Genomic DNA, 72089 nt, shown 5'->3' with positions numbered 1-72089 from the left:
TTAAGCTTTATTCTACATCTAACCTGTATTATACCTGACCTGGGAACACATTTTGCTGACACCATAAAATACCCCATTCCTCAACTCTAACATCTCTCACCTAATAAGTATGAAAATTCTGACAGAAAGATAATTTTAAATGCATTGCATGTGCTTTACTTGGAATATTATTTGCAATGGAATCACAACATTAGTGTGTATGCATGCATCAGCGCCAAATGAAGTCATCTAATTCCTTTAAATACCGAGCAGGAAACCCTTACATAGCACAGCACAGGCGGCTAGGGAATTGTAGAGTTTATTTTCTTTTATTAGTTTTTCCATTACTTGGTTGCTGTCCAGAAATTACTGTACAAATATTGATTTCTGGTAAGGTGAAAATGAGGTGAAACTGTGACTATATCGTTTCAGCTGCTAAATGTTGCTTTCCTATATTTGCTGTATTGATTTTCTCGATTTCTTTTGCAAGTGCTTCAGCTGGGACATTGTTCCACTCTTACTGGTAACATCTCAACTGACCATTCTGCATGTCTGAGCCTGGGCTTAATGAATGTTAACAGGTTATTTGATCAAACAGGGCGTCACAGCCAAACCCTGACTTGTCCTCACCTGATTTTAAGTGCTAATTTCCAATGTGGGAGCAGGGGTTCATGACCTGGTAATCAGCAATGAGGGCATGCTGATTGCCCTTCTCCTGCCACAGGCCAATTGTAATGCCCTTATTAAAATTTGTTTCCAGTCATACAGATGTCACCACCAGTGCTGTAATTACCCCATACTCAAACTACTCGCAATTGCTAAATCTGTAGGCAGCAGCACGGTAGAGTAAAGGAGGCAGCACTAATCTTTCCGAAGGCTTGGAATATCACCTCAAGAGGAGCGCTTTTCCCCGCGGCACTGCCCCACCATCGTGAACCATTTAATTTGCTGGATGCCATGAGCCATTCCATTATCTGGCTGTGAGTTTTACCTTGCTGGCCTGTGTGGACATTTCATGGCCAGTGGGGAAGGTCCTCATCCAGAAAACAAAAGCCACAATCTGACAGAGATCAAGGAAACTTTAGAGATAAATTGAGGCTGAAATTACACCATGTAGAATTCAGTATAGAGGCCCTAATTTATTCCAATCAAACTCCATACTGCACAATTATCATTTAACATTGGCAAAAATAAATGGGTTAATGCCTCAGCAGCCATAGGGTATTTAATGCAAATATATTAAATTGTTCGTTCATTGTTTCACAGCATAATCTTAAGGTCTGAAAGTTTTGACAAAGATTACAAAATACAGACAGTCAAGAACGTGCATTTGTATGGTAGCTTTTCACTTCCTAGGGACGCTCCTAAGTGCTTTTTGCCCAATGGAGTACTTCTGAAGTGTGTTCATTGTTATATAGAGAAAAATACCAGTCAATTTGCACCCAGAAAATGAATGAATGACTACAAGACCTCTTTTTGATGTTGGTTGGGGTAAGAATAATGGTTAGGATACCAGGAAAATTCTTGGTCAAGTACCATTATAGAATTTTTACAAATGCACTATACAACACCTGGCTTTAGCATTTTATCTGAAAGATGGCATCTCTGACAATGAAGCAGTCTCTCGATCTGCCACTGAAGTGTTGGCTTAAATTAAGCTTATTCCTGCAATCTTCTAAATTGGAGATGAGAATGCTACCAACTGAACCAAGCTGACATTTCACCCCAATTTTAAGTCTAAGTGAGTGAGTTTTGGCTGAGTCAAAATTGGGCCAATACATATTGGGCAGAATTTTCTGGCTGGTGGGGGGGTGGGGTGGGGGGTGGTGGGGGGTGTGGAGCAGGAGTGGGCGTGGGCATGTGCGGACTCTATCGCTGTCTGCGATTGGGTCTGTGCCACTATTTTACGTGGGCGGGCCAATTAAGACCTGCCCAGCATGAATTGGCCTTCCAAGGACAGTGGGAGTGGGCAGGCGGCGGCGTGACTGCAATAACTGCCCGGCCTAATGTCGACCTGGTGCCCTGTTTTAAAAAGTTGCTGCAGCCTTTCAAAGGCTGCGAATCATGGCCAGTAGAAAGGCTCCCCAGAGCGCTGCCAGGCCAGGGAGGAGTGTAGGGCAGGGGGGCACTGTGCCCCTCGTTTTCCAATGATTGCCTTGCTGCCCTCCTCGAGGAAGTGGCAGCACGGCGGGATGTCCTGATACCCCAGAACGGGAGGAGGAGCCCACCCCACATGACCAAACATGCCAAGGAGGAGGTGGTGGAGGTGGTGAGCTCCAGTGATGTGGTGCGGCGCACCTGGATCCACTGTCGCAAGCGCTTCAATGACCTGTTGCACTCAGGAAGATTGAATATCATGTTGGCATTGGTCACTTAACCCAGCAGGTAAGCTTTCCCCTGGTACACCCACCTCCCCAAAGTCTGAGTGTAGTGACTGCATTGAATCATTGACGGCATGTGTCCTTCGCTGGGTGAACCAGCAGATATTACCCATGCCGAGGTCACCCTGAGAGGGTGGTGAAGAGATGGGCTCTGCCCCTGCAGCATGTGGTAGGCTGAGATCCACATTACTGTTTTGGGGGCAACTTGGAAGAGCTGCACCGAGACCCAGTGCTGGAACTCCAGGACATGTCAAAGTCAGGCTGGTGACATGCTGGGAGGGGAGCTTCAAGGTGGTGTGTCACCGATCGATCTGCTGCCCTCTGCACTCCACATGCTTGCGCCTTCTTGCTATGGAAGGTTAGACCATGTGGTGCCTAATGTGATGTAGGCAACATTTGGCCAAGGGGTTGGGAGTGGTGGTGGGGACAGGCCTAGCATCTTTGTGTGAATGTTCGGCAGCAGAGGGGTGAGAAGACACTGGAGCCCTGCAATGTCCCAATCTGGTTGGGGTGGGCCATCCGTGGAGAGAGTCCAGGTACAATTAGCACTAATCAATGCACTTCTCTCCTTTTCAGGAGAAGAATGCACATAATGCAGCCGAATGGGTGAGGACTGGTGACGGGCCAGCACAGTTAGCGATTCGCAGCCGCTTTGAGCAGGAGGCCTAGATTTGGAGAAGCGCCATGTGCCCAAGTCCACTGGTGTCAGTGAGGCTTGGGTGCCACGAGCAGGTATGTTTGCCCAGCAGTGATGTCACCATTGTTCTCCCAGCAGCCATGGCAGTGCTGAATGTTCAGTGATTGAAGTTTGCAACATGGCTTGACCATTGCGTATGGAAGGATGAGCGCATAATGATCCGGGGGACAGGGATGCACATTAACATTGTCTCCACCTTAACTGATCCAATGTTCTTGTTCTTTCTTTCAGCATCAGTGGAGCAGGGCCGCAAGGAGGAGCAGCAGAGGCCCCCTCTCACACCTGAGGGCCCTGAAGTCTCACCAGCGTCACACCATCTCTGCCAGGTAGGCACCAGCTCAGATACTAGCACCTCAGTGGGAATTAGAACATGGGCTAATGTCCCGGGACACAGCGGTGAGGACACTTCACAGTTGCTGGAGGAGCTGGCAGAGACAGAGAGTGCCACAGTTGCTGGAGGAGCTGGCAGAGACAGAGAGTGCGCATGGTGCAAGTAGTTGGAGGACTGCAGGGGACCAGGCACATGCTCAGTCGGTGCCTGATGATATGCCTCTGGAATCGTCTATGAAGCAGCAGCTGCAGGAAATGCGGCCGGGTGTGCGGGAGCATCCGGGGGAGATACATGAGGCTATACTTGGCTTGGTGTCTGAGGTGGAGGAGTCTACGTGGACTATCGCCAAAGCAATGAGCCTCATGTCCACGTGCCATGCGTTTTCCATGGAGAGAATGGCGACTCTCGTGGAGAGGCTCCTCCAAGAGACCCATCAGGGCTTCCTGGGGATGTTTTGGACCAGCAAACCCTCACATCGGCATTCACCCTAGCTGGTCAGTGCCAGTTTGGGAGATGGTCTGGGCACCAAGTTTCCCAGCTCAGTGCTCATCCATCCACGGTGAGCAGGAGGTCCGAAACAACCTCACTTCGGCGCAGCAGCTGCCTGTCATCTCTTCGGGCTCCTGTCAGGGTGTTCCGGATGAGGGCACCAGCCCCTCCGCCCCTCTGCCAGTGACCGTTGCATCCGGTGAGGCTGCGACGACTGGGGAGATGCCAGCTGTGGAACTGGCAGCTCCCTCCCGGGCAAGACCAGCACAGGCTCCACAGGCCAGAGGATGGCCACCAAGGTCATTAGGCCAACAGGGCAGCAGAGCCAGCAGGCTGTCTCAGATGGGGCAGTGCCAAGACGTAGCACACGGAATGAAAACATAAGGCACCTTAGGCACATCACGGGTTTATCACTGGTGCTTTTGTGTTGGCCTGAGATGAGGTCCTTATGATTTGTTTTGATTTGTAACATTTTGTCTTTTTTTTTGGAATAGGTTGGTTTGCTTGACATATTAAATTCAGATATGTCACCATGGCTGGGGTACCTCTTTTCTTCTACATGTGTATGGTTTCCAAAACTGTAATGAGTGCTTTGTTGGGCAGCCAGCTTTATTAACAAGGTCCTTAGTTAATGTTCCTAACCAGGCAGATTTTGCACTTAGGTATCGAGTATGGAACCTACAGCCCAAGCTTGTTCTGGAGGTCCATATGTGGTGTGCTAGCTGAAGGTTCATTGGATTAAAGCCTCCCAGTTGTCCCTGCCTCCCTGGAGTATGCCCGGGTCAGCGTGTACCTCCTCAGCATTTCCGTGTGCGTGCTCATCCTCGGACTCACTGCTGGAGTCACCGTGGGCAGCCACAGCCACTGCGTCTATGTCTTCATCGTCCACAGCATCCCCCCTTTAAAGCGCAAGATTCTGGAGAGCGCAGCTTGCAACCGCTATCAGCGACACACGATCTGGGGGGTACTGGAGTGCACCCCCTGAGGAGTCCAGGCATAGGAAGCGCATCTTGAGAAGACCAATGGTTCTCTCCACCACAGCCCTTGTGGAGGCATGGCTTCTATTGTACCACTGCTCAGCTTTTGTTCTTGGATGGTGGAGAGGCATCATGAGCTACCTTCTGAGGGAATAGTCCTTGTCATCCAGAAGCCCATCCATTAAGCTGGGCTGGAGCATTGAAGAGTCCCGGCACCTGGGAGTGTCTGAGGATGTAGGTGTCATGGGAGCTGCCTGGGTACCTTGCACAGACTTGTAGAATCAGCATGCTGTGCTGACACACTATCTGCACGTTCCTGGAGTGGAAGCCCTTCCTGTTGGTGAAGGCAACGGGCTCACCTGCTGGTGCCTTGAAGGCCACATGTGTGCAGTCTATTGCATCCTGAAGGTGGGGGAAGCTAGCAATGGCCGCGAAGCCTCTGGCTTGCTGTGTCTGGCTTGCCTGGTCCCAACGGTCGTGGATGAATGTCAATGCACGCCTGAACAAAGCATCTGTACCTGCTTGACACAAGTGTGTACAGCTGATAGGGAGACACTGCAGAGATCACCCACGACCCGTGGAAGGAGCCAGAGGCATAGAAGTTGAGGGCAGCTGTGACCTTTAGAGCCATTGGCATGGGGTGTCCACCCACACAATTAGGGGAGATCTCAGGGCCAATCATCTGACAGATATAATTCACTGGCTCCCTTGAGAGACGGAGCCTCCTTCGGCACTGCATCTCAGACATATTGAGGTAGCTGCTTCGCCACCTGTATACCCTTGCAGCAGGATAGTGGCGTCTTCTGTGGCCCTTCTGCCTTGGACTTCTTGTTGGCCCTGCAACTCCTGCGTCTGACCTCCCAAAGGTGGTTCCCCTGGAGGCTGAATGTGCACTCCTGGCCTCCGCCCTCTTCTAGCCCTCCCTTCCTCCTCAGGGGAGGTGCCTTCAGTGAAGAGTTCAGCTCTCATTCCCAGGCTAAGGGAAGGCTTCCTGAAACCTGCAGACCCAAAAAAGATCCTGACTGCAGAGTGTTGACCTGAAGGTTGTGAATCCAGTCCAAGCAGCTGGTATACGTTTTGAAGTTCTGCAGATCACACAGGCAAGTATTGGTAACTTTGAAACATCAATATTTGACTGTGCACTCTCGCGACCCCAGCGAGCCCTCTTAACCCGCCCATGGATGAGGTTTATACAAATGTGTCCTACCCGCCTGCCCGTTGTGCCCGTGTATCGACCCAAAGATTGCACAGGCGCTGAAAAATTACTGTTGATTGGCGCCTCAAGGGCCTTAAGTGGCCGCTTAATTAGTCACAGGCACGCATTGGAGATCAGCGCACGCCCGCTCAACAAAATATCGTGATGGTGTGCGGTGACGCCAGGACGCTCGCCCTCGTCATTGCCCATTATTTTACGCGCGTGCTTGCGGGGCTCGCCCCTGCACGCCAAAGGGAAAATCCTGCCCATTAAAATAATAATCAACTCACAATAATGATCTTGTGCACAGACATATTTAATAAGTGATATTGAGATTTTTGAACATCATTCATCATCTATGTATCAAAACCTGACTGATAATTAAGGGCGGAAGTTTCTATTCCCATTGGCGTTGGGCGTCATGATGGGTGTGAGTGGACAATATGGTGGGATGGTCAAAAATCGGCTTCACGCTGTCGTGAAACCAGTTCGTTACTGTCTGACCTGCCCGTCGTCGCATGTCGGGGACATCATTTTAATACATCTGCATATCATTATAAGCCCTGCTTGCCGGAATCATCCCCCCACGTCAAATTTACTGCCCACGTCGGTGGGAAAACACGATGGCATAGAACATGTCTTGACCAGTGTGACAAGCAGAAGCCGGGACTTATCGCCAAGGCCTTGCTTACATCGCGGACATCCAAGGAGCAGAAGATGCTGGAGCCCTACAGCAACCGAACCCTGGAGGAATGTGCATTGCATGCTGGGTGGATTCTCATGGACATGGCTCTGCCATAAAGCAGCTCACAGGAAGTGGAATGTTACCGTTGAGGGTCAGCTTCGGGGCATCAGTGTCTTGGTCATGGTCTGTTACGGATGATCGTTGATGGGGTGGAGAGAAAGGTTCAGCTATGAGTGGGAGAGGAAGGTCGAGGTTTGACTTGGAAAGGAAGGTGTACGGGGGGGGGTGGTGTGGGGGGTGAGATTGCGAGGTCCGGGGGGATCGATGGTGTCAGAGGAATGTGAGATTGGGAGGGAGAGGGAGCACAGGGGAAGAGGATGTAATGGGGGAGAATGCAGTAACTGAGGAAGTAGGTGTAGGGGGAGGAAGGTGTAAGGGAAGGAGTTTGGAGGGGGTAAGTACATCAGGGAGGGGAGGGAGTCCAGGAGGAGGAAGGAGTCTGGGAGGAGAAAGGAGTTTGGTGTGGGAGAAGGAGTCTAGGGGAAGGAAGGCGTTTGAACGGGGGAAGGAGTAAGAGGGGAGAAAGGACTAAGGTCGGGGGGGATGTCCAGGTGAACTGAGGATGGCCGTGGTAGGAGGGAATGATGAGAATGAAGGAGGGCAGAGCGAACCAGTAGGGTGGGAGGGTGAGGGTGCGACGGTGGCCATAGAAGGCGGTTGCTGGGGAGTTGGGGGCAGACACGGACCCTGGGGGTAGGAGGGAGGTCAATGTGGATGGGGGTGGGATTCTCGGGAAGGTATGGAACGTGCACATTCACCTGGACATCCTGAAAGAAAAGGATTCTGGCTGGTAGGTGACGGCGGGGAGGTGGAAGATGTACCGGTGTGGCTGGTCGGCATCTAGCGACACCCAGGTTCTATAGATGCTGCCTGTCATTCCTGCAGATGACTGAGAACCAGTGTCGCCGATGACTGCACATGTCTAGGGACCTGGTCGCTCACATCTGCCACTTACTGCAGGACTTGGCGCCAAGGGGCCAAGCAGGGCATCCTCTGCCAGTGATTGTGAAAGTGACCACAACGCTCAATTTTTACACCCCCCCAACAGGATCATTCCCCCCCTCGCAATCTCAACCCCCACCCCCCCGTACACCTTCCTTTCCAAGTCAAACCTAGACCTTCCTCTCCCGCTCTCAGCTGGACCTTTCTCTCCACCTCATTGACGATCATTTGTAGCTGACCATGGAGGATAGGACATGGGTGACTGGGGCAGGGGAAAGGAATGGGGAGCTGAAGATATGCTTCACTGCAACCATTTTGCAAAATTGAAAGTGAAAGGAGTCTCGTGTTGGGGGGATGCTGCATGAGAGTGCGATCAGTGGGTGGGCAGAGATGCAGGTCAGATCAGATGGACAACTGAAAGAGTACCCCAGCAGGCAGCATTGAGATGAGTATGAAGGAGGAAAGATCCACGAGCGTGGGAGATTGCTTGCTTGAGGATCCAAAAGGCCCTGCCACACACTTCTCCCCCCGGAATCACGTGGGCTGAACTGCTAGTGGGGGGGTTGGGGGGCTGCAGGAGAAGGTTTCACGAAGCCTGTCAACGAAACTAAAAGACACCATTACACATTATTCAGTGAAAGTGAATATATTTTCTGATTATAAAGTGACAAAATGTGTTCACCCGCGCAATGACTGGCGACCAGAAATTCTTAACTTTTCTAGGCCTATCATTTCTTCCAGGTGCTGTCCTGACATCCACAGCAGGAGTGGTGACAGCCTGTGCAATGGCTGACCCTGTTGCCTCTAATGACTTTGGCGTGGATCCTCTGGAGAGCCGAGGCCTTGGGGGCTATCCTCCCGTGGGCCAGCTGCTCCTTCTGCAGTGACAGAGGACGAGGCTGAGGGGGTTACAGGCAAGGGGACTCAGAGGGAGAGGAGGGAAATGGGCACCTGGAGGGACGTTGAGATGCCCCATTTCAATCTTGCGTTGCCACTGCAGGAACGCTTCCATGGCTAACACAAAAGAGTTCAGGTCTGTGTGCATCTGTGCGTTCTGCTGGACCAGGGTTTCTATGGCATCCGCCATCCTTTCCATGGAGACCTCCAAACGTGCACATGTGGGCACCACTTCATCAGAGAGCAGGTGGACGCAATCCTCCGACTCACATGCCACTCTGTTGAGGGCTTCCAACAGCTCTGCGTGAAGTTCCCCCGCCTTCTGCTGACTCTCCATGATGAGTTGGAAGCCTGAATCCAGAGGCTTGTCAGCTGACTCAGACCTCACAGATGCCTCTTCCCCAGCAATTCTCTGAGTGACTGGGAGCTTAGCTGAGCCTGCCTCTTCCTGCTGCGGACACGTGTCCATGTGGTGACCACCAGATTGTGAACCTGAGCCTGCTCTAGATCTAGGTTCCACCAAGGTGTCCGTCTCTGTGCTGGTGGAGGGTGTGGGTAAGCGCTGTGATGGGTCTTCTAGGCTTCCTATTTCCAGCTCTTCAATGGAGGAGGTGTCCTCTTGGCTGGAGGAGAGGAGGTGGATGGAGCTGAGGAACTGGCTGGCTGAGGTTGTTGGTCGCTTGGCAGAGCTCCCTGTGAACCAAAGTAGAGATGATTAATGCATGGCAGCAGAGTCAAAAACAGGAGAGAGAGCACTCACAGTTGTACTGAGAGAGGGATGATGTGGTACTGGATCCTCAGGTGGGTGTTCACCACCAACCTCACTGTCGCCACAGGCATGGTCCCCATCCTTATCAGTCAGCATGATGGCACACTCCTCAGAATGAGGGGCCTAATGTGGGCCACTCCAGCCCTGGTTTGGGACCTCTCCCGGCTGAAAACAGATGGCAAGAGTGTAAGCAGGACGCATGGCACTGCATGTAATGTTTCTGTGGTGAGTGGAGCCATGGACGGGATGAGGACGTGAGCTCCAGAGGGTAAGAGCCTGGTGGAGATGTGAGGGTGTATGTGAGAGTTAGTGGTGTTGTCCCTTGAGGTATGAGATCCCTGTGGATATGTGATGTGTTTGTGAGCGTGTGAGCTGAGAGTGATAAGAAAAGTGACCTACGCTGGCGGAACGGATGAGACCATTCATCCTCTTCCTGCAGGGTGTTGACGCTGACCACCGCTGCCACTGCCTCCCATGCTGGATTGGTGACCTTGCTTGCTGGCCTTCGCCCAGAGCAGCAATAGAGGACATCGCAACAGGTCTCCGCTGTGTCCAGCAGGCACTCGAGGGGGGTATTGCTAAATCTGGGGGCAGCATGTTTCCTCTCTTTGGCAGCCATCAATATGCAGCAGCTTCCTATTCCTTGAAGAGTACTTGCCTTTAAATATGGTGCCTGGTTTACTGAAGGACTGAGGTGATGGTGGAGCAGCGAATTAGAGAAAGCCATTGCAGCCAGCGAGTAAAACGTCTTTTTTCCCTCCCACTACCACACTTGGTGCAAATCTGGGATGATTCCACCTTATGTTTCTGACAAGATGTTTCCTAAGGAAATTGATGTTAATGGAGCGATCCTGCACTTTGAGAACAGATAGAAGGGCACTGCAAGGAGGTTCCACTAGGAGGTGTTAGTTATATCTGATATTCAGTGAAGTTAAATAGCGCAATCATAAAACGAATTTAAAGGACCATTGACTTCACAATAAAAGTTTTTGGCCAAATATTTTTGCAAAGCAGTGATGAAAATTTAATTGAAATACTTCTTCAATTGTGAAAAGATAAATGAGGTACTGAAGCAGGACATGGCAGTGAAAATGGCATAGAGCTAATCTACTCTCTTCCTAGCCTCATGGGTGCAAAGATGGTGCTGATATGAGTACCTATAGCAGTTAAATTCTGTGATAGTAGGGTATGGACAGACAGATAAAACAATTAGAAATATGTTTCTTTTCTATGAGAAAACCGTAATGAGACATTTCTGGAATAAGTTAGTACGTAAATGATGAGTTTTGTTGAAAACCCTCTTCATTATATAAAAGACAACTTAAAAGAACCGTTTTCCCCTCTTTCCTCTTCCTTTCACTTCCTTTTTTCCTAGATCATCTCCTGTTCCTTGTTTACAGTTTATCACTTTTTCTCTCTCTCTTGACTCTTTGTTTCCATCCATTTTTTCTTTCTTATTGTTTTCTCTTCCTTGTTCTTTCTGCATTCACTATTTTTCTCTCTGCTGCTTCTATCTTTCCTCTTTCCTTTCAATCTTTATCTTTCTGTTCTTCAAGTACTTTGTCTTTTTTCTCTCATGGCCATTTGACTGTCTACAACATACAGCTGCTCTTTCCATAATATAACTAGAAGGTATAAATGCATCCAATTAATCATGCTTGATATTCTGCCTCACACTCCCTGCTAATGCCAGTTACTCAGTAACTCATAGTGATGGTCACATTATATAACTTGACTTCCAATTCTGACCCTGAGATGCCCTCTTGGGATGCAAACAGACTGATTTCCTAAATATGTGCAATAAAATGATTTGTATTGACTCTGGTTTTGGTATGTGTGTGTTGGGTAGAGTGTTTTCAAACCATGTATACTTAAGCTCCAGCAATTATACATCAGTCTGAGACTGAACTCAACATCTGTGCACTGTAGCTATTATAGCATTCTGAACCGTGCTGGAAAGTACATGTAATTTCAGTTATTTTTGTTTAAAAGTTCTCCCATCATCTTCTCATCTCTCCCAAAGGTGCTGACTTGTGGCAGGGAACTGATCTTGGGTGCGGTCCAGGGCATTGCCCAAGTAGCCATTCCTCATGGTTTGACTGGATACTGGATGTTGGCAAGCAATTTGACAGTGAAGGGCACCAGGGCCAAATTTGAGATCCTGTTCTCAGCCAGGATAGCAGTTGGAATAAGACAACCAGCCTTGGCTCCACTGAGCTGGGTATGGGATGAAAAAAAAAATCGTTATACTTTGAGCTCTTCTGTAAAATGTGGTGAGAACAGGAGTAATTGCCCCTGACTTTGAAACCCTCCAGAATCAATTGGCCTGCCAATACTTATTGTTATGGTGAGAAAAAATGAGAATGTAGTTCACTATATCTATTTTCCTTTAATGACTTTTAACATGTATCTTCAGAGTGCTTTCATAGAAAATTAATATATATGCACACAAGTGTTGTATATCCCTTATAATGTAGTTCTTTGACAGGAAAGGTTGCATGCATACTTACATTCTGAATCACATCCTCCAAAGCATTGCATGGTCTTTTGACCATAAAAAATTAAATTGCGAGGTTGTTAAGACATGTGAAGCTTTATTGGTCTCCTGATTAATGGCCATGCTCATCGTGCAGTGGGAGAGAAAGCATAATTTGAAAATTCTCCAACAAACTCTATTTATTTCAGTCTGAGACTCTGAAATGTGCCTGCAGCCATTACTTTAGTCATCCTTCATAATCCCAGTCATTAACAATAATCATTTTGGCTGTGACTTTTTTTTCTAAAATTACCCTTTAACTATTTGATCTGAATACATCAATTTTTTCTGTAAGGACCATTCAAGTTTATCAACATTTTTCAATGAATAGAAAGGCAAGTTGGGGAGGATGGAAATTTTAAGAATAAATATCAGAAAGATGGATCAATAGTGCAGTATTTTGACTGGCATAAGAAGTTTAGGAACCTGTAAAGACTTTTTAAGAACCTACAGGCTAACCCTATTTTCTGAATCAATCCTGTCTGCCTACATTCTACATCTTTCATATATTCCCTCTGCAGAAATGCATGCAATTGTCTTTTGAACCCAATTATACTGTCTACTTCAATGGCTTTTTCCAGGAAATTATTCCACAATTTCCTTTGCCCTTAAATTCCTTTTTTTTAAACTTGTGTGGACAAAGATTTAAACTATTCTGCCATTTAGAAATTAAAGAATTTGCTTTTATATATCACCTTTTCAAGTGTATAAAATGCTTCACATTTAATGGATTATTTTTCACATCATTTTTCTGGAGGCAATCAGCAGTCAAATATGCACACAGGCAATTCCCACAGACAGCAAATAGGAAGAATGACCAGAATATGTTTTTGGTTAAGGGAGGACTAATATCCAGGATACCAGGAGAAATTCCTATTCGTCTTCAAATACTGCCAGGGAATACCTCTGTTTAACCTCTCATCCAAAACACAGCATCTCCTACAATAACAGACCATTACAGTGTCAACTTCTTTGCTGGAGTGGGGCTTGGATTCACAACCTTCAGACTTACAGGCAAATGTGTTACCAGCTGAGTCAGGCTGACACTTAACGTGTACAATTCACCTGGATCAGCTTCATCAATCCCCATAATAATTTTGAAAAATTCAATTTGGTCACTACAAAGACCTTTTTCTAAAGGAACATAGCAACATTAGGAATCAGAGCAGGCTATTCAACCCCACAAGCCTGCTCTGTCATTTGTTTAGATCATGATTGATCTCTACTTTAACTCTTCCATTTTTCCACCTTTTCTTCATTTCCTTTGACAACCTCACCAAACAAAAGATCTATCGATCTCAAACCTGAAAGCTCCAGTTGTCCCTCGTACCCTTTCTGTGAAAAAATACTTCTTGATTTTGCTCCTGAATGATCAAGCTCTAATTTTAACAGTATGTTCCCTCCTCCCTGATTCCCCCATCAGAGAAAATAGTACCTTATTGAATCCTTTTAACACGTTAATGAGATCACCCCTCAATCTTCTACCTTCAACATGGCAAGTTTATGCAAAATGTCCTCATAATTTAACCCTTAAACACTGGTATCATTCTGGTGAATCTGCACTGTGTACCCTTTCCAAAGCCAGTGTACCCTTTCTGAGACACAGTGTCCAAACTGAATGCAGTACTCCAGATGAGGGCTGACCAAGAAGCCAACTAAACTCCCTTAATCTTTCCTTGTCACATTAGTTCTTAACACAGGAATCAACTTTCTTGCTTATCTTTGTCCTCTCATCATAGGACCAGTAATAGACTTCCTCCTGTTAGGAACTGTACTGGGCATGAACTTAACTTACATATCAAGCTCTCCAAATCAACTGAAACAACATGACGAATTACAGGATGAAAGGTGTGAACTTCCTCAAAGGGAGGGAGGAAGGATTAATGTTTCAACAGAGGACATTGTTGTGAAATTTCCTAACTGTCAGCTAGAAAGCACATTGTCAGAGCCTTTGGAATTGGCAAGATACAAATAATTCTTACTCTTCTGCTGAGGGTCTTTGAATGGCATAAGGCACTGTCTCTATGCTTTGAAATTCAATATAAATGGGATATTGACATTAGTATCATACCTGTGATATTGATCCTGTAACACTAACCCCAGTTCAGTCCCTGTTAGATATAGACCCTATTGTGCTAACTATATAGCTGGCAGCAGTCCAGATCCTGTTGTATAGAATGCAGCATGGTGCCATCAACCTTTGTGGTACCTTGATGCTGATCCATGTGCGGTCCCTGAACTATTTGTTAAAGAGGTGCATTCTCCGAGTACTGATACAGTGCCTGTATTAGCAGTACCTGTGATATCTGTACAAATCTAAAACAGCAAATTATCTATATCATCCATATGCTATTCATGTTCACAATCCCATTGCTTGTGTGGTAACAGCACTCTCATTGCAGTCTAGGCTACCTGTAATGCAAAATATGTTGCACGAAGCTGTGAAAGCAAGACTAGGATACTTATGCAATCATGAAATATGGATGCTGATGTTCTCTAAGTGACATTAACGCATACCATATTGGCCATTATCAATGCTTTCATTTCTGATGTCAGAACCTGAATCCAGTTTTGAAAGAAGGGATGAAAGGGAAAATTAGTCTTCCTTAGCCAATTACCGTAGCTCAGTGACCTAAAATGTGGAATCTTATTGTTGACCTTCTCTGAACTCTGTCCACTCACCCTTCCAGCCTTGAAACACTGTGGATGAACTTTTAACATGTTTGTATGGCATTTTTGTCATCATTATTTTAATGCAGATGTTAAACCCAGGTATTCTAATGGGTCAAGGCCTCCACTAAATAAGCAGACAAATGAATGCCAATGGCACACATTAAAGCTTTTATGCTGATGTTGCCAATAGTCATTTTTATGTCTATGCTTTTCTGTAATCACAGTGGACCCAGCTGTGCTCAATACTCCATAAAGCCAATTCCATAATCCAATGTCCCCAGAAGAGAACAAACTTTTGGGATTTGCAGGCATATATATAGCCCATCATTTTCTGTCCATCATTTAAACAGAAAAATCATGAGCTGCGTGCGTGTGATTGCACAATAAACACTCTCTGCTGGAAGAATCAATTGGTGAAATCACCCCTTATTTGTGTGCTTAGTAATAGTTTATAGAATGTCAATGTCCTTTCCTTGGATTAACATTAAGAGGTTTGTTCATGTGTCCCAACATTCAGATTGCCTTTGAAAGTGCTGTCATAAGCTGTGACAAATTTCAAACATTGGTCAAATTTTACACCCAGCACTTCATACATATTACTGATCAATTCATGATCTATTTGCTCAGCTGCTACCCTTCTTAACTATCTGAAATTAGCTCTCCCTGCAAACCTTCTGCTTTCTCACACAGTTGAATGCATTCTACTTTTATATATAATGGGCACAGGAGTTCCAGTACTCAGCCCTATGTGCTCATTGCAAACATGATCACTAATCACTGTTACTTTAGGAGAGACGTGATGTAGTGGGAATGTCACTGGACTAGTAACCCAGAGACCCAGGCTAATGCTTTGGGGACATGGGTTTGAATCCCAGCATAGCAGTTGGTGGAATTTGAATTCAGTTAATAAATCTGGAATATAAAGCTAGTCTTGGTGATAGTGACCACAGGACTATCATCAATTATCACAAAAACCCATCTGGTTTGCTAATGTCCTTTAGAGAAGGAAATCTGCCATCCTTACCTGGTCTGGCCTACATGTGACTCCAGACCACAGCAATGTGGTTGACTCTTAACTGCCCTCTGAAATGACCTGGCAAGGTTAGTTCAAGGGAAACTAAGGATGAGCAACAAATGCTGGCTAATCATTATTTAATTTAAAACTTCCTCCTTTACCCAAGAACTTTTTGCCACATATCTCATTGAATAGTTTATCAAATAGCATCTGAAAGTCCAGATATGAGAGGATTTAACTAATTTTCACTCCAATTACAAAGCTTTACCCATTGGCAGTATATATCGGGAATATGGGCATGGATACCGGAGGATCTCTCAGAGTTTTATAATAGCTGGAAAACCAGTGGGCCCCACTGACTTGCACATCTGCATTCTAGAAATGTGTTTCTGGTGGGCAAAGCTCTGTGTCGAAAGTTCAAACATGTAATGGCCTTCATATTATTGCCTCTCATATTACTGTCAAACTTAGGCCCAGCCTCTCAGAATTCTTCGTTAGTTGCACTATCCTTCAATTCTGGCCCCTCCTCTGGAGGTATTGCCTAATTTGATTCCAAAGGTGCTGGACATCATTCTCCAGGAATGAGCCTGGCTAATGTGTGAACATAGTGGACTACAGAGTGAAGCTAGATCTTGTTCTCCACATTATGTCAACCCAAGCAGTTTCCAACAGGATAGGGATCAAGAACCTTGGTTTATTTCCCCTTTCTGGTCAGTTGTAACACTCCTGCCAGCACTCTGGTGAAGGTTGGCTAGATGATCACAGATGAAACCTAGAAGCTTTCAACCTGTGTGGAATTGCTTCCTATTTAATGGGTTCCCTGTTTTTCCTATAATAGGAGCCAAAATAATAGCTTTATAATTTCTAGAATCACAGTTCTGACTTTAGGGGGAAAAAATTCCAATCTCTTGACATTATCCTGATGACCTGTGAAACATTTCTACAGCAGCCCTTTGCTTCTACCCTCATTTACTTAAGTATTTTTGGACTCAGTCCATTGTGTGATGCTTTATGAATATTCAGGATTCAGATTTTTACTGACAGATTCATTAGTAACCATTTTTCATCACTTGGTTATTTTCTCTGTTCACTTAAAGGCAGTAATACCACCAATGTTTATGCAGTGAAAAGTGTTAGAAAGAAATTACTTTAAACTCTTGCTCTATTTCTATTTCAGCTAACTCACCTACTCATCTGCCTTAAGGGGACTCAATTATTCTTTAATAACTTGCCTGCTATGAACATATTACTGATACATTTATTTTATTTCCCCTCCAAATTATATTTCCTGCTACCCTTTGAATAATGTTCAGTCTTTTTCACTTCCACATTTCCTTAAATCTTTAACATCTGTGTTTCCTCTCTACATCAGAAAATAATCTAAAACACCCCACTACGAAAGAACTTGATTCACAAAGTGCCATTCATGTCTTTGGGACATCTCAGAGTGCTCCACAGTTAACTAAATAAATTTGAGTGTAGAAACTGATGTTTCATAGGCAAAGGTAGCAGCCAGTTGGTTGTCTATGTTACCGGTATATTACCTTTAACAATACATTACCTATGATACCAGCATAATAAATGTAATTGATGTCTGTACATTACTTGTATTGTCAACATGTCACCTGTGATGCCAACACATTACCTATAGTACCAACATATTACTGACGTTATTAGCACATTGTCTGTTATACAACACATTACCTGATGAAAGAGATGAATGAATCCGAACAGACTTGACACTAATCATAACCAACCAGTATACAGCAGCAGCCAACTAATAGAATATTGAACTACATAGCCACAAATCTAAAGTGTAAGTCTGAGGAAGGTATGCCCAAGATGTACAGTGCGTTGGTTGAAGCCGTAGAAGGAGGCCATTCTGCCCATTGTGTCTGCACTGGCTCCCTGAGCATTTTAATTTAGTGCCGATCTCTTGCCTTTTCCTCGTAACCCTGCACATTGTTTCTATTTAAATAATCATCCAATGCCCTCTTGAATGCCTCAGTTGAACCTGCCTCCACCATACTTCCAGGCAGTGCATTCCAAATCCCGACTACTCGCTGTGTGAAAAAGTTTTTTCTCACCTTGCATTTGCTTGTTTTGCAAAATACTTTAAAACAGTATCCTCTGGTTCTCGATCCATTTACAAACGGGAACAGTTTCTCCCTATCTATTCTGTCAGACTGCTCATGATTTTGAAAACTTCTTTCAAGTCTCCTCTCAGCCTTCTCCTCTCCAAGGAAAACAGTCCCAACTTCTCCAATCTTTCCTCATAACTGATGTGTCTCATCCCTGGAACCATTCTTTTCGACACTCTCTCCAATGGGTTCACATCCTTCCTATAGTGTGGCACCCAGAAGTGTACACAATACTCTGGCTGAGGTCTAACCAGTGTCCTATATCAGTACATCATAACCTCCCTGCTCATGTCCTCTATGCCCCTATTAATGAAGCCTAGAATACTATATGCTTTAGAAACAGCTCTCTCTACATGTCCTGCCACCATTAATGACTTATGTACATATACACCCAGGTCTCTCTGCTCCTGCACACCCTTTAGAATAGCATCCTTTGTTTTATACTATCTCTCCATGTTCTTTGTACCGAAGTGTATCACCTCACACTTCTCTGCATTGAACTTCATCTGCCACCTATCTGTCCACTCCACCAATGCGTCAATGTCCTTTTGAAGTTCTACACTGTCCTCCTCACAGTTTATAATTATCCCAGGTTTTGTGTCATCTGCAAACTTTGAAATTGTCCCCTGCACATCAAAAGCTAGATCATTTATATATATCAGGAAAAGCAAGGATCCCATTACTGACCCCTGGGCAACTCGACTACAAACTTTCCAGTCTGAAAAATACCCATTAATCATTACTCTGTTTCCTATCCCTCAGCCAACTTTGTATCCATGTTGCTACTATCCCTTTTATTTCGTGATCTATAACTTTGCTCACAAGTCTGTTGTGTGGCACTGTATCGAATGCCTTTTGGAAGTCTATGTACACCACATCAATGTCCTTGCCCTCATCAGCCATCTCTGTTACCGCTTCAAAAAACTCCAGCAAGTTAGTTGGACACAATTTTCCTTTAACAAATCTATGCTGACTCTTCTGAATCAATCCACATTTTTCCATGTGACTATTAATTCTAACCCAAATAATTATTTCTAAAAGCTTCCCTACCACCGAAGTTAAACTGACTGGCCTATAATTGCAGGGCAAATCTTAACAACCTTTTTTGAACAAGGGTGTAATGTTTGCAATTTTCCAGTCCTCCAGCACATCCCCCAAATCCAAGGAACATTGAAAGATTATTGCCAGCGCCTCTGCAATTTCAACTCTCACTTCCTTCAATATTCTTGGATGCATCTTATCAGGTACCGATACCTTATCAACTTTTAAGTACCGACAACTTATCCAATACCTCCTCTTTATCAATTTTAAACCTTTATAGTGACTGAGTTTCCTCCACTGTAACTCTGGCCTGGGCAGCATCTACCTCGTAGGTAAAGACAGATGCAAAATATTCATTTAACACCTCAGCCATGCTTCTTGCCTCTATGTGTAAATCCCCTTGTTGGTCCCTTATCAGCCCTACTCCTCCTTTTACGACCCCTTTACTATTGATATGCTTATAGAATACTTCGGGATTTCCTTTTGTGTTAGCTGCCAGTCTTTTCTTTCTTTGCTTCCCGTATTTGCTTTTTCACACCCCTTCTGAACCTTCTGTATTGAGCTTGATTCTCAATTGTATTTGCTACCTGATACCTGTCGTAACCACACATTTTCTTCTTTAACTTAATTTCTATTTCCTTTGTCATCCAGGAAGCTCTGGATTTGTTTGTCCTACCCTTCCCTTGTGAGGGAACATACCTTGACTGTGTCCAAACCATCTCCTCTTTGAAGGTAGCCCATTGTTCAGCTACTGTTTTTCCCAACAACCTTTGGTTCCAGGCTATCCGCCCCAGCTCCTTTCTTGCCCCGTTGAAGTCCACTCTTCGCCAGTTGATTATTCCTACTCTGGATTGACCAATATCATTTTCCACCGTCATCCTAAACCTTATCGTACACTGATCACTTTTCCCTAAATGTTCCCTCACAGTCACTTGATCTACTTGGCCCACCTCATTCCCAAGAACCAGGTCTAGCAGCGCCTTCATTCTTGTTGGACATACTGCTGTAGGAAATTCTCCTGAACCCAATCTAGGAATGCTTGTCCCTCACTGCCCCTTACACCACCACTATCCAGGTAATTAAAGTCTCCAATTATAACTACTCTATGATGTTTACACTTCTCTGTAATTTCCTTGCAGATTTGTTCCTCTATATCCTTCCCACTAGCTGGTGGTTTATATATTACACCGAGCAATGTAATTGCATTTTTCTTATTCCTTAGCTCCAGCCAAATCAATCTTGTCCTTGAATCCTCTGAATCATCCTCTTTCTCCAGTACTGCAATACTTTCCTCAACCAAAAACGCCACCCCTCCTCCTTCTTTCCCTATCCTATCTTTTTTGAAAACCTTGCAACCAGGAATATTTAACACTCAGATCTGCCCTTCCATAAACCATGTCTCCGTTATTGTCACAACATCATAATCCCACCTGTACATGTAACTCCACAATTTTCAATTTTATTAACTATACTCTGTGCATTCATATACATGCTGTGTAACCCTGATTTAGATTTCATTACTTGCTCCCTTGCTCCGACTCCATCTATTAACTTCCTGTTCTCTATTTTAGTGCTACCTGCCTCTCCCAGCATTCCGTGCACCCTGATATTACTTTCTAACATTCTCTCCTGATTCCCACATCCCTGACCCCTGCTGAGTTAGTTTAAACCCTCCGCAATAGCACTAGCAAAACGCCACGCAAGGAACTCAGTCCTGGCTCTGTTAAGATGCAACCCGTCTGGCTTGTACAGGTGCCATCTCCCCCAGAGCCAGTACCAATATCCCGGGAATCTAAAGCCCTCGCTCCTGCACCATGCATTCATCTGTCTTATATTCCTATTTCTGTACTCACTTGCATATGGCACTGGGAGCAAACCGGAGATTACTACTTTAGAGGTCCTGCTTGCTAATTTTCTCACCTAGTTCCCTAAATTCTGATTGCAGGACCACATCCCCCTTCCTACCTATGTCAGTACCAATGTGGACCACGACCTCTGGCTGTTTGCCCTCTCTCACAAGAATGTCCTGCAGCCGTTCTGTGACATCCTTGACCCTAGCACCAGGAAGTCAACAAACCATCCTGAAGTCACGTTGTTGGCTGCAGAAATGCCTGTCTGTTCCCTTAACTAAAGAATCCCCTATCAGCACTTCCCTTCCACTCTTCTTCCTCCCCTCCTGTACAGCTGAGCCACCCATGGTGCCATGGGCTTGGCTCTTGCTGCACTCCTCCAAGAATCCATCTCCCTCACCAACATCCAGAATGGAAAACCAGTTGGCTATTGTGTCCAGTTGTGGTCACCGGACCTAAGGGTCCAAGTGCCATAGTCTGTGCAGAGAAGAGCCACAAAGTCAATACTTACATTATCACAGTTATTATATTTCAAAAGTGTTTAATTGTAAAGTGCTTTGGGACATCTTGAGCTTATGAAAGCTGATTTATAAATGCTATTCTACCTTTCTTCTAATAAGGAAAGGTTGGAAGAATTTAGCACCCTGGAAAGAATATGTCTGAGGTGTTATTTTACAGAGGTTTATGAAATAGGTAAGGGAATAAAAAAGGTAAACCTACTTTAGGTTAAATAACAAGAATAGTAAACCTAAATGTAGGACTTATGTCAGGAAATCTGTCTTCATACAAAGAGTGATCAATGTATGGAGTAGACTTTCAGGAATGGGTAGAGATGAGAAAACCACAAATCTTTTAAAGAAACAACTGAATGCTGAAATGGGGGAGCTTTAGTATCTTTCTGAGAGGGTGGACAAAGGTGGGCTAAATGGTCTTCCTTATCTGTGATTATTTTGCTGTGATCTTATAATACAGTAAATTACTTGTTATACCAGTTCATAATACACATATTTTATTAATACTCTATACTACCTTTAAAACCTGTGCATTACTTATGATACCCGTTTATTTCCTCTAATACCAGTACATTGTCTGTGAGGCCAACATATTAAATCTAGTATGTATACAATAATATGCATTTTATTCAACCATAGAACCATGGAACCATAGAACACTACAGAAAACCATATAGTGATAGTGAACTCATGTATTTTGATGGTGTATTTGCCCCTTGTGTCATGGTTGTGCATGTACCAAATACTAAGGTTGGCCAGGACAATTCAATAAGAGAACATAAATCCAAATAAAAGAAGCACCATTCTAAAATCATTGTGGATGAAATATCTTTACTCACGATGTCTGTGATAGTCCAGCCATATGTTCATTGGATGGATGGTGGCTGTATATCCAAAGATCTTCTGTAAAGTAAATTGGCCACTGGGTCGCAGTCTTGTGGACAGCCATACCTCTTCTATAAGGGCACCTGCAAGCAAGACATGAAGATGGTGGACATCAGCAAAGACAACTGGAAGGCAGCCGCCAATCATCATGATGACTGGATGCTGACTGTTTGGAGGGGCATCAGAAGAAGTGAGGAGAAATTGATAGCTCAGCTGGCTGAGAGAGGGTCCAGAGAAATTAGAGGGCAGTGAATCCTGCACCTTCTCAGTCCCCTGTCTTCTTCTGCAGCAAATGCAGCAGAGACTGCCATGCCAGAATGGGCCTCCTGAGCTGCACCAGGCAATGTTTAACACTGAGTTGACTACCACCATCTCACAAAATGGAAGGCTACCAGGAGACAGAGTTAGGAATAATTAATCAGACATGCTACTCGAATCAAAGGCATTAGGGAAGTACAGGATATATTTCTATACATGGCTGGGTGAGATGGGTGCTGGGCTGGTTAGATGGATGCGAAAGGGATGAATCATATAGGTCAAAAGGCCTTTTCTCACCCATGGCTTTTTCTGACATTCTTTCTTATGAAAACAATATACAGAAATTTAATAAATATTTTAACGATATAAACGCTGAAGAGAAAATGATAAATGCTTTCTGACACTTGGAAAGGCTAAGGGATACATTGAATTCGAGAACAAAATGGAGCTGAGTAATAAAATTGCCATGAAAGAACTGGAGCACATGAATATTCATAAGACAACAGGAACAGATGGAATGCATCCAAAAATGCTTGTAGAGGTAGAGGAGTTGTGACTGAAATTTTTTACAGCTCATTAAGTTACGGGGTAGAACCAAAAGAATAGAAAATGCCCAATGTTGTTCTAATTTAATTGAAAGGGTCAAAAGCATGATCCTGACTTTAATGTGTTTTCGTGGAGAAACTTAGGTCAGAGGACAAGGACTATAGTGCAGGACACCATCAAGGTTGAAAAGGGTTGGAAATAAGATGTGGTAAATCAAGTATTGGTTAGGGGATGACAAGATTGGCTTTAAAAGACTGTAGATTATAGAACGAAGGGAACATTTGATGATTAACATAACATTAAAACTGTGAACAGCGTACTATAGACAGAGCTAAGTGATCCTATAACCAAGCAAATCAGCTTTAAGCTCTGCAGTCCTGCCACATCCAGTCATGAATGATGGCGGACAATTAAACAACTAACAAGAGGAGGAGGAGGCTCTGCAAACATCCCCATCCTCAACAGTGGCCTGAGCCCAGCATGTCAGGATAAAAAAAAAACAAGGTGGAAGCATTTATAATCATCTCCTGAGGACCCTACCATCGCAGATGCTGGACTTCAACCAGTTTGATTCACTCCAAGTGATACCAAGAAAAAACTGAGATCTTTGGATACAGCAAAGGCTATGGGGATCCAATAACACCCTAGTTGGAATGCTGCAGATTTGTGCTCTATAAATGGTCGCACAACTAACTGAGCTGTTTCAGTACAATTGCAACAATTATCTGTCATAGTGAAAAAGCATCAGTTATTTCCTGTGTACAAAAAAGCAGGACAAATTCAATGTGCATAGACATCATGTAATTAACGTGCTTTTATTCATCAGCAAAGTGATGCAAGGTGTCACTGACAGTGCAATCTAGTGGCTCTTACACAACAATAAACTAGTCACCGATGCTCAGTTTTGGTGCTGCCCGATATGGACAAAAGAGCTGAACTCCAGGGGTGGAGTGAGAGTGACTATCTTTAACACCAAGGCAGCATTTGACTGATGTGGCATCAAGGAGCCAAAGTGCAGTCAATGGGAATCTGGAGGAAAACTTGCTAATAACTGGATACTGAACACAAAGGAAGATAGTTTTGGTTGTTAGCCAATCATCTTAGCTCCAGGACATCCCTGCAAGAGTTCCTTAGGATAGTGTCCTAGGCTCAACCAGCTTCAGCTGCTTCATCAATGACCTTCCGTCCATCATAAGGTCAGGAGTAGGAATGTGTGCTGATGATTGCACAGTGTTCTGCACCATTCACAACTCCTTAGATACTGAAGCACTCTGTGTCTGCATGCAGCAAGATCTGGACACCATTTAGGCTTAGGCTGTTAAGTGGCAAGTAACCTTTGCATTGCACAACTGCCAGGCAATGACCATCTCTAACAAGAGAGAATCCAACCATCCCACCTTGACGTTCAACAGTATTACCGTTGCTGAATCCACCACCTTCAACATCCTGGGGGTTAGTGTTGACCAGAAATTTAACTGCACAGCCATACAAATATTATAGCAACATAAGCAGGTGAGAGGCTTGAAATTCTGTGGCGAGTAACTCACCTTTTGACTCCCCAAACCCTGCCCACCATTTACAAGGCACGAGTCAGAAGTGTATTGGAATATTCTCTACTTGCCCAGATAAGTGCATGAACAACATGCATGAAGTTCAATGCCATCTAAGAGAAAACAACCCACTTAATTAACATCCCATCCATCAACTTAAATATTCACTGCCTCCACCATTGGCACACAATGGCAGCAATGTGTCCCATCTACAAGATGCACCACAGCAATTCACCAAGGCTCCTTTGACAGCTTCTTCCTAAACCACAACATCCACCACCTAGAAGAAAAAGATAGCAGGGACATGGGAATACTGCCACCTGTAAGGTCCCTTCTAAGCCATACACCATCCTGACTTAGATCAGTATTACCATTACTTCATTGTCACTGGTCAAATCCTGGAACTTTCTTTATAACAGCACCAACATGTACTGCAGTGGTTCAAGAATGTGGCTTACAACTGCAGAGTAAGGGGTTAACTTGAGCATATGCCGAAGGATCTATATCTTAGTGATGTCACTTACTGAGAGAGGATGAATGAGAAGCACCTTCAGGAGGAGCTATAGCTATGCCCTGATGTTCTATATCCTTGTAAATAGTTTGTGATGTAAATAAAGATATTTTAAACAAAAGACTATTGCATCCAGCAAGACCACTTCTAGAGGAAGAAACCAAGGGATCCCGAGACAAGCCAACAATATAGATGATGGCAGCAGTGACTATACCCACAGAGAAACAGTGTAGAAAGGGGGCAGAAGGCTGAAGAGAAACCCAGCAGTGCAGCGCAGCAGCTGAAGGACTTTAAGACCAACCCAGCAACTACACTGGAGAGAAAAAACACAAGGACAGCCCAGCGACTAGCAAGACAAGCAGCGCATGAAAAGGAAACCTCGACCCAAGATGAGAAATGTCTAATGCCTTACCTCTCCCAGAAATTGTTCCAAAACACAGAGGACCTCAGACCAGCTAAGCAATGACAATATTGGTGAAGGTGTTTCACTCAGCATCGCAACGCTTAAAAATAACAAAGACCAAGCTAGCACTGTGTTATATGCTGTCAAGAACATAGCAGACAATGTGCTGGCCACACAGGGGTTGTGTACGAGGATGTCATCAGAGCCTTTGGCTCATATTTCTGTCTCCATAGAAATGTTATGGGCAGGATTTTGACCTCGGCATGCAGGTGTGTGCCTGACATGCTCGAACGTGAAATAGTGCGCGATATTTCGGTCGCTGGGTGGCATGAGAGTCAGCAGTGCGCCTGCCGACAAGCAAGAAGCCTATTAAGGCCATTAAGGCAGCAATTGACGCTGATTTTTCGCTGTCCTTCCATTATGGTTGGCGGGCGGGCGAATCGGCCAGGTGGCCTTTGCATTTTTGAGGAAACCTCATCCCAAGGCCGGGATGAGGTTTCCGTGATTAATTTTTAAAAAATTAAAATGTTTTGAAAAAAATTCCATCATCTGTATGTTGAGGTGTCTCATTCTGAATCGGGGACATTTTTTCCCAATGTTAAATTCTGCTTTTACTGATTCTAAATTTGTCAGCTCCCTGCAGCAGCTCCCTGCCTTCAGGGAGCTTCTCTTCCATGCTCCCCCTGTGCCTGCGCTGACTTCAGCGCTCACTCTCCTCCCACCCCCCAACCTGGCAGCGCTGGGCCTTTCAGCGCACCTTTCACACTGGCTGGCTGTTAATTGGCCAGCCATCATGAAATTGTGGTCGGGGGCCAATTGCGGTCGGAGGTTCATTGCATGGCGCTCCCGGGTCTGCCAATCACGGCCACCCGCCGACCTGAAATTTCTGCCCTATGATAGGGAGGGCAAAATTTAATCGACACCGTCAAAAACAGGGTGAAGGAATCGACTCATTCAGCAATGAACTGTACCATCTAGCCGACAGTTGTGAGTACAAAACATTAAAAGATGATCTGATCAGAGGTAGAATCGTCTGAGGTGTTTTAAATGAAAATCTCTCTGACTTTTTACAATCTTGGGAAACTTTAACATTAAGCAAAGCTGTACAACTGGCCAGACAGGCGGACGAGTGAAGGCAGAATAGAGTCTTTGTGCGGGGTGTGAGGAAATCCCTCAGGACCAGCCTGATGAAGCTGTTCAGTTTGTGGATTGTAAAACTGCAAGTATAGCAAGGCAGCAACTAGGTAAGCGCTCTGAAAAGGCGGCAGTCCCCATTTTCCAAAGTTCCCGCTTTGGTGGGAAGAAGGTCCATAGGTGTGAAGAATGTCCCGCCCAAATTGCACAGTTCTGTGGGTGTGGCAAGATAGGCTATTTTAAAGCAGCCTGTTCTAGGAAATCTGTGTTTACAAGACAGAAGGAGAAATCTGTTAAATGAACCTCCATTCAAGAAATTCAAGACTGACAACCAGAAAACCACCTTGCTAGGAGAAATAAAGGAAAATAAAAGCCAATATTGAAGTGCTAACATTGAAGTCAATGAATATTCTACTGAATTCCAATTGAATACAGGAGCTGGAGGCTCAGTTTTATCAGACATAGTTTCATGGTGGAACAAATTAACTCTGAAACCTTCTTCTATCCAACTCCAAGGAGGAGGAATCAACCTAAATATTAAACGTCAGCTTGATGCAACACCAAAATACAGAGATAGGAACATTTCTGAAACATTATACATTATTCAGAATCAAGGATGCTCTTTGTTGAGCAGAAAAGCCTGTATAGCTTTGAACCTGCTCATTAAAGTTGGTGAAGTCAATGAACAAACACAAGAAAATGAATTTGGAAGGGAATTTCCCACACTTTCTAAAGTCTTGGCCAAACTCCCAAAAAGTACAATCTTCACCAAACTGGACACCAACAACAGATTCTGGCAGTTACCCCTGGATCAGGAATCAAAACTCCTAACGTCCTTTGGACAGTACTGTTTCAACCATCTGCCATTTGGCATCACCTCTATCTTGGAAATTTTACAAAGGACAATGTCCAGCATCCTAGAGGACATGGAAGGCATCATATGCCACATGGACAATATCTTGATCCATGGATCAGCAAGGGAAGAACATAACAAATGGGTCAGAGAAGTCTTACTAACACTGCTAGATGTTGGCTTGACACTCAATGACAAATCGGAGATTCTTAGGTCCACAATAAGGGAACGAGGCCATATTATACAGGCAACTGGAATCACTGCAGATTCACAGAAGACAAAAACTATAAAGGAATTCCTGCCACTCAGGAATATCACTGAACTATAAAGGTTTGTGGGTATGGTCAATAAACTAGGTAAATTCCTACCTCACTTAGCTAAGATAAATGAAACCCTCAGACAATTCTTGCGACAAGACCAGGCATGGTGCTGGAGTGAGCGTCAGGAGCAATCATTTGAACAAATCAAAATGATGTTAAAGTCCTCAGAGGTCCTAGCCCATTACAATCCTGAACTTCCAAGATTGTAGTGACAGTTGCATCTGCAACAGGACTGGTAGCAGTGCTATTCCAAGTTAAAAATGATAGGACAAGAAGACATGTCTATTATGCATCTAGGTCCTTAATTGAGATTGAACAGTGCTGTGTTGTCATAGAATAAGAAGCCCTTGCAGTGACTTAACCATGTGAGAAATTCCCCGGTCACATCCTGGGCCTACAATGTAAGATTGAAACTGACCATAAGCTGCTAGTGACCTTGCTGAGCAGAAAAGAAATCTCATAGATGCTGCTCAGGATCCAGAAGTTCAGACTGAGACTCATGCAATATGATGCTATACAGAGTGCATACAGGGTGAATACCAGACCACGGCCGACACTCTGTCACAGATACCCACCACTTACCCAGTCCAGGAAGATAAAATCTTCATTGAGGAAGTTGAAGCCTTCATGAGCTTAACTACTCCTTATTTGCCAGCAACAGAGCAGAAGTTGCAAGAATTTTGTCAGGCTCAAAAGCAAGATGAAGAGCAGATCCTGATTCGCACATACTGCCTGGATGGATGGCCACCGTCCATTCCAAGGAACCCCTATCTTGAGGCAATACTTTGAACAACATCACCACATTAGCGTCGTAGATGGCCTCTTGGTATATGATGAAGAATTGATGGTACCACGAGCTCTCCACCTGAAAGTCCTCCAGAAGATTTACCAAGGACATCTTAGTATTACCAAATATCGAGCCAGGGCACAACAGTCTGTATGATGGCCAGGTATTTCATGCTGTATTGAAGAGATGGTCTCCAACTGCGTCACCTGTGAACAAGGCAGGAACAGAAAGAACCACTTCATGCAGTCCAGACCAGTCTGTGGACTGATGACATTTGGAGAAAATTAAAAAGTGATGTCACAGGGGAAACAGGTAAGTGTTTAGTTGGTGAGTATTTTGCTCATTTATTTCTCAAAACTAGTGTCATTTATTATTAACTGTAGGTCTTTTTTAGCATTAATAAAGTTTACTAGTGGTAATAAAGCTTATTGGGAGTAGTAGAGTTTATTAATTACAAATTAATTAAGAAATATAAATGAATAAAGATGGCAGGGTAGGTGATGTGTTGCGAGTGCAGAATATGTCAGCTCCTGGATGCATGGCTCAAAGATTGGTGTGGGAGAAATGAGCTTCAATTCATAGGGCATTGGCACTAGTACTGGGAAAAGTGGGAGCTGTACTGTTGGGACTATCTTCACCTGAACCATGCTGAGACCAGTACTTTGGTGACTTGTATAACTAGGGCAGTAGAGAGGGCTTTAAACTAAATAGTGGAGAAAAGGGATCAAATTTTGGAAGATGAGATAAAGAAGCCAAGATGAGAAAGTAAGGTTGCAATAAGAGAAGTAATGATCAGAGCTTGGCAGGAAGGGACAGAGCATACAAGTGTGCACCAGCAGATAAGGCTAGATGTTAGAAAAATATAAAAAGACAGAATTAAAGGCTCTGCATCTGAATGCATGTAACATTCATAACAAAACAGATGAATTGACAACGCAAATAGAAAAACATTTGTATTATCTGATAGCCATTGCAGAGACATGGCTGCAAGATGACAGGATCTGAATATTGAAGGGTACATGACATTTGGGAAGGACAGGAAGCTAGGAAAAGGTGGAGGGGTCTGTTAATTAAGGATGACATTGGTACAATAGAGAGATGACCTTAGTTCTGGAGATCAAGATGTAGAATCTTTTGCGTAGAGATGAAAAATAGTAAAGGTAACAAGTCACTTGTGGGAATGGTTGGTAGGTCCCTAACAGTAACTATACTGTAGGATGGGGTATACATGAAGAAATAATGGGGGCTTGTGAGAAAGGTACAGTGATAATCATGGATGATTTCAATCTACATGTAGGTTGGACAAATCAGATTGCCAAAGGTTGCCTGGAAGATGAGTTCATAGTGTGTGTTTGGGACAGTTTCTTAGAGGAGCATGTTCTTGAGCCAACCAGAGAGCAGGCTATACGAGATCTGGTAATGTGCAATAAGACAGGATTAATTAATAGCCTCATAGTGAAGACACCCCTAAGAAACAGTGATCATAATATGAATGAATTTTACCTTCAGTTCGTGGAAGAGAAGAATGGATCTAAGACTAGTGTTTTAAACTTAAATAAGTGCAATTATGAGGGCATGAAGATAGAACTGGCTGAAGTGAACTGAGAAGTTTGGTTAAGGGATTGGTTAGTAGAGATGTAGTACCTGACATTTAAGGAGATATTTCAGAATGCTCAGAAAAGATACTTTCCAGTGAGAAGGAAGGACTCTAAGGGAAGGACAAACCATCCATGGCTAACTAAGAAAGTTAAAGATCGTAGCAACTTTTTAAAAAAGTGCATAATATCACAAAGATGAGTGGCAGGTCAGCAGATTGAAGGGAACATAAAATACAGCAAAAGAAAATGACTAAAAGATTAATGAGGTAGAAATTAGAGGACGAGAGAAAGCTAGCTAGAAATATAAAAACAGATAGGAAGAGTTTCTACAGGTATTTAAAAAGGAAAAGAGTAAGTAAAGTGAGCATTGGTCCATTAGAGAGTGAGCCTGAGGAATTTATCATGGAAAATAACGAAATGGCATATGAATTGAACAGATATTTTGCACCTGTCTTCACTGTAGAGGACACAAATAACATCCTAGAAATAAGTGTGAATCAGGAGGTGAAAGAGAGAGGGGAACTTAAAACAATTGTAATCACCAGGAGAGGGAACTGAGAAAATTATTAGAACTAAAAGCTGACAAGTCCCCAGGTCCTGATAGACTTCATCTTAGGGTCTTAAAAGAATTGGCTGCTGAAATAGTAGATACATTGGTTTTAATTTTCCAAAATTCCCTAGATTCTGGAAAGGTCCCATCAGATCGGAAAATAACAAATGCGACTCCTCTATCCAAGAAAGGAGGGAGATAGAAAGCAGGAAACTCCAGGCCAGTTAGCCTAACATGTGTCATAGGGAAAATACTGGAACCTATTATTAAGGAGGTTATAGCAGGGCACTTTGAAAATCTCAACGCAATCAGGCAGAGTCAGTATAGTTTTGTGAAAAGGAACTCATGTTTGACTAACTTACTGGAGTTCTTTGAGGAAGTAACAAGTGACATGGATAAAGGGGAACCTGTGGATGTGCTATACTTAGATTTCCAGACAGCATTTGATAAGATGCCACATCAAAGTTTAAAATGCAAACTAAGAGCTCATGGTGTAGGGGTAACATATTAGCATGGATGGAGGATTGGTTAGGTAACAGGAAATAGAGAGTAGGCATAAATGGATCATTTTTGGGTTGGCAAGATGGGAAGAGTGGAGTGCCTCAGGGATCAGTGCTGGGGCTTCAACTATTTACAATTTATATCAATACCTGAATGAAGGGACCAAATGTATGGGTACTAAATTTCCTGATAGGTAGGAAAGTAAATAGTGAAGAGGACATAAGGTGCCTGCAAAGGGATACAGTTAGGTTATGTAAGTGGGCAAAAATTTAGTAGATGAACTTGTCCTCTTTGGCAGGAAGCAGAGAAAAAATAAATAAATAGAGAGATTGCAGAACTTTAAGGTACAGAAGGATCTAGGTGTCCTGGTTCATGAATCACAATATGTTAGTATGCAAGTACAACAAGTGAGAGGAAGGCAAATGGAATATTGTTGTTTATTGCAAGAGGAATGGATATAAAAGTAAGGCTGTTTTGCTACAGTTGTGCAGTTGCACTTAGAAAAGCTTAGTATTATGGCACAGCCAAAGGTAAATGCTAAGCTGCTCAAATCCCAAAGGGAAACTTGAAACAACTGCCACAACTGTTTTGCAATTTGTATAAATTTTGAAATGCATATCTTGAATTCAGTAGTAATAAGACCACCAAGTCTTGTAGGTTTCTTACAAAACTAAATTACACCTTTATTAATAGAAAAAATGATTTTAAATGCATGCATAGATCTACAAATTACTACTATGATAACTCCTAAACCCCCTAATTAATCTAATTCACAGTTACACTTTCGTTAAGGTAACATTAAGACACATAGATTTTGAAAGACCCAGGCAAAGAAACACGATACCCTGAACAATCCAATTCAAAGTAAGTTTGCTTAACTTCAGTTCTTTGTAGACAGCAGCTTGAGGCTTAGATGCTGAAAGTTTTTCACACTTGTTTAGATCTTAGAATGCCTGCCCTTACAGACAGCCTTCGCTCCTTTATACATATTTTCCCCTTTGAATGCAAATTCCCATTGTTTCACTATGTCTTTGGACTTTACCTCTCTGATAGTAAAAATCTCTCATAGTACTAATTTTACCAGGAACCTTTGGGAAAAATAAACACAATGGGCAGGATTTTTCATGCGTCAGGCGGGCTCAGCAGGAGCGGGCGGGGCGGTCAGGAATCCGACTACCAGCGTGATCGGGTGCTCACTGCCATTTTACGCGGGTGGGCAAATTAAGGCCCGCCAACCATGATGCGCATCTCTGGGATCAAGGTGAAGGGGTGGGTGGGAGTGGGAGCTCAATGCCCACTGGGTCCAATAGCGACCCAGCGGCCTGTTCAAAAACAGCGCAGGCAGCCATGTGAAGGCTGCCGTTGACTTTGCAGTACCATAGCAATGCAGAACATTGGTGCAGAACAGGGTAGGCTGCCACCAATGTCAGTGCCAGTGAGGGGGGAGAACGTAACATCTGTAAATGCAAATCTAAATCACCTTGGGCAGAACACGGACTTATCACGAGTGTTATTTTTTTGCCTCGCTTTCAAGTTCTTTATAAGTTGGTTGATGTTGAACACCTTTCCATTTAATTTGATTTATGTATGCCAGGCTCCACACCAGTAAATGTGTTTGTTTTCAACAAGCCTCTGGGTGCTTTATTAGTTCTGCAGGTGCAGGGTAACCCATGATTTTATGAGTGACTAGTTTTTTATTGAACTTTATTGAATGGCACATAGTGCATGTTGTTCACCAAGCAAATGTTGCTGTCAGGTATTGAGTATGAAGCCTGCAGCCCGGGCATGTGGTGGTGGTTCATCTTTGGTAGGCCAGCTGAAGGAGCATTGGATCAAAGCCTCCTGGAGTGCCCAGGTCTGCATCTATCCCCTCAGTGTTCTCCTGTGTGTGTTCATCCTCGGACTCACTACTGGACTCATTGCCTACTGCCAGAGCAGCTTCGTCAACATCTTATTCCTCCACTTGGACCCCCTTTCCAGTGCCAGATTGTGGAGAGCGCAGCATGCAACCACTATCAGCGATACACGATCTGGGGGGCTATTGCCCCCTGAATGGTCCAGGCATCAGAAGTGCATCTTGGGAAGACCAATCGTTCTCTCTACCACAGCCCTTGTGGAGGCCTGGCTCCTATTGTACTGCTGCTCAGCTTCTGTTCTTGGATGGTGGAGAGGCATCATGAGCCACCTTCCGAGGGGTTGGCCCTTGTCACCCAGCAGCTTTCATCCAGCCGGGCTGGAGCACTGAAGAGCCCTGGCACTTGCGAGTGTCTCAGGATGTAAGCGTCATGGAAGCTGCCTGGGTACCTTGCACAGATTTGCAGAATCTGCATCCTATGGTCACACACTATCTGCACATTCATGGAGTGGAATTCCTCCCTGTTGACGAAGTATTCCGGCAGACCCGCTGGTGCCTTGATGGCCACATGTCTGCAGTCGATTGCACCCTGGACACGAGGGAACCCAGCAATCACTGTAAAGCCTCTGGCTCGCTCAGCCTGGCTGGCCTTGTCCCACTGGTAGTGAATGTCAATGCACATCTGAACAGAGCTTCTGTCACCAGCTTGACACAACTGTGGACAGCTGATTGGGAGACTCCACAAACATCACCCACCGACCCACGGAAAGAGCCGGAGGCATAGAAGTTGAGGGCCACTGTGACCTTCAGTGCCACTGGCATGGGGTGTCCACCCATACAATCAGAGCTGATCTCCAGGCCGATCATCTGACAGATGGAGGTCACACACTCCCTTGAGAGGTGGAGCCTCCTTTGGCATTGCACCTCGGACATATTGAGGTAGCTGCATCGCAGCCTGTAAACCATGGCAGCAGGATTGTGGCGTCTTCTGCAGCCCCTTCCGCCTTGGACTACCTGCTGGTCCTGCGCCTGTCCTCCCACAGGTTGCTCCCCTGGAAAATGAATAGGGGCACCTGGCCTCCTCCCCCTCTTCCTCAGAGGAAGTGCCTCCAGCAGAGACCACAATCCCCATTCCCAGGGAAAGGGAAGGCTGTTTGATACCTGGAAGGCCCCAAGTGTTATGACTCCTCTGGAGTCCTGAACTGAAGCCTGTTCTTTCTGTAAAAGTAGCTCTGAAGCGAAATGAACTTGTCCTGTTCACACAAGCAAGTAGCAGTAAGTTATAATCTAAAATACTAACGACTCGCATTAGCAAGCCCACTCACCTCTCTTATCCCGCCTATGGATGAGGTATTTGAAAATGTGGCCTACCTTCCTGCCCGTTGTGCCTGTGTGAAGCCCTGAAAATCGCACGGGAAAAATCGATTTCAGTTGGTGCATCACGGGCCTTAACTGGTCCGTTAATTAATGACGGGCGAACCTCTGTCCTCATAGTGCGCCCGCCTTCCAAGATATTGTGATGGTGCGCGGTGACATCGGGACGCACGCCTGATGTCATCACGCGTCATTTTACGTGCCGACATGTTGGGCCCGCCTCCGTACAATGACAGAAAAGTTCTGCCCACTGTTTCTGAACTTCACCTGGCTAGGTGACACATATCACTCCTTCTTTGAAAATAATTTAAACTGATTTATTTAAAAATGCAAAATGTTCCCTTTACCCCTTTGTCTACCTACTTAACATTTCAAACCGAGCTTATCTTAAAATACATCAAAGCTTTCAGACCAGCTGCCTTTAATTCAATTAAATCCCACACCCACAGACATAGACACAGACCCCGCTATTACACTACTTAACAATAAATTCCAATAACATTATGACAATTATTATATCTTCCTATCTTCCTGACACTTAGTATGTTTAGAACAAGCCAATATGGTTTTACTGAGGGGAAATCCTATTTGACAAATTTGTTAGTGTTTTGAGTGTGAACTAGTAGGGTACTTAAAGGGGAACCAGTAGATGTAGTATATCTGAATTTCCAAAAGGCATTTGATAAGATGCCACACAAAAAGTTAATAGGCAAGATAAGGGCACATGGAGTTGGGGGTAATATTTTAGCATGGATAGATGATTGGAAAATGGATAGGAAACAGAGAGTGAGCATAAACGAGGCTTTTTCAAGTTGGCAGGCAGTGAATAGTGTGGTGCCACAAGGATCAGTGCTGGGGCCTCAGATATTTACAATCCATATTAATAACTTAGATGAAGAGACAAAGAGTAATGTGTCAAAGTTTGTTGATGATACCAAGATACATGGGAAGGTTGCAAAAAGATTTAGACAGGTTAAGTAAATGGGCAACAAGATAGCAAATGTAGTATAATGTAGGGGCATGTGAAGTTATTCATTTCGGTCATAATGTGAAACTTGGAAGTATTGTGTATTGGAAGTAAGTGTGGTCATACAAGGAACTCAGAAAGTTAGCAAGCTTGTACAGCAGCAGTTAGGAAGACAAATGGCATGTTAGCCTTTTTTGTAAAGGGATTGAAGTACAAGAATTGAGAAGTATTTGCTACCGTTGTGCAGGGTTTTGGTGAAATGGCATCTGGAGTGCTGTGTGCAGTTTTAGTCTCCACATTTAAGAAATGATATACCTGCATTGGAGGCGGTACAGTGAAGGTTCACCAAATTGGTCCTTGGGATGAGAGACTAAGTAAATTGGGCTTATTTTCTCTTGACTTTAGAAGAATGAGAGTGATCTCATTGAAACCTACAAAATTCTGAAGGGGCCTGATAGGGTAGATGTTGAGAGATTCTTTCTGTTAGTCAGTGAGTCTAAAATATGGGGGCAAAGTCTCAGGATAAGGGGCTGGTTATTTAGGACAGAGATGAGACGAAATTACTTCACTCAAAGGGTTGTGAATCTTTGGAATTCTCCACCCCAGAGGGTTCTGGATGCTCCATCGTTGAATACATTTAAGGCTGCGTCTCTCAAAGAGTTAAGGGATATTGGGAGTGGACGAGAAAATGAAGCCCATGATCAGCCATGATTGTACTGAATGGCAGAGCAGGCTTGATGGATCATATGGTCTACTCCTGCTCCTATTTCTTGTGTTCTTGTACAGGACGTCAGTGAGACCACATTTGGAGTATTGTGTACAGTTTTGGTCTCCTTATTTAAATGCATTAGAGGCAGTCCTGAGAAGGTTCACTCAACTGATACCAATGCGATGGGGGTGGATTATCATATGAGCAAAGGTTGGGCATTAGAGTTTAAAAGAATGAGAGATGACTTTATTGAAACACATAAAATCCTAAAAGGATTTGACAAGGTGGATGCTGAAAGGGTGTTTCCACTTGAGGGAGGGACTAGAACAAGGGGACATGGTAAAATTAAGTGGTCTTCCATTTAAGACGGAGATAAGGAAAAATTTTCTCTCAGAGCGTCGTGAGTCTTTGGAACTCTCTTCCCAGAAAGCAATGGAGGCAGGGTCATTAAATGTTTTTAAGGCAGATGTAGATAGATTCTTGGCTAACAAGGGAGTCAAAAGATATCGGGGGTCGGCAGAATGTGCAGCTGAGGCCACAATGAGATCAGCCATGATCTGATTAAATGGTGGAGCAGACTCAAGAGGCCAAATGGCCTTCTCCTTCTCCTAATTCATATATTCATATGTATACTGGAATGTATATATGTTTGTAAGTTTAACCAAAGACACGGGGCTCATGACCTTCCTACTCTTGTAAGGGTATGTATGGATTAGAGACCAGCAATGAGAAGCTACAGTAACTGAGGTTGTATCTGGTCCAGACACAGTCAGGTACCATTTGAAGGAACAGACCTGCCCTGACTTGAATGGACAGAAAACCATTAGCAGGATGGGTTGCATACCCTGATCCTCAGTAGAAAGCCACATTTACAGTGCCACAGTTGAGGGAAACCAGACTTGACAACCTCCAGGGACTGACTTCAGAGCAAATAGATTCCCAGCTGCCTCAGAAAGAGCACCACACTGGTTCAGGAAGACTGGTGAAACCACCAAGGAGACTATCCCTTTAAAAGCAGAGACTTTGAAGAGTATGTGTAGGAGGATGTGTAACAATAGTATGGAGATAAAGACTTGGGGGATGTGTAGAGTAAAAGGTTAATGAATAATAGGGATAAAAACAAAAAAACTTCGGATGCTGGAAATCCAAAACAAAAACAGAATTACCTGGAAAAACTCAGCAGGTCTGGCAGCATCGGCGGAGAAGAAAAGAGTTGACGTTTCGAGTCCTCATGACCCTTCGACAGAACTTGAGTTCGAGTCCAGGAAAGAGCTGAAATATCAACAGAGAGATATGGAAATCTTGTCGCAGAGAGGAACAGAACTTCTTCAAGGAGGTAGGCATTTCTTGAAGAGCAGTGGCAGTCAATTAAACACAGAGATAAAAACAAAAAAACTGCGGATGCTGGAAATCCAGAACAAAAACAGAATTACCTGGAAAAACTCAGCAGGTCTGGCAGCATCGGCGGAGAAGAAAAGAGTTGACGTTTCGAGTCCTCATGACCCTTCGACAGAACTTGAGTTCGAGTCCAGGAAAGAGCTGAAATATCAACAGAGAGATACGGAAATCTTGTCGCAGAGAGGAACAGAACTTCTTCAAGGAGGTAGGCATTTCTTGAAGAGCAGTGGCAGTCAATTAAACACAGAGATAAAAACAAAAAAACTGCGGATGCTGGAAATCCAAAACAAAAACAGAATTACCTGGAAAAACTCAGCAGGTCTGGCAGCATCGGCGGAGAAGAAAAGAGTTGACGTTTCGAGTCCTCATGACCCTTCGACAGAACTTGAGTTCGAGTCCAGGAAAGAGCTGAAATATCAACAGAGAGATACGGAAATCTTGTCGCAGAGAGGAACAGAACTTCTTATTCTGTTTTTGTTTTGGATTTCCAGCATCCGCAGTTTTTTTGTTTTTATCTCTGTGTTTAATTGACTGCCACTGCTCTTCAAGAAATGCCTACCTCCTTGAAGAAGTTCTGTTCCTCTCTGCGACAAGATTTCTGTATCTCTCTGTTGATATTTCAGCTCTTTCCTGGACTCGAACTCAAGTTCTGTCGAAGGGTCATGAGGACTCGAAACGTCAACTCTTTTCTTCTCCGCCGATGCTGCCAGACCTGCTGAGTTTTTCCAGGTAATTCTGTTTTTGTAATGAATAATAGGTACTGAGCATGCACGTAAGGAGATATGTCAGAGTGATATCACTCACTGAGAAAAGATGAGTGAGAAGCACCTTAGAGAGGAGCTGTAGCTATGTTCTGATTTTCTATTACTTTGTAAATAGTTAGTGATGTAAATAAAGGTATTTTGAACGAAAGACCATTGCCTCCAGCAAGATCTCTCACTTCTAGAGCAAGAAACCAAGGAATCCCGAGACAAACACACAATAATAGAACTGCCACAGTCTCAAGGGGATGGGCAATAAATGCCAGCCTTGCAAATGACGCCCACATATTTTTGCCATGCTTTAAGAGAAGTACATGACAGGATTCAGATCTGGAGGTTAGCATACTTCACGTGGCTTTCTATCCACTAAATATTATTGATGAAAGTATGTAAGGGGTACCCTGACCTCCATGTCTGATTTCTTGAAACATACTCTTGTCTGCTGAAACTAATCCATAAAATCTACTTCAACAGCCCACTAACTGAGGCACAAATAAATTACCTGTGAAGCAGCTTATTACCTGTGATAGGAATGTAATACCTATAATGCAAATCCATTACCTGTAATGTAAGTCCATTATCAATGATACAGATCCATTACTGGTGATTTTAACACATTACCTCGTGTTGGTGGCTTACTGTCAGCATTACCTATTCGTTATTAGACAAAATTCCATCATTTGTTACGAGCCTATTGTCTGTGCCACTAAGCCATTATTTGTGACACAAACTAGCTCCTTAGCTGTGCTATAAGTTCATCGCCTGTGATCCTGCTCTTTTTTCTACGGTACCAGCTCACTCCCTTTAATAGTACGTGGTCATACAAATATAATTCCTACAATATAATTTTCTGAAATTTCTGTCCCTCTGCTTATTGCAGGGTTTTATAGAAAATGATTTTGGGTAGTCTCAAACCAGTTCTCTGGGCAAGGCAGCTTCTAATCAGGCATTTGTTGCAGCAATGTTTGACAATTTTCCTCTTAGTGGGCACAGGATAGCTGGTATGTGACACAAACATGTCATGGTGGAACATTAGGGGGTGCAATTCTGAGATTGGACTTGGGCACGTTGTTGAGACAGAACAGAGGGAGACTTACTTCTTGTTAGATTCTACCTCAGTCGACTGTGAGTACTTGATAAAGCAACATGGATGCCTATAATGGTAAGTGTTCCATTCCACAACACTCCTCAGTTCGATGACCATAAAAAAATTGATGTATAAAAAAGCTATCGTAATGATTTATATATATAACCTGTGTTACCGTTTCAATACCTGCACTCCCAGTCCATTACTTGTGACACCAATAAGCCACTGGTTTAGTATTGTATATTTCATAATTTATGATCCATTACCTTGTATTATCAATATAAGGACTCTGATGGCTGTGGAGTACCTGTGATAGCTTTAGCTCAGAAACTCACCGCATTTTACCAAAAATCTACACTTAGATCCATCTCCAGATCCAACCTGCGCCCTTCTGCAACAGAAGTTTATCAAGTTCTCTTTTGAAAGAATCCAGAGTCCGTGATCACTGCACTAGGTGGCAGCTTATTCCACAAGTTAACAAACCCTGGAGAAGTTTCTTCTAAACTCTCAGCTAACTAATGATAAGTTCAAGAGTAAGCTCAGGTCCTGATTCAATTCAAAAACTTTTATCAGCTTTCATTTTTCCCATTCCTCTCATTTTTAAAAAAGCCTGACCCACATTTCCAGTCCTTTGCATCTTGCTAAAATGAACAATTCCTTTTTTTGCGGTAGCACAATGATCTAAAGGCTTCTCCCTCTATACTGCTGCTGCTGCTGCTGCTGAAAGCAGCACTGGCTTCAGCAGCTGTGATACAAATGAGGTGGTGCCGCTCCTGCTGCTGCCAGAGGAACAGTCAAGGAGAACTCCAAGAGGATGTTTTCGAAGAGCCTCCCGAGGCAACAGTGCTGGTGGTGGCAGTTCAAACACTGCTTTTGCCAGGTGCAGCGCCAGGCGCGTTTCCCGGAAGCGTAGGTGGGGCTGAATGATTGGCCTGTCAGTACCAGGCCAGCAATTTGACTTCCCAGCTGCTAAACTGTATGGAATTTCCACAGACGTCAGCCAGATATTAAAGTTAGGATTAACCAGATGCAGTGGTGTAGTGCTTGATGGTACATGCAACCCTGAAATAAGACAATCATAGCAAGTTGTGGAGCTGAATTTAATAAGTCTGGCCATTTGTGAACCGGCACCAGAAAACAGATGGCTGTGCAAACCGTCAGAATGCCAGAAAAGCTCAATTGGCTCACGAATATCCTTCAGAGAAGGAACCTGCTACCTCCTGCCTGACCTGGCTCTCATCCACACTATGTAGTTGGCCCTAGAGGCTGTCTGGAAAGTCACTTTGTTGTACAAACAATTGCACAGGAGAAGGCCAACAAACAACTTCTCAGAGGAATGGATGATGGGCAATAAATGCAGCCTTTGCCAGTGCCACCTACATTTCGAAAACCAATGGAAATATGTGCATTGGTGGTTTTATTTCACAGCTGGTGCTGTGCAATTCACTCCATAGGGTGAATGAGGCACACTTCTTGGAACTGTGGGCTCTAACATGTTTCTGATCATATAGTGATACATTGGATTTGTTATCATGTGTTGTCATGAAGTGGGGGTAGTGTGCATTTAATGGTTGAAGAAAGTTGCTCTTGATATCAGTGCTTCAACTGGGCTGCTTTTCAGAAGGAATTCTATCTATTTTAGCTCGTGGTTGCACTTGGTTGCAGTTTATTTCCCCAGCTGGCTTTACAGTGAGTTGGTGCTGTTCATTCATTCCATCTTCTGTATTCACTTTTTGTCTCCTGGGAGGTATTTTAAAATATTGAAGATGGGACTATGTTGAATGAGGCTTCGTGAACAGGCTCAAGTCTGCCTGGAAGTTTCCCAGTTCCCGGTAGAGGGCAAACATCACTTATTCTGATTGAACTATCTGCTGTAGGTGGTTGATATTAATTGTATGCAGGTGGTGAGTATTAACTGTGATTCATTTGTGCCCCTATAAAAAGTAACATATGAAACTGTGGTTGTTGGTTAGGAGGTGCTTGGTTGTAATTTACATCTCTGTAAATAAATGTATGGGAATATGTAAAGATTGGTAAATACTTGGGATTCATGGCCAAGTCAGAGAATTTTTCAAGGAGTTGCAAGATAAAGAGTGATACTCATTAATTTCTTCTAGTTGTCTTCTCTTTGCTTGTGGAAGCACTAACTTATAATGGAGTGTTAATGTCTTGTCAGTTACATTCTTAAGGTTTGTTAATGTCTTGTCAATTACATTGTTAAGGTTAAGAAAAGCAGGTGATGTGTATTAATTGTCTTTGAGCACATACAAATAGGGGATAGCTGGGTCACTGGGTTGAGTGGGTGGAGAGCTGTGAGACTGCAACAGTCAATAAGCTCTCTCAATAAAGAAAAGCACTGTGTCTTGGTTTCTTCTTCATCAACTGGTTTGGATTCTATTAACATGGAGTTTCATCCATGGAATCAGCAACATTTACATTCTGTACTCAAGCCAGGCCTAGACAGTGAGACGCTATTTGATTATGGAAGGTACCACCGCCAAGCTCATTCTTGTGCATGTAAAACAGAGGTCACAATAACCTTTGGGAATAGAAACTTTGACTGACTTTCCTTCTCCAGCCCAGGCACTCTGAGCCCAATTGTAATACCTTAAGCACCAACTCCAGTTGAGATCAGCTGATGCAGCAGAGACTAGCCACATGCCTATATAGAATGGAAGTATTCTGAATTGAACTTAGCTTTGCACAAGACAGAATTTATGTGGAAGGTATAAAGCCGGAGTCACAGACTGAATGATCTAATACTGTAAGTAATGTTGAGCCTGTGCACAAGACGTTAGCAGCTATTTTCTTATCATAGAAATAGGGATAGGCTATCTTATCAGTTGAGCTGTAGGTTCCAAACTGTCCAACTCTCAACATTTACAAGTACAGTGGCCGGGCAATGCCCACTATCAGCCCTATCAATCTAATGAATGACAACCTCTAATTTTCTATGGGAGGCCATAAAAATAGATTGCTGATGGCAAGAAAGATGGAGATAACCAGCAGATGATCCTAAAAAGGATAGAGATAATGGAGCCTCGACAAAGCAGTTCATGTATCCTAAAGCACCATGAGGATGGTGCAGTTTATATAGCATTCTTGGAGTCGAGGGTGATGGGGCTTCCAATTTCCCCTTCCCCCTTCCCCCCTTTCTCTCTTGAAGATCCTAATATTTCCTTGGGTGCAGTGTCACTAGCTCTCTGGTACTTCACCTAAGTGATCAATGTTTATTTCTCAGCCTAGTGAACATCAACAAATTGTTTGGTACATGAATATGTACCAGTAGGGAGTCAGTGGATAATGATCAGGAGGCATGTTTGTATTTTTTAAAATCTGCTTAGGGGAACTGAGGCCAATTGTTGCAACAACCACTACAGATTTTGGCAGCTTAGTACTATGCAATGTGGTACATTGTTCTCATTGTACTATCCAGGGAGTTTGGTGGGTTTGGATTCTTTTTTATTCATTCATGGGATGTGGATGTTGTTGGCTAGAGTAATATTTATTGCCCATCCCTAACTGCCCTTGAGAAGGTGGTGGTGAGCTGCCTTCTTGAATTGCTGCATCCCATGTGGTGTAGGTACACCCACAGTGCAGTTAGGGAGGGAGTTCTAGGATTTTGACCCAGCGACAGTGAAGGAACGGTGATATATTTCCAAGTTAGGATGGTGAGTGGCTTGGTGGGGAACTTCCAGCTGGTGGTGTTCCGATCTATCTGCTGCCCTTGTCGTTTTAGATGGTAGTGATCATGGGTTTGGAAGGTGCTATCGAAAGAGACTTGGTGAGTTCCAGCAGTGCATCTTGTAGATGGTACACACTGCTGCCACTGTGCTTTGGTGGTGGAGGGAATAAATGTTTGTGGATCGGGTGCCAGTCAAGTGGACTGCTTTGTCCTGGATGTTGTTAAGCAATGAGCTGCAATGACCAATAGACAGACAATAAGATGAAGAACCTCATATCTGTAGTGAAAATGGGTGAGTTTAGGAAAAGGCATTGCAATTAGTTCCATATAAGTAAGACTTCGTATTTGGGAAATGTTTTGTATGACCCCAACATAACTTGTATTTAAAGAGTCCTCCTCAGATGCAGGAAGACATCTCAGAGCTTTACAATAATAGGAAAGGAATAAAGTGGAGCACAGGGGGATGGGAGAAGAATTGAGTGGCAAGAATAGAGAATTAACAATACTGTCAAAACGGAAGGCTTTGAGAAAGTTCTTTAAATGGGGTGCGGTGGGAGTAATGAAGTGTAGGACACTGAATAGAGAATTCCAGAAGAGTGCAAGACTGAATAAGTGATGATCAATGATGGAGTGAAGGAGGGATCGGTGAAAAGTCTGGCATTAGAGGAGAGGAATGGATGTAAGACAGAAGACGATCACAAAGGTGGACAGGGATGGGGGAACTTGACAATCAAAGCAGAGGGAGATACTGGAGTTTGGTGAGAATGGGAGTGAACTGAATATAGGGGAGAACATAGGCAGTGAGATTTTGAATGGGTTCAGGAGACTGTCTAGCAGGGCATTGGAAGAGTCAAGTCTTGAGGTGTCGAGGGAATGGATTGGAGTTTGGTGACAGGAATGGAAAGGACCGTAGGTAATATGGTCCATTTGCCAAGGTTTTTCACTTCCTGACAACTCAAGATAGTTGCTGGAAGATTGATGAACTTGAGACCAGAGCCTCAGGGGTTCTGAAAAGAATGGCCTCAATTTTGTTGACTTTCATCTATTGGCTTTTCCGGCTCCTGATGTCAGACGACTAGCAACAACCTTCAAACCAATGGAGGGGGAACCAGGTAGAGCTGGGCCTTATTGGTCTATCTGTAGAAACTGACTTTTTATTTCAGGAGTAGCCTACAGATGGTGAAGAGGAGGGGGTCAAAGAACAACTTGAAGGGTGGGATGCAAATGAAAAGTGACAAGGTAGAAAGGAACACAGTTATGAGGCAACAACATGTTTAAGGACTTTGAAGGGGAAGAGAAGATTTGAGTTTTGATGCCAAACATCAATTTTTCTGAATCTTAGGGGAATAAGACTGACGTTTACTGACTGGTCAAGTCTTCCAACATATAAGTCTAATTTCAAAGCCACCTTTCCTTTCTTCTGGCTTCCAGTCAGCTCTTTCAAACAGCTGCCGAATAGTTTTGGGCCTGAATTGCTGATATTCAGTGCTAGTGAGGTGGTATTGTGTTTAGTTTGTTTTTTTCTTTTATAGGCCAGCCGCAATAGCCCCTAGAACATTTACACATTGATGCTTTTCCAGGAAATGCATGGGCAGAATACTGGGAGAACTAAGAGCAACTGATTGTTAGGCCTCTCTGCACATTTTTTAAAAAAATTCATGGGATGTGGGTGTCACTGGCAAGGCCAGCAATTGTTGTTCATCCCTAATTGTCCTTGAACTGATTGGCTTGTGAGGCTACATCAGAGGGGAGGCAATTTCAGATGGCAGGTAGGAGTCAACCAAATTGCTGTGGGTCTGGAGTCACATAGGCCAGACCAGGTAAGGCTGGCAGATTTCCTTTTGCAAAGGTCATTAGTGAACCAGGTGGGTTTTTACAACAATTGACAATAGTTTGACGGTCACCATTACTGAGACTAGCTTTCAATTCCAGATTTTATTAACTGAATTTAAATTCCACCAGTTGCCATGGTGGGATTTGAACTCAAGTCTTAATGAGCTCGGACTTCTGGATTACTACTCCAGTGACATTCCCACTACCATGCCATCTCCCTCCAAAGTGCTGTGGAGGAATTCTGTCCTTCCTGATGCTGTTTCTTCAGTGTGTCTGCTTTCAAATTTTGATTCTGTAGCAAACTAATAAGCTAGAAAAACTCAAATGGTCCCCAGAATATTTTGCTGGGTACAAGGTGTGCACTGACTTAAAAGAAGAAAAACCAAATTGAGGTCCTGAATGGTTTCTATGTCATTGTTAATCATTTCAGAGCAGAGGGACAGTTTGCCATCAAGGAGGGGACATGGACTCGTGGATTAACATTTGATATGAGCCTCCTCTGATCTATAGGACAATCATTAGCATTGGAGGTACAGGTTTCCCTTTTGCTCTCCTTACATAAGGATCTATTTATATACACATAGGAACAGGAGAAAGCCACTCAGTCCTTAGAGCCTGTTCCGCCATTCAATTAGATCATGGCTGATTTGTATCTTAACTGCATTCACCCATTTCGGCTCCTTAACCTTTAATACTCTTGCCTACCAATAATCTACCAATCTCAATTTTGAAATTTTCAATTGACCACCACCACCCACCTCCTCCTCCCCCGCCAGCCTCAACTACTTATTTGGGGGAGAGAGTTCTAGATTTCCACTACTCTTTGTGTAAAGAAGTACTCCCCGACGGCACCCCTGAATGGATTGGTTACAATTTCAAGGTTATATCCCCTTGTTCTGGACTCTACTCTACAGGGGAAATAGTTTCTCTCTATCCACCTTATCAATTCCTTTAATTATGCTAAATATCTTAATTAGATCACCACTTAAACTTCTAAACTCAAGGGAAATAAGCTGCGTTTATGCAAACTGGCCTCATTTTAACCCTTTTAGCTCCAATGTCATTCTGGGGAATCTGCACTGCATCCTCTCCAAGGCTAACACATTCTACCTGTGGCGCTGTGCTCAGAACTGGATGCAGTACTCTAAATGGGGTCTAAACAGAGTTCATATAACTGTAGTATAACTTATATACTAGCCCACTTGAAATAAAAGCAGCATTTGTTTTTTTTAAATTATTATTTCTAGCTGTCCATGAGCTTTTAGCGATTTCTATATTTGGACCCCTAAATTGCAATTCTACTCTATAGTTCTTAGCTTTAGAAAATACTTTGGCTGAATTTTTAGCTTGGCGGGTGGGTGGGAGCCTGAACTGACTGAGCGTGAAATAACTTGCGTTGACGTCAGTCAAGCGTGCTGGCGTCAACACACAGCCGCGTGATAGTTTGGTCAGCAGGCGCACTGCTGGAGTCGGCAGCGTGCCCGCTGACAATTAAAAGGCCTATTAAAGCCATTTAGTTATCAATTGTGCTGAATTTTTCACTGCCTGTTCAACCTAATGGTTGATGGACAGGTGAAAAGGCCAAGCAGCTTTAGCATTTTTTTTTGAAAGCTCATCCATGGGCAGGATGAGGTTTCTGAAATCAAATACAAATGAAATAAAAACTTTAATTTTTATAAACACATGTCCCTGCTCATGTGACAGAGTCACATGAGGGGACATGTTTCATTAAATTTTTCTGCTGTTTAATAATCTTTTCAATATATTCTTCCTCTCCCTGAGGCACGGAGCCAACATGAACTTGGCCGACCACACCTCAGCTTTAGAACAGGAAGCCTAGTTGTTTGTCTGCACATTGATACCCTGGACCCTCTCCCACAAGCAGAATTGCAGATGGCGCCACGGGTGGGAACTTATTACAGGTGCACTTTGTATTATTTAGTGATACATCTTGCTTTTCTAGCCATTTTATTTACTTTAGACTCTGGCTAGCCTAGGCTATTGTAATATAAGTAGGCCTAGTCCTATATGCGGTATTCAAAAACCGAAATTATCTGAAGTCTAAAACACAATCGGCCCGGAGGATTTTGGATAACAGATACTCGACCTATCTATATGAGTAGAGACTGATGACCTTTTGAAAAAAAAGACATGAATTTACCAGTGACCAATACAAAGAATCACATGACAAGATTTCATGTTTTTAAAACTTTTACTGTAACAACAAACTAAAATTAACAGCAACTAAACATTACTTAGTAGGCAGCTAACACACTAAACTACAGAAAAGGTATTCCCCATTAACTTCCTTACACAAGCAAAAACCCTACACCACGCTGAAACATTACACCGCACTCTTAGCAGAAATATAGGCCGGGATTTTCTGGCCCCATCACGGGCGGAACCCACCGTGGGTGAGGTGGCGCCCCAGCCAGAAGCCCGTTGACTTGTGGCGGGACTGAAAGATCACAGCGGCGGGCGGGTGCTGAAAATCCCACCGACAATCTTGTGTATAAAGTCTCAAGCTCCTCCTGACCAACGGGATCTCTTCTCCCTGTCACACCAGGGTGAATATTCCAATGTCCTTTTAAACAAAGCTGCTTCACTCAAGCTTCTGCGTATAACCAAATAGATTTCCAGTAGCAAGGCACCGTCTGGCTTTCCACAAGCATTTTTCTTCAAACAGGGGATCCATCCTCACAAGCACTGAAGAGTGCAGGAGGGCATGTCAGGAACAGCATCAGGCATTCCAAAAATTGAGGTGTCACCCTGGTGAAGTGACAGCACAGGAGTATTTGCATGCCAAACAGCAGAAGCTGTTAAATCTAGTACTCATATTTTGAGGAAAGAATGAGTCTGAAGCCAGCCTGTACTTAAGACAGATTTAATTCCAAGCTTGCCAAGTAAAGACACAGACTCTTCCAATTCCGTCCAACACCCAGTGTGAACACCTTTTTGTACTCTTGTAATGAAGCCCTAATACTTCCCCAATTGCTCTTGATTACCAACTTAAAGCACGTACTTGAATACAGCACAATTCCAACATTAACAGAAACAGCATGCGATAGACAGAGCTCGGTGTTCCCACAACCAATGATCAGATCAAAGCTTTCCAGTCCTGCCACATCCAATCGTGAATGATGGTGGACAATTAAACAACTAACCGGAGGTGGAGGCTCCATAAATATCCCCATCCTGAATGATAGGGGAGCCCAGTATATCACTGCAAAATACAAGGCTAAATCGTTTACAACCAGCTTTAGCCAGAAGCACCGAGTGGATGATCCATCTCGGCCTCCTCCTGAGGACCCCAGCATCACAGATGCCAGGCTTCAGCCAATTCGATTTACTCCACATTATATCAAGAAATGGCTGAAGACATAGGATACTCCAAAAGCTGCGGACCTTGACAACATCCTGACAGTAGTACTAAAGACTTGTGCTCCAGAACTAGCTGCTCTTCTAGTCAAGCTGGTCCAGTACAGCTATGACTCTGGCATCTAGCCAACAATGTGGAAAATTGCCCAGATATGTTCCGTCCACAAAAAGCAGGACAAATCCAACCCAGCCAATTACTGGTATATCTGTCTGCTCTCAATCATCGACAGAGTGATAGAAGATGTCCATGACAGTACTATCAAGAGGCACTTACACAGCAATAATCTGCTCACTGACACTCAGTTTGGGTTCCATCAGGGCCACTCGGCTCGTGACCTCATTACAGCTTTGGTCCAAATATGGGCAAAAAAGCTGAACTCAGGAAGTAATGTGAGAGTAACTGCCCTTGACATCAAAGCAGCATTTGACCGAGTGTGGCATCAATGAGCCCTAGCAAAACTGGAGTCAATGGGAATCAGGGGGAAAATTCTCTGCTGGTTGGAGTCATACCGAGCACAAAGGAAAATGGTTGTGCTTGTTGGAGGCTAATTATCTCACTCCCGGAACATTGCTGTCAGAGCTCCTCAGGATAGTCCCTTAGGCCCAACCATCTGCTTCATCAATGAACTTTTCTCCATCATAAGGTCAGAAGTAGGGATGTTTCCTGACAATTGCACAATATTTAGCAATATTTGGAACTCCTCACATACTGAAGCAGTCCATGTACATATGCAGAAAGACCAACATTCAGGCTTGGGCTGATAAGTGACAAGTAACATTCACGCCACACAAGTGCCAGACAATGACTGCTTCCAACAAGAGAGAATCCAACCACCTCCCCTTGATATTCAATGGTACTACCATCACTGAATCCCCCACTATCAACACCCTGGGGGTTACCATTGATGAGAAGCTGAACTGGATCAGCCCATATAAATACTGTGGCTAAAAGAGCAGGTCAGAAGCTAGGAATCCCGCAGTGAGTAACTCACCTTCCGACTTTCCAAAGCCTGTCCACCATCTGCAGGGCACAAGTCCGGAGTGTGATGGAATACTCCCCACTTGACTGGATGAGTGCAGCTCCAACAACACTCAAGAAGCTTGACGCCATCCAGGACAAAGCAGCCCACTTGATTGGCATCCCATCCATCACCTTAGACATTAACTTCCTACACCACCAATGCGCAGTGGCAGCAGTGTGTACCATCTACAAGATGCACTACAGCAACCCCCCAAGGCTCATTCAACACCACACCCTTCAAACCTGAGACCTCTACCACCCAGAACAACAGTATTCACTATGGGGCCCTCAGTCACTTGTTTTTCTTGTGGCCTGCTCCCTGACCCTTCTGCTCACCGACCCTCCTGTCTCCCAACCCTTCCCCTGGCTGACCCTCCCATTCCCCAACCGTCCTGCTCACAGAAACCTCCTGCCCCCAATGCCCCCATTCCCTGACCCTCCTGCTCACAGACCCCCCCACCTCCTAACCCTCCCTCTCTCTGACCCTCCCACTCACAAACACTCTCCCTCCCCGACCCTCGCTGACCCTCCTACTCACCGACTTGCCAACCATCCTGCTCCCTGAACCTCCCACTCACCAACCCACCCACTCCCTGACCCTCCTGCTCGCCGACCCTCCTGTTCACTGACCCTCCTGTTCAATGACCCTCCTACTCACCAACCCTCCCGCTCCTTGACCCTCCCACTCACCAACCCTCCTGCTCCCCGACCCTCCCACTCGCCGACCCTCCTGCTCACTGACCTTCCCACTCACCAATCCTCCCGCTCCCCGACCCTCCCGCTTGTCGACCCTCCTGCTCACTGACCTTCCTACTCGCCAACCTTCCCGCTCCCCGACCCTCCCGTACCACCGCAACCCTCCCAATACCCACTATCTCACTCGCTGACCCTCCTATTCGCTGACCCTCCCACTTGCCAACCCTCCCGCTCCCTGACCCTCCCACTCACGACCCCTCCCAATCCCTGAACCTCCCATACCCCTGCAATCCTCCCAATACCCATTATCTCACTCGCTGACCCTTCTACTTGCCAAACCTCGCACTCACCAACCCTCCCCCTCCCTGATCCTCCCGTACCCCCACAACCCTCCCAATACCCACTATCTCACTTGCTGACCCTCCTACTCACCAACCCTTGCAGTCACCAACTCTCCCCTTCCCTGACCCTCCTGCTTCCAACCCTCCTACTCGCTGCTTCCCCTGCTTGCCAACCCTCGTGCTTGCGACCTCTTCCACATGCTGTCTCTTCAGGTCCCCAATCCGCCCTCTCACCACCTCTCCTGCTCACTGCTTTTTCCGCTCGCTGACCCTTCCGTTCATTGACTCTCCTGCTTCACGACCTTCTATGACCTCCCTGCTTGCTGTCTCTCCTGCCTCCCAAGCCTCCCACTTGGAGCTCCTCTCACTCTCTCCCTTGCTTCCTCTGCCTCACTGCCCCTTCCCAGCGCCCTTGCTCACAGCGCGGTTTCAGGAGAGGGAAGGTTGGAGAGCGGGAGGGCCAGGGAACAGGAGGGTTGGGGAGGGAATCGGTAAGCAGGAGGATGAGTGAGTGGGAGGATTGGGGGAACAGGAAAGGCAGCAAGCTGGAGGGTTTAGGAGGGTCAGCGTTGGATAGTCGATGAATAAAAGAGACGGCGAGCAGGAGGGTTGGGGAGTAGGGGGAAGCAGTGAGTGAGAGGGTTGGGGAGTAGGAGGGAAGCAGTGAGCGGGAGGGTTGGGGAGTAGGGGGGGAAGCAGTGAGCGGGAGGGTTGGGGAGTACGGGGGAAGCAGTGAGAAGGAGGGTTGGGGAGTAGGTGGGAAGCAGTGAGCGGGAGGGTTGGGGAGTAGGGGGGAAGCAGTGAGCGGGAGGGTTGGGGAGTAGGGGGAAGCAGTGAGCGAGAGGGTTGGGGAGTAGGGGGGAAGCAGAGAGCTGGAGGGTTGGGGAGTAGGGGGCAAGCAGTGAGTGGGAGGGTTGGGGAGTAGGGGGAAGAGAGGGTTGGGGAGTAGGGGGGAAGCAGAGAGCTGGAGGGTTGGGGAGTAGGGGGGAAGCAGTGAGTGGGAGGGTTGGGGAGTAGGGGGAAGCAGTGAGCGAGAGGGTTGGGGAGTTGGGGGGAAGCAATGAGTGGGAGGGTTGGGGAGTAGGGGGAAGCAGTGAGCGAGAGGGTTGGGGAGTAGGGGGGAAGCAGTGAGTGGGAGGTTTGGGGAGTAGGGGGGGAAGCAGTGAGCGGGAGGGTTGGGGAGTGGGGGGTAAGCAGTGAGTAGGAGGGTTGGTGAATGGGAGATAAGTAGAAAGAGTTAGCAAGTTGTTAAGATTTAGTAAGTTATGAAACGCATTAGTAAATGTACACTTGGTGTATTCTGTACAGCTACAAATGTTTATCTTTTATATTGGGCCATAACTTCCAAGCTTCCCAGCGTCAGATTGTGGGGGGGTACCCCAAAGATGCACAGGGGAATTCCTCTTGGAACTTCCCAGATAAGGGTTTCACAAACTTCCTCTGGGCAATGGCCCTGCATTGGAAACCATGCTGAAAATGTGATTTTAATCGCAAACTTCGGATGGTTCCTACAGGATTACACCAATAGTTACTCAAAAAGAATTAGAAGAATTAAAACATCTTCTAACTTCTGGGTAATTATAGTAAAGACCCAGACTGACCCCCACCCCCCCACCCACCATGGGACTCCCCCACATCTCCGACCCCTCACGGGAATCCTCCCACACCCTTGAGCACCAGGGGACGCCTCTCACCACCCTGACTAACAACCCCTCCATGGTATTACCTACCCTCCTAAACCCCATGGGATTTCTCTTGCTTGCACAGGACTCGTCCCCCCCCAACCCCCCTGACCCACCCTTGCCGCTGCAGGGCTGACCTGACCTGACAACCCCGCCGGGTCGATCCCTGCACTCCACAACCTCCAGCCACCTGCACCTCACCCGAGGTCCGGCCACGCTTCCCGACGTGACCTGACCACCCCCTTCCCCCCATCCCCTGAGGTCCAAGGACGTGCCGTAAAAATGGGGTATGTCCTCCTTCACTTCGATGGAGCTGGACTGCGACGCCTTGAGGGCCACTGTGCTGCCTGGATCTCTCCCAGCCTGAGTTGGAAGGTTGGGCGAGAGACAGGCATGGAAGAAAATCCACACAGGTAATTGGGCACGGAGTGGCAATCCGTCACTGATTGCCGCTCCGAGTATGTTTTTAGGTCTTATATACCAAGGTACATTTTTGAAGAACCAAATCACAATAAATCTATAAGCATTTTTAAAATTCTATTTACATCCATTTACAATTTTCCAATATCCCAGTTCGCCCTCACTATTTTATTAGTGAATATCACTGACCTGCAAGTTCCCTTCGAAGCTACACACCATCTTGACCTGGAACTATATAATTGTCCCTTCACTGTCACTGGATGAAAATCCTGGAACTCCCTTCCTACTAGCAGTATGGGTGTATCTGAACCACATGGACTTCAGTGGTTTAAGAAGACAGCTTCTCAAGGTCAATTAGGAATTGGCAATGAATGCTGGCCTAGCCAGTGACACCCACATGCCATGAAAGAATAGATAAAAAGAAACTCTGCTTAATGATTAAACCAAGAACAGTTCTCTTCTGCTCAGGATAGCAGCACCTATTGTGAGTCTTCTTCCTGAAGTCTCTCTGTGTGACTGACTCTGAGAGTCTGTGAATCTGTACACAAGGTGTTTTCTTCCCTAAAGGACATTAGTGAATCAGATGGGTTTTAAACAATAATTAATGACAATTTTATGGTCTGTATTACTGAGACTAGCTTTCAGTTCCAGATTTATTATTTGAATTTAAATTCCACGAGCTACTTGGATGGGACTTAACCTATGTCCTCAGAACATTAACCTGAGCCTCTGGATTACTAGTCCACTAACATTGCCACTACACCACATCTCCCCCAAAACGTATCTGTGTATATTAACACTTTGAGCCTATTAGAATAATATAGAACATTAACAGTTGAGCTGCCACTTATATCAAGGTAAAATTGAGTTGGACTGCTGATGATGTAATCAACTATGAATGCAAAGTTTGAGTAGTTTTTGCAAAGAGCAACATTCTTTTTCCCACTGCTGACTAATTCCCACATATCCACTTTAAACTATTTTCTGAACGTTGTTAGGAAATGGATGTCACTGTTTGGTGTCTACCGCAAAAGCCACGGAACCCAGCATCTGAAACCAACTGATCTTGTGGTGAGTTGCCTTGTTTTGTTTAAGGCATTGCACTGAGAGATCTATCGTTTAATATTTGATAGCAGTAGGTGTTCAGAAGCTCCATACTTGGAAGGAAATGAACCCCTGTAAAAGTGAAAGCCCTTTAGTCTCATAATAGCACAGGCAATTAGACCCAGTATGAAGTTTCATATACTTTACAGAGTATTTAAATTCTAACCAGCACTGTCCTGGACTAATAATCCAGAGACCCAGAGTAATGCCCTGTGGACTGGGGTTCGAATCCCACCATGGCAGATGGTGGAATTTGAGTACAATAAAAATCTGGAATTAAAAGTCTAATGATGACCATGAAACTGTTGTCGATTGTCATAAAAACTCATCTGGTTCACTAATGTCTTTTCGGGAAGGAAATCTACCATTCTCACCTAGTCTGGCCTACATGTGACTCCAGATCCTCAGTAATGTGGTTGACTCTTAAATGCTCTCTGAAATGGCCTAGCAAGCCACTCAGTTGTTTCAATCTGAAACAAAGTCAATAAAAAGAAATGAAACCGGACAGACCACCTGGCATCGAAATGGCAACGGCAAACCCAGCCCTGTCAGCCCTGCAAAATCCTCCTTACTAACATCTGGGGCTAGTACCAAAATTGGGAGAGCTGACCCACAGACTAACCAAGCAACAGCCTGACATGGTCATATTCACTGAATCATATCTTACAGATAATGTCCCAGACTCCACCCTCACCATCCCTGCGTATGTTCTGTCCCACCAGCAGGACAGACCCAGAAGATGTGGCAGCAGAGTAGTGTACAGTTGGGACGGAGTTGCTCTGGGAGTCCTCAACATTGAATCCGTCCTCCATGAAGTCTCATGGCATCAGGACAAACATGGGCAAGGAAACCACCTGCTGATTACCATGTACCGCCTCCACCACCCCTACCCTCAGCTGGCGAATCAGTGCTCCTCCATATTGAACACCACTTGGAGGAAGCATTGAGGGTGACAAGGGCGCAGAATGTACTCTGGGTGGGGGACTTCAATGCCATCACCAAGAGTGGCTTGGTAGCACCACTACTGACCGAGCTGGCCAAGTCCTAAATGACGTCTGCTAGAGTCACTCTGTGGCAGGTGGTGAGGGAACCAAGAGGGAAAAACATACTTGACCTCATCCTCGCCAACCTGCCTGCCGCAGATGCCTTTGTCCATGACATATCAGTGGGAGTGGCCACTGCACAGTCTTTGTGGAGACGAAGTACTGTCTTCACATTGAGGATATCCTCAATCATGTTGTGTGGCACTACCAACATGCTAAATGGGATAGATTTTGAAAAGACCTAGCAACTCAAGACTGGGCATCCATGAGGTGCTGTGGGCCATGAGCAGCAGCAGAATTGTACTCAGCCAAAATCTGTAACCTCATGGCCCAGCATATCTCCCACTCTATCATTACCACCAAGCCAGGGGATCAACTCTGGTTCGACAAAGAGTGCAGGAGGGCATGCCAGGAGCAACACCAGGCATACCTAAAAATGAGGTGTCGACCTGGTGAAGCTACAACACAGTACTACTTGTGTGCCAAACAGTATACGCAGCAAGTGATAGACAGAGCTAAGTGATCCCACAACCAACGGATCAGATCTAAGCTTTGCAGTCCTGCACATTCAGTTGTGAATGGCAGTGGACAATTAAACAACTCACGGGAGGAGGAAGCTTCACAAATATCCCCACCCTCAATAATGGAAGAGTCCAGCACAATCAGCGCAAAAGATAAGGATGACGCATTTGCAAGAATCTCCAGCCAGAACTGCCGAGTGGATGATCCATCTTGTTCTCAATATCAAGATATCAAGTGACGGCTGAAGGCACTGGATACTGCAAAGGCCATGGGCCCTGACAACATTCCGGCAACAGTACTGAAGACTTATGTTCCAGAACTTACCACGTCCCCTTGCCAAGCTGTTCCAGTACAACTACAGCATAGGCATCTACCCAACAATGTGGAAAATTGCTTAGGTATGTCCTGTACTCGAAAAGTAGGACAAATCTAACCCAGCCAATTACCGCCCCATCAGTCTACTCTCGATCATCAATAAAGTGATGGAAGAGGTCATCAACAATGCTATCAAGCAGCACTTGCTTAGCAATAACCTGCTCACTGATGCTCAGTTTGGGTTCCGCCAGGGCCACTCAGCTCTTGACCTCATTACAGCCTTGGTTCAAATATGGACAAAAGAGCTTAACTCCAGCGGTGAGGTGAGAATGACTACCCTTGACATCAAGGCAGCATTTGACTGAGTGTGGCCTTAAGGAGCTCTGGCAAAACTGGAGTCAATGGGAATCAGGGGGAAAACTCTTTGCTGGTTGGAGTCTTTTCTAGCACAAAGGAAAATGGTTGTGCTTCTTGGAGGTCAATCATCCCAGTTCCAGGACATCACTGCAGGAGTTCCTCAGGGTAGTGTCTGAGGCCCAACTATCTTCAGCTGCTTCATCAATGACCTTCCTTTCATCATAAGGTCAGAAGTGGGGACCTTTGCTGATGATTGCACAATGTTCAGTGCCATTCGTGACTCCTCAGATACTGAAACAGTCCATGTCCAAATTCAGCAAGATCTGGACAATAGCTAGGCTTGGGCTGACAAGTGGCAATTAACATTTGTGCCATACAAGTGCCAGGTAATGACCATCTCCAACAAGAGAGGATTTAACCACCGCCCCTTGGTGTTCAATGACATTCCCATCACTGAATTACCCGCAGTTCACGTCTGGAGGTTACCATTGACCAGAAACTGAACTGGACTATCCATATAAATACTGTGGCTACAAGAGCAGGTCAGATGCTAGGAATCTTGCGGTGAGTAACTCACCTCTTAACTCCCCAAAGCCTGTCCACCATCTATAAGGCCCAAGTCAGGAGTGTGATGGAATACTCTCCAATTGCCTGGGTGAGTGCAGCTCCAACAACACTCAAGAAGCTTGGCACCATCCAGTACAAAGTAGCCCACTTGATTGGCACCCCATCCACAATCATTCACTCCCTCCACCACCGACTCAGTGTCAGCAGTGCGTACCATCTACAAGGCGCACTTAAGAAACTCACCAACGCTCCTGAGGCAGCACCTTCCAAATCCTTGACTGTTACCATCTAGAAGGACAAGGGCAGCGGACACATGGGAATACAGCCACCTGGAGGTTTCCCTCCAAACCACTCACCAACCTGTCTTGGAAATATATCACTATTTCTTCACTGTCGCTGGATCAAAATCCTGTAACTTACCCACTGTGAGTCTACCAACACCATAGTGACTGCAGCAGTTCAAGAAGGCAGCTCACTATCACCTACTCAAGGGCAGTTAGGGATGGGCAATAAATGCTGGCCCAGCCAGCAAAGCCCACATCCTGTAAATGAATTTTAAAAAACACTGATTGTGGTTCCGCCAAATACAGCTCTCAACTCTTTTCAAATCTGATTGGGTTTAAGTACTGCAATGATGAATTTGACTTGTACGCACTAAGGGTTTATACAAGAATGGTGGTGATTGTAATTTCTACTCCTTCACTCTGTTCTTCATGAGGTACTCTCGTATGACATTGTCAACCAGCAGTGAATAACTCAGGAGTCACTGGGCAGAGTTTTCCGTGCCTGTTGTCGCCAGGTGTCATGGCAAGTGTGAGTGGATAACACGACGTCATGAGATTGCAATTGTCTGCTCCACCGTCAATGGCAGGCCATGTTTCCCACCGCCGCACATCAAGAACTTCATTTTAATGTATCTGCATATCATTATAAGCCCAGCTCGCCGAAATCATCCCCTCATGTCAAATTTACTGTCCCAGTCGGAGGGAAAACATGTTGTTACAGAACACGTCTTGAGAAGTGTGAGTGCAGAAGCTGGGACTTAATGCCTGGGCCTTGCTCAAAACATGGACATCTGAGGAGCAGAAGAGCTCGAGTACCTACAGCAACGGCACCCTGGAGGAACGTGCATCGCATGCTAGGTGGACTCTTGTGGACATGGTTCCACTCCAAAGCAGCTCACGGAATGTGGAAGTGTCTTTGGAATGGTCTGCAACAGATGATCATCGAGGGCATGGAGAGGAAAGTCTAGGTTTGACTGGGAAAGGAAGTTGTTTCAGGAGAGGTGAGATTGGGAAGGGGGAACGATAGTGTTGGGGGGTGAGGTTGCGGGGAGGGAGTATGGGGTGGGAGGAGGGCGTAACGGGGAAGATACGGCAACTGGGGATATAGGTGTAAGGTGGGGAGGAAGGTGTAAGGAAAAGAGTACAGGGGAGAAGGAGTTTGGAGAGGGGAGGGGCTTCAGGTGGAAAATGGAGTTCTGAGGGAGGAAGGAGTCCAGAGGAGGAAGGAACCTGGAAGGGGGAAGGAATCCTTGAGGAGGGAGGAGTAAGTTTGGAGGAAGGAGTAAGGAGGAGGGATGTCCAGGTGAAAATGCAAGGGAGGGGCGTGTGAAGCCGATGACTGCCTCCTGGGGAACAAAATGATGGTGGGCTAGGTAGGAGGGAATAGTGAGTATAAGAGGGAGCAGAGTGAGCTGATAGGGTGGAGGGCAAGGGTGCGACGGTAGTGATAGAAGGGACGGTGAGGGTGGTTGGTGGGGACTCAGAGGCAGACACAGACCCTGGAAATCGGAAGGAGGAGGTCGGGGAGGTCAATGTGGATGGGGTGGGATTCTCGGGAAGGTAGGGAATGTACACTCTGTCCTTCATGAGGTACTCTTGTATGACATTGTCAGCTAGCAGTGAATAACTCAGGAGTCACTGGGCAGAGTTTTCCGTGCCTGTTGTTGCCAGTTGTCATGGCAGGTGTGGATAACACGATGTCATGAGATTGCAATTGTCTGCTTCACCCGTCAATGGTGGGCCGCGTTTCCCACCGCCGCACATCAAGAACACCATTTTAATATATCTGCATATCATTATAAGCCCAGCTCGCTGAAATCATCCCCTCGTGTCAAATTTACCCTCCCAGTCGGAGAGAAAACACGTTGGTACAGAACACATCTAGAGACATCCCATAAAGAAAAGGGTACTAGTTGGTAGGTGATGGTGGGGAGGTGGAAGGTGTTGCCATGGTGCGGGGGGGGGGGTCAACAGCGATGGGGGAAAGGACATGGATGACTGGGAGAGGGAAAAGGACAGGGGAGCCGAAGACAAATTTTACCAGTCCCATTCTTCTAAAACCAAAAGTGAGCGGAGCCTCATGTTGGACGGGTACAGGTGCTTCATGGGAGTGCGGATCAGTGGGTGGACGGAGATGCAGGTCAGCTCAGATGGACAACTGAAAGAGAACCCCAGCAGGCAGCATTGAAAATGCTCAAGACAGGAAATGAGTAGATGGAGGAAGACTCTGTACGTGGGAGAGTGCTTGCATGAGGCTCCGAAAGGCCCTGCCACAATCACACACTTCTCTCTCCAGAGTCACTTATGGGCTGGCTGTGTGCAGTTGAACTGTTGGAGGGTGGGGGTGTGTGCAGTGGTAGGATTAGTGAAGCCTGTCAATGAAGCTGAAAGACACCATAACACATTTTTCAGTGAAATAAAATATATTTTCCGATTATAAAGTGACAAAGTATGTTCACCCATGCAACCACTTGTGATCAGAAATTTTTAAGTTTTCTAGGCTTACCACTTCTTCTAGGTGCTGCCCTGACATCCACAGCAGGGGTGGAGACAGCCTGTGCAATGGTTGGCCTTCTTGCTTCTGATGACTTCAGCGTGTGTCCTCTGGAGGGCCAAGGCCTTCGGGGCCCCAGCTTGCTTTGGCTGTCCCTCTGTGGGCTGGCTGCTCCCTCTGCAGTGACAGAGGACGAGGTTGAGGGGGTCACAGGCAAAGGGGACTCAGAGGGAGAGGACAGACTCTGAGATTCCTGAGTGGATGACCCAGGGGTATCCAGCTGCTGCTCCTCCTCCTATTGGGTGCCCGAGGGCCCTGGCCTGACTCCTTGAGGGGAAGGAGCACCTGGAGGAACGTTGAGGTGCCCTGTTTCCTCTCGCATTGGCATTGCAGGAAGTCACCCATGGTTACTGCAATGCAGTGCAGCTCTGAGCGCATCTCTGCACTCTGCTGGACCATGGCGTCCCCCATCCTTCCCATGAAGAGCTCCATACATGCACATGTGGTTGCCACTTCATCAGCGAGCAGGCGGACGCACTCCTTCGACTTGCATGCCGCTCTGATGAGGGCTTCCAACAGCTCTGCGTGATGTTCCCCTGCCTTCAGCTGACCTTCCACAATGAATCCAGAGGCTTGTCATCTGACTCAGACCTCACAGATGCCTCTTTCCCAGCAGTCCTCCGACTGCCGGAGAGCTCAACTGAACCTCCTGCTGCAGACACGTGTCCGCGCAGTGACCACCAGATTGTGAACCCAAGTCTGCTCTAGATCTAGGTCCCAATGAGTTGTGTGTTTCTGCACTGGTGCCGGGTGTGGATAAGCGCTGTGACTTGGCTTCCAGACTGCTTATATCCAGCACTTCAATGGAGGAGGTGTCCTCTTGGCTGGAGGTGAGGATGTGGGTGGAGCTGAGGGACTGGCTGACTGAGGGTGTTAGTCACTTGGCAGAGCTCCCTGTGAACTAAACTAGAGATAATGAGTGCATGGCAGCAGAGTCAAAAGCAGGAGACAGAGCACTCACAGTTGCATTGAGAAAGGAATGATGTGGTGCAGGATCCTCACGTGTGCGTTCGCTGCCGACGTCACCGTCACCAGTCAGTGCGATGGCACACTCGTCAAAGTGAGTGAGGGGCCTAATGTGGGCCACTCCACCCCGCCCCGGGACCTCTCCCTGCAGATGTCACCAGCTTTTCCTGCGTGGAAACAAATGGAGAGAGTGTGTGCAGGACACATGGCACTGTCTGGAATGTTTGTGAGGTGAGCGGAGCTATGGATGGGATGAGGACATGAGCTCCAGAGGATATGAGCCTGATGGAGACGTGAGGGTGTGAGTGAGACTTAGTGGTGTTATCCCTTGAGGTCTGAGATCCCTGTGGATGTGTGTTGGGTTTGTGAGTGTGTGACTTGAGAGTGATGAGAATTGTGACTTACCCTGGTGGAATAGATGAGACCATTCATCCTTTTTCGGCACTGGATAGCTGTCCTCTTCTGCAGGGCATTGACACTGACTGCTGCTGCCACCGACTCCCATGCTGGATTGGTGACCTTGCTTGCTGGTCTTCGCCCAGAATGGGGGTAGAAGACTTTGCGGCGGGCCTTCACTGCGTCCAGTAGGCGCTTGAGGAAGGCATTGCTAAATCTGGAGGCAGCACCTTTCCTCCCTTTAGCAACCGTGACTTTGCAGCAGCTTCCTATCACTTGAAGAGCGCTAGCTCTTTGCAGGGGCTGCCTTTAAATATGTCGCCCGGTTTACTGAAGGCCAGAGGTGGCAGCAGGTCGGGCGAATGAGAGGATGTTCCGCCGGTGACCTGGTGTGTTTCCCAGGAATACATGATTAATGAGGCAGGATTGGGATGATGTAGCGTGAAAAGCTGCCATTGCGGTCGGTGGGTAAAACGTTCTCTTTCCCGCCTGCTAACACACTTAATGCAAATCCGGGACGATTCCGTCCACTGCCTTTAAGCAGCATTACCTCCTGTATTGGTACATATATTGATACATATTGGTATTTTAGAGGTGTATATATTTACATTAGCTTTGCCATAAAGTTGCACTGAAAATTTTATCTTGTTATATTGGGATTGGTCCTATTCTTGATTAATATTAGGCCTTCCCTCAAGGGCATTAAAATTGAAGATTGTTTCATACTCACCATTACTGAGGCTAGCTTTACATTCCAGGTTTATTAATTGAATTTAAATTCTATTTGCTGCCATTGTGGGATTTGAACCCATAAACTCAGAGGATTAGCCTGGGCTGCTGGGTCATCTTCTCCTGATTATAGTAAGGATTAATTAGCGTTTGTTAGAATTTATGATAGGGGCGTCTTACTCTTTTCCCTTATGCTCTGTGTCATTTTCTCTTGGAGAAAGGGAGGGTGAGCATTAGTGAATGCCTACTGAAAAGGACAGTTCATGTGTGTGAGAGTCTTCTTGTTGCATATATGCTGAGAAGCAGAAGAAGCAAGATGTTAGCAGGGTGGGGAGGTGCTAAATGGATGGATTGTCAAGTGAGGAAGGAGGATTCAAGATGACTCCTTGGTTCTGCAAACGTCCAAGTGAGAACAGAGTGATAATGTTATAAAGGCAATAAAGAGGTGAGGGATGTGTTTAGGCGGGGAACAAGTGGAGCTATGGTCATGTGATGGGCGATGGAGGATGTGGTGCAGGGGAAGGAGTGCTTCAGTGTGTTGGGGAGGAGAAAGATTGTTGCCAGGAGTTACTAAGAGATGGCTGTACTCACCCTTTCTGCTCTTATCAGGTTATTGAAATGTTTCTTGCATTAAACTCTTGAGTAGGGGTGAGGCTCCTAGAGCATCTAATCTTAGCCATCTTTCTCAATGCTCGGAGAATGGCCATGTTTGGTTTCTTCCCGCTATTGGTTAGAAATGAGAACTACCCTCATCTCTTGGAGCAGGGCCTCCATAGATGCACCAGAAAACCTTGGTGGGGGGCAGTGGGGGGGGGGTTAGTGGTGCTGCTTGTGCCTCATTGCTGCAGAAAACTTTGCGGCAATCCCATGGAGCCATCTTCCAGAAGGAAATACAACCCTCTTGTTTCATATAGGCCTGTTGTAAATTTGCTTCTGAAAATGGACCGACTTTCTGTCCCCAGTGCAATCGGGTAGAAAAGACACCAGTCAAATTTGATTGAGATCTGGGAGTTAAAATACTCCAAACTGTAGGCCAGCAGGTGCAATTCGCATTACTCTCACTCCCTACCCGCCTGAAACCTGGGATAAAATTGACCCCATTATATGGATATAAGAACAGATGGTTCAAAGTTGATCAGAAAGCAAGGACCTGGCATGGTTGACTGGTAGCTGATATGATTCAAAGGAATACTTCAGCTGAAACACACTGGAATGTCACAGTTTCAGTGTTTTCCTAAGCAAATGGAGGATTAAGAAGACTTTGGGGTGCAGCTTGTACCTTATGATTAACATAAACCCATCCAATTGAAAACTGCAATACTGGACACATCTACGAGTGAGCGTTGCACATTTGTGTACTTGGTTACTTTGTTGTTTTGTGTTCCTTAGCAATGTTCAGTGTTTTTGTCAGATATGGCAATGAAATATCTTTAATATCAGCACCTCTGTGTTGTTTTGTGCCACATGATGCCAGAATAGTGAAGTAAAAAAAAACTCAGCTCAATTAACTTTTCATTGTTTAACCTGTTAAAATGGTGTGAAGTTCTTCTTCAGTTCTGGTGAGGACTCAGTCAGTTGTGTGAGAAAGAGGTGAATTTCTGGGTTTCAATACTGTAGAGCTCTTTACTCCCTCAATCATTCCTTCATCCTGTAGCTACAGATTTTTCAAACTAAAGCTCGGCCTAACTTAATTTATCCAGTCTGCTCTCTTACTTTATCAAGCTTGGTGGTATCCATCACAATGGGCCTTCCACTCTCAATTTAAAAAAAAAATCTTTGAGATAATAATATGATTTAAATCTCTTAACCTATACAGAAATCATAACAAGGGTTCTCTGGGAAGCTCTGCTCAGTATAGCTAACTGTTTGCATAGCTCCCAAAGACAGCCTAGTAGAGAGAGCTTTACTGAAGAACTGACAAATATTCAACAACCATTTTCTAAATTCACTTTTTCCCATTTTAATGTCAATGGCTTGGTTGGCAAAGAAGGCATGCAACACGAGTTCTAAGGATGAATGGCACAGCTTTTCTCCTGCAGTAGGTTAGGAGATGCCAGTGGATAATTAGTCTAAGAACTGAGGGATACAAGGCACAGAATTGAGCAGCTGAAATATGGTATTTAGCAGACACAAAGCAACCCAACTGGTGGTATTTGAATTGCAGAACACAAAGCGGAGGACACCTAGTGAGCTAAGAGCAACAGAGTTGGTTTAACAATGGCCTGCAAAGGGATTCTATTGAATGTTTCTTTTATTATTGTTCAAGTTAAGAAAAGGGTCTCAGAGCGGGAACTTCACATCCAAAATCAACTAATCTCCATTTCGCCTCTCCATGAGCCCAAGATACACTTTAACTTAAAGAGAGAGCTTCTGTGAGTTCTGCTGAATCCCACCTCAATGCTGTTTCAAAAGGTATTAAAATACTTTCACCTTTTGAAATCTCTTGTTGATTGTTTTGAATTGAAATCCCATTAGCTTTGAATTAATTGGCTTTTATCAAGGCGCAACTGGATGGAAATACAGGATTAGGCTTGTAATAATTAGCACCAAGAGACAGCATTGATGTGGTGCTTGCCTCACACTGGGCTATAGTTTGGGGATTCAGAGGCACCATTCAGCTCTTCTCTGACAGGGGTGAGCTGATCATTTATTTATCTATAGGAGGGAGGAGGAGACAGAAACGCTAAGGGACCTTTGTGCTTGAAGCCGTGAATAAGACACAATTGCATCTGAAGGGGAGGAGAGAAGTTTGGCATCTCAAAGCATGATAAAGAGGGTTAAAGGGATTTTGTCCCTGACAGTGGTCATCCATAGCGTTGTGACTTGAAGCTGGCCAAAGAATTGGGGGTGGGGATGGTTGTACCTGTGAGTTGTATAACAGGCAGACTCTTAGTTGTATTTTTAGAGGATCTTTTAACCCTTTTAGGTCAGCAAGCGTTTCAGTGCTAATGTGAATGAAATTTATTATTATTAAAAAATGATTATCACAGAATATTGGAAAGATTGCCTCTGATTATTATACCTTAAGGATATTGTGAACATAGTGGGAAATATGCCCTAACACTCACTTTATGTTGTAAACTTGCAAACATACTCTTTTAGAACATTCTTAATTAAGTGAAGGAACCAGAGGAAATATTCCTCCTACAGTAACACATAGTAACTGGAGGGAGTCTTTCACTATGGTGCATTAAAAGATCATTGCTCTTTGGTGATGAATTTGTCACAAAAGGCATGCTACCACTTCTGAAAGCAAGTGTGTTTTGCTGATACCAACAATCTTGGTCAAGAACAAGGTATATAACCTGCTCGGAGTTGAACTTGCCTAGATTGTTAGTGGAAGGTTCTGGTGGTTTTTTCCAGAGTTTCCCAGTGCGTTAGTCTGCCTGAAAATATTGGAAAATAGAGATCAGTAGAAAAAATCCTTTTTGTTTATTCGCTTCTTTAACTCTGCTTCCAATGTTCAATTTTGGATGTCTCCAGAATTTTTTATTTTGTGAGCCCGGTATTTAGGATTTCTGCAGGTTTTGCTATGGATAAAGGATTCCCAGCACACAAGGGTTACAGTTTATGTTTTGCTTCTTTCTGGGAACACATTTGCTCATATCTAATGTTGCTCTGTGTCAGTTCAGGGGTGTTGATGTGCTGGCACATTTACTTGCATAAAAAAAATCCCAAAGATAGGACAAGTCCATTGACATCACCACTGTAAGCATCTATCTGTCAGGCTAGTTTAGTGCCACCCCACATTGTGGTAGGATGTAAGTTTGTGCAAACAATTTCCTTTATGCCAAGTCCCTAATTTTGGTTTGAAAGAAGCACTTTCAAGTGCCGTGCTAGTCTACTTTAATCCAAATGCCCGATGTTAGAGCATCTCAGTGCAATGCTGGTTCACCGCTCTTATTGCCTGAGCAATTTCCCTAAAGTGTCAGGGGAAATTCAGGAAAGAAATCAACTGTCAGTTGCCCTGGAGATGTTAATACATAACAACAGATTGATGATGGTAACATCATCATTGCAAGTTCACTCACAAAGGTGCAGCTGATACCTGGGCAACTGGACAGTTGATATTGTCAATTTGTACTGTACTATAATACATACTAAAAGATATTTTTATTAGAATGAGAAATCCCAACCACAGTGTCATCAGCCTGTCTGTTAATTTTTGGTGGGTACTGGGAGATATGTGATTGTATCCCTAGATTACAATGGCTGTGCATAACAGCCCTCACATTCTGCAGGGGATTGTGGTGTGTACCTATAAGGGATTGTATGTTTTATGTCGATGTCCTGCTTTAAATATATAGGTGAGTCAGCAGAGCGAGTGTCGCACCATTCTGAATATAGTTCATGTTAGACAGTGATTCTATACGGACTGTTCAGAGTTATATTAGGCGAGGTTTGTAAAGTCTATTTCTGCAGCCTGACCTCAGAACACGGAAAAAAGTATACGAAAAAAATCAATTGGCTTTGCTGACAAAAGCTCTATCCAACTATAGCAGGATTTACACCCTAATCCCGATTTAAAATTAGAAGACATTGCCTCGCTGTTTCACGTAGATGGTATGGCACTAAATGAATGGCAATGCCCCTGGCGACAGAGCCAGGCTGTTGCTGATTCCCTCTTTAATCCTTGCATGCTGGGAGTCTCTGAAAAATGCAGGGCTCGAGCTGACCTGCTCATTGTGGCAGCACAATACATATTCATATTAGGAATTATATTCACAATTGCAGCACAGACCTGTTTCATGGGAGATCTTTTCTCTCTCCATTTCTTCTTTTGCGAAAGCTGCAGCAAAGCGAAAAACTCAGAAGAGCAAAACGGTTACAGATTGTAGTGTCATTGAGGGCTTCAGATGCTTTGTTTGTAAACTGAATGGATACCTGGCAGTGGATAGCAGGCTGAAATCTAACTGAGGATATTGAACGGTTTGTGTGCTGAATACCAGACACCCAGGTGTGAGTTATTGCACCCTGAGGTGGAGGTATCATTGCACTGGTGGAAAAGAAATAAAGTTCATTCTGACTTTTGATGTAAAGATAAATCTCAAAAATCAATATATATTTTATGGCAATGAATTGATTGATATATAGGGAATAACAAGAGCAATAGTACACACTATATAGGAAAAACTGAAAGCTGCATTAGTCTGTATAAATTGTATAGGACCAATAGAAGTGAGTGATAATGCATATTAATTAGAGAATGGCTGAAGAGATTACATTGTGCATTATATTGGGAATACTGAAGGGAGTGATAATTGATTTTATATTGAATATTACAGAAGAGAGTCATAGTGTATATCATATAGAGCAAAACCAAAAAGAGCAAAAATATGTATTACAGAGAATTACTGGGTGGAGGGCATGTTGCATTATGTAGGAAAGAGGTGAAAGGATGATAAGGATTAGGGAGGCACTGGTACCTATACAGACTTCAAACTCTTGGTGGACTGTTCACAAATCTCTGTTATGGTCCTGATTGTTCATATGATTGATAGCAGCTCCATTATTTGCTTCACTCTTTATCCAAATCTATTTTGTGTTTTGCTGCAGGTATAGTATTGTGGATGAGTTTACATGGGCCAAATGGGCCTTCTTGGTTTAAATCTATCCAATGAACCTGCAATAATTTTCCATCATAAGTGTTATCAATACAGATAAGGAAAATATCAATACTTAAGCATTTTGAATTCATAATGTTGGATGTGAGAAAATGAACTATCAAGTGTCATCAGGAAAGCATAATCTAGACAGCACTTGGTATGTGTTATAAATTAAGGAGAATAGTATTCTTTGTACACATAACGGATCAATGCATTCTTTTCATGGAGAAATTGTGCTGGAGGAAGGTTGCTAATGTAATCTTCTGTTCAAAAAGTGAGAAAGGGATAAACCAGGTAACCATACACCTGTTAGTCCAACATTGATGATGGGTAAGCCAAGATATGGGATAACATTAATAATCATTCAAAAAGATGCAGATTAACTAAAATCAGGCAACACGAATGCTCAAAAGACAAGTCAAATGTTCCATTAAATTTAAGAAGAGCTTTTGAGGAAATACTAGAATATATTGATAGAAGAAATCTAAAAGCCTAGAGGAGGATTTTTGGCACAATATAGGCACGTGGAAAGGAACCTAGCAGCATGAATAGGAATTTAGTTACAACACAGAAAGTGTGTTTTTTTGAAATGGAGGGACCAATGGTGTCACTAGGGGTCAGCGTTGGGAGCATTGTTTTCTGAATTTGGGTAAAGGGAGTACAATACCAACATTTACAGACTAAATGAAACTTTGAAACCGTGTTAACCATGAAGAGAACTGCGTGCAACTTCAGGACAGGGGCAGGCTAATTGATTGGAAAGCTAAATGCTAAATCTAATGTATTTTGGAAATTTATACTCTATGATGAAACTTAAAATGAGGAGAGGAACAGAAAGATATAGGGATTCAGGTACACAGATCTTTAAAAATAGAAATACAAATTGGTAAAGCTGTAAAAAAAAAAGGTGTATGGTATCCTAGCTTTAATAAATTGGGCCATTAGGTATAAAAGCAATGAAGTGAATGTTAAACTTCTACAAATCATTACCAGGCTGTATTTAGATTACATTAGGAAGGATGTCCAGACTATGGAGAGGATGAGGAAGAGATTCATTAAGGTGAGATTTTAGTTGTAAGGAGAGATTATGGAATTCTCCTCATTAGACCAGAGTAGCTTATGAGGAGATTTGATGGAAACATTCAACATTATGGAAGGATTTGATGAAGTGAACTGGTGATATGAAATTATTTCCACAGGCTGCTGAGTTGATACCCAGAGTGGAATCTTCCCATCCCACCAGCAACAGGAAGTGTGGCAGCTGGGAGAACCTAATTTGGCATGAGGCCAAAAATCAGTTTCCTGACGTCAGGATGAATTGTAGGCATTTTGTTCTCATGGCTTTAAGGGCGGGTTAAAGGGGGGGGGTCGAGTTTCCTGATGACCAATGTTGGGAAGCCCTTTTGCATACATTAGCATGTCATGCATGCTCATTAAAAGGCCACCTTACCGAAATGAAGTTTCCCTGCCAAATTAAGTTGCCCACCAGCGAGAAATTATAACACTCACTCTTACGACTGTATATAAGTGGCTTGCACCTGGCAAGGTAGGCTTTTTACATGATTAACGGTGAGTTGCTGCTGCAAAGTCCTCTGGGGAGCGCCTGTAAATGCCAGCCTAGTTGAGACTGGGTGATGGCAGTGCTTGGAGGGCGACCAAGGAAGGGAGGAAGGATTAGCAGGGAAGGGTGGAGCAGTGGCTGGGCAAAGGTGGAAGGGATAGTGCAGGCTGTCCGGATGCCCCTTAAATAAGGCGCCTGGACCTTTGACCTCATGAGGTAATGGTGGGGGCAGCAACTTGCTGCGTGCCCATGCCACGAGAATCGGAGAGCTCCTCGCTGATGCATATTTAATACTTTGAGCAGTGCAAGATTGCATGTGGTCAGCCGTCTCACACCCACCCTCCACCCCCAGCAGGAATCACTCTCACTTCCCCGCTCACCACTGAATTTAGACTACAGAATGGAAAATTCCTCCCAGTGAATAAATTTTAAATGATTAATGAAAGGAGAGCTTAGGAGAAACCTTTATTTTGAAATGTAGCATTGTTAGCTTGTGGAATTTCCAATCATGAACAGTGGTTGAAGCAGGATCTAAAATAGATTTTCAGAAGAGAGAAGGATAAAAGTAAATGTTAATGTGCTACATGGAAAGGAGCAGGGAATGGGAGTAAATTGCATGGCTCTTTCAGAGAGCTACAGAGACACATTGGGCCAGATGGTTCCATGTGTGCTGTAAAATTCTATAATTGCACATTACAAATCGTGGTGATGTGCATGAATCCAAATATTATAAGGTTAGGTAACATCGCAGGATTTAATTCAAGATGTAATGTAAACCATTAGTGATAAACAAACAATACTTGTACCAAGTGTGGCTCACAAATATCGTTCACCAGTCATCAGCCATAGTACATGTCTGATGATAGCTTATATTGGAACAGTTGGTGAATCCCAGATGATTGGCAATAGACCAGGTTTAGAAATATATGGAGACTACAATTCAAAAGGACATTAATGTAAATTTTAAAAGTCTTTCATGTGTAACTTGTTTTTAAATTAAGATACACACATGATTGGCTCAATCATCCAAAACTCTGCTGCCTGTGTCTTAATTTGCACCAAGCCCAATTCACTGATCACCCCTGTGCTCGCTGACCTACATTGGTTCCTGCTCAAACAATGCCTCGAATTTAAAATTCTCACCTTTGTTTTCAAATCTCTCCATGGCCTTGCGTCTCCCTATATTTGTAATTCCCTCAGGTGCCTCTGAGAAATCCGTGTCCCTTTAATTCTGGCCTTTAGTACATCCCTGATTTTAATCACTCCACCACTGATGAATGTACTTTCGACTGCCTGGGACCATGGTCTTTAATTCCCTCCCTTAACCTCTCCATCTTTCTACCTCTCTTTCCTCCTGCAAGACACTACTTAAAACCTACTTCTTTGACCAAACTTTTGGTCATCTGCTCTAATGTCTCCGTATTTGGCTCAGTGTCAAAATTTGTTTTGTAACACTCCTATGAAATGTCTTGGGGAATTTCACTGCTTTAATGGTGCAATATAAATACAAGTTGTTGTTGTTTGTGGTACGTAAAACATGGGCAGAATCATCCCAGATTTGCACAAAGTGCTTTAGTGGGTGGAAAAAAGTTGTTTTCTCCATCAGCCGCAATGGTGGGTTTTCCAGCCGTATCGTTCCATTCCTGCCTCATTAATTATGCAACCGCAGAAAACATGCCAACACGCTGGCGGGCGGTCTCTGATTTGCCTGCCACACCGTTACCTCGCCGATTCCTCACGTAGGGCACCATATTTAAACTGCAGCTGCGCGCACATTTCTCAATGCTTGCAGCACGGAGCTACTCCATTTAAGATAAGGCCCTAAAAACTAAGAAGAGCGCAGATCTGCACTCAGTGATGCATCCCTGAGACGCCTTCTAGAAACCGTGGTGGCCCACCGCGAAGTCCTCTATCCCCGCTCTGGTCAAAGGAGGCCTAGCGGTCTCACCACTCCAGCTTGGGAGGCAGTGGCAGAGGTGGTCAGTGCCAATGCTGCACACAAGAGGTTGGCCATCCAGTGCAGAAAACGGATGGATGATTTCATCCATGCTGCCAGGAGAACCATCTTATCACTCTAAACTCGCACACTCGCAAGGCCATCACACATTCACTGGCATCTCACTCCCTGCCAGCTCAAGGGACATTGCTACTCATTCTTTCACACACACTCTCACACTCCATCTGGCCTCATCTCCTCTGGAGACTGCCTCCTCATCTTGCCATCTTGAGGCCACTTGCACAGATCAACATGTGCCTCCATACACACCTTGGGACACTCCCTTTCCCCAGTACAGCCCTTGCACTGCAGCTTCTTCCCTTGCCTGAGGGCATTTCTCCCCCTTCCCCAAGCAAGCCCTAGCCCTGCAGCCGTTGAAAAGCCACCCCAGCCTTTCAGCTGATCTGGAGCGTAGAGATCTGCCCGTAAGCCCTGCTAAAAGTGATGTGGTGTTGTCTGTGAAGCCTGGTGCTGATGGCTGTGAGTGCTGCCCGAAGCAAGGTAGGCAAACAAACCTCAAAGTCCCAAGCGAAGTGCAGCTCACCAGGTGCATGTCGCTTATGTACAGTTGTGAAACAGGTCAGCGTGCAATCATGCTGACGTGCCCGGATGGTCCAGCGTGGGGGGGTTAATTCTGGTGAGCAGGGCTTATAATTAGATGCTAAAGTATTGAAAATAGGTTCCCGACATGCAGTGGTGGGAAACGCAGCCCGCCGTTGATCGGTGGAGTGGATGATCGCAAACTGGTTTCACGATGGTGTGAAGCCGATATTTGGCCCTCTTGCCGTATTGTCCCCACCCCCCCACCCCGCCAGCCATAAGGCCTGACGCCAATGGGCCCGAAAATTCCAGCCCACATTATGCTATACTTTCAGTACCCTGCACTCCTGCAAATGTATCAAGTATACACAAGTAGTCCTTACAGTTTCTGGGGCTCTTTGCACACAATTATTGCATCAAAAACAATTTGCGGTAAACATTACATTGCTAGAAAGTTGCCGGTTTACAGGAATAAAGATTTATCCTGGATTAATCTAATCTTGTGCTAATTGAGAAAACTGCTGAATGGGAAAATAAAAGCTTTTTTTGCATGTCTATGTTCCAGGTAACAACCCTGAAGATTAAAGTTTGATTTGGGGCAGTAATGGCTTCAACTGTATTCATATTTGGGTTGACTTCCATTTTAATTTACTTTTACATCAAGTTTTCTCACTTCCTCTTAAAGGTGTAGTCACATGACAAGTTTGACATCATATCAAAGTGTAGAGTGTGAATGTGGAGGCATGACCTGACCTGACTCCACAAGGAAATGAAGTGAGACATTCTCTTCAGGTATAAAGACGGAACATTAGTGTAAACCTAGGTCCAAATTTATGGGGTCCTCTCAGTCCTCTGCATTAGCTTCAGTAAATATCAGCAAAACCTTTGAAGAAACAACTATTTACACTGTAACTTCAGGGTACTATCAACCTCCTGCCAGAGAAGTCCCATGAGAAATTCAAAATGAATAATTAGATTGCAATTGTTCTCTCATGCACATTTTTTTCTTTTTAGATGTTAAATTTGCAGCAAAAAGTTGTTGAGAAAAAGCAAAAATTGCAGATACAGGAAATCTGAAATAAAAAACAGAAATGTTGGAAAGGGCAGGTCTTGAAGCAACTGTCAAGAGCGAAACCATTCTGATGAAAGGCCACTGATCAGAAACGTTAACTCTTTTTTTGCACAGATGCTGCCAGACCTGCTGAGTGTTTCCAGCATTTTCTATTTTTATTATTGTGTTGGGATTATGTTATTTTAATTTTGCTCCTATCAAATT

The sequence above is a fragment of the Carcharodon carcharias genome, chromosome 15 (assembly GCF_017639515.1).
Source record: "Carcharodon carcharias isolate sCarCar2 chromosome 15, sCarCar2.pri, whole genome shotgun sequence".
Classification (NCBI taxonomy): domain Eukaryota; kingdom Metazoa; phylum Chordata; class Chondrichthyes; order Lamniformes; family Lamnidae; genus Carcharodon; species Carcharodon carcharias.
This window is presented reverse-complemented; position numbering follows the sequence as displayed.